Source organism: Leucopleurus acutus (assembly GCF_964270905.1).
Source record: "Leucopleurus acutus genome assembly, chromosome: 17".
Taxonomy (NCBI): Eukaryota; Metazoa; Chordata; class Mammalia; order Artiodactyla; family Delphinidae; genus Leucopleurus; species Leucopleurus acutus.
Genome location: NC_139159.1, coordinates 51,770,021 through 51,842,109, shown reverse-complemented (window position 1 = coordinate 51,842,109; position 72,089 = coordinate 51,770,021). Strand labels below are relative to the sequence as shown.

Below are 72,089 nucleotides of genomic sequence, written 5' to 3'. Positions count from 1 at the left end.
AGGAGTGAGGTGAGAACTGCTCATAAAGAGGAAATCTGTGGCTGAAAGATGCTACCTCACTGAGGATAACTATTACTTATGGGTAGAGGTCTTTATTTGTAGCGCATTACTGCCAACCTGCTGCAGCTTCATGATGGCTAGGAAAGTGACTCCAGATGAGCTGCCATCATCTCCTCCCCCTTTAAGCCACACACAGGAGAGTGTAACTACAGAAAAGGCAGGTTGGCATCCTCTTATGGCACACGGATGCTTGCAGGTTGTAGCTGACTGACAAAATCACGTTAACAATAGGCATCTTGATGCCACCAGAGGAAGATCTCTCTTTTGCCTCTCTTGCACTTCATCAAGAAAATCACCAGCTAAATTCTGATTCTAGGGCCTTTATTATTGGAGATGATGTGTGAAACAGGAAGACACAACATGAATTATACACACTGGCCTGGGCTTTCAGTTGGGGAAATTCAAACCAGAATTGATGTGTCTTCTACTGGAATGTATGTGAGGTAGAAGTCAAGGCTTGAAAAGACACAGGAAGTGTCCTAATGACAGCGACACCTTTAGTCTTTCAGGTGTCACTTTTGTATGTTCTGAAGGAAGAGGCAGCTTTGCCCCAGTGGGTAGAACTTAAGGGAACTGTTCCCAAGGCTAGGCACATTGTACAACAATCCCTTCCTACCTTAAGTGCTTTCTTTCTTTTTAATGACAAGGTCATCCCAAAGAGGAAATGAAATGGAAATTTCTCCAGCTTTCAAACTAAGGTGAAAATCACATTAACATCTGTTCTGTGAAACAAAAGAAGAGCCATTTTGTCTCATATATTTTTTATCTCCTTTTCCCCAAATCAGGCAGAAACATTAAAAAGCAGATAAATTATACATTAGAAAGAAATAATCACTTACCTTTGACTTTAGTTAAGAAGTATTTACGCTTGGTAGGGAGTTAACATCTCTAGTAGAAGTCAGCTTATGTTCTGGTTAAGAATAAAACAGAATTGTATAAATTAGTGACAGGAAAATTATAAATTGATTTCAAATATTATTTTAGTAATTACTGTTGTCTTGGGGAGCCCGTCTCTATAGTTCAGTGCTTGTCGTTTACATCATTTCTTTGGTTTTCTCTTTTTTTTTCAGGCTCCTACTCACCTTTGTCCATTTCTCTATAGGTTTTTATGAAGACCGCTTCTGCTTCTTTCCATTCCCTTTTTGGTTTTGTTTTGTTTTGTTTGCTTTTATCATTTATCTGTTCATTTATTGAGCATATATTATATACCATCATTGAAGGTGCTCTTGCTTTCTTTCCTTCTCCCCATCTCTTTCTGTACCTCTAAAATTGCATTTTCTGTGCCTTTTCTCTTCCCCACTCATCTCACACATCCTCCCTCCCAAAACACATATGCACATTCACACTCAGACAATCATATACATCCCTCCTTTTGTTGGTATAGTAACTCAGCTGTCACTGGAACAAGATACGGTGTGGATGGCTGATCTATGGTGTAGATTGCCAGACCTACTAGGACTGGCCAATATAAAGCAGTAAAGGTCCATCAGGACAGCTCGTACAGAAGACTATTTAGGGAACCCAGAGAACAGGCAGTAGTAATCAGAGAATTCTGTGTATTAGAATTTCAGAGGACCATGGATTTAGGAGAGTCAGGGGGGCTCTAGAAAGTGGCAGCCAATGAGAACTCAACACTTGGAAATACGTGAGGAACCCAACCACAGTAAGTATATGATTTTCCCTGTTATCAGCAGGGAGCGTGTCAGTAAAGGACCCCCAATTTTTGAAAAATCAGGGTCTTATGCAGAAACCAACTCAAGCACAGAAATATCAATAGATGAGAGAGAACCAGGTACACAGATTAGTGTATTGGGGTCATCTGGGTGGATCTCACTGGCCCAGGTATGCTTAGTTGCCACGTTTTTGGCTTTCTCCTACCTCCGAGCCTGAGCAGGATAGGAATCTGAGTCATGGGTAGAAGTTAAGTGGGCATAGCACAGGGATCAAAAGGGTGCCTTATTAGAGGAGGTGGCCACAAGCACACCTCTCATCTCCACTTGCAGCCTTGATGCTTTCTATTCCCAGGGCATGTCAGCCTGTTGCTTCTGTATTGGCCACCTAGAAGTTGGAACTTGAAATTAATACTTAACAAGGAAAAGGAGTTGCTTACCAAAGATTTTTAACAAGGGTAAGGAGTATGTCCTGAAACCTTGAACTGCCAAATTTGTAAAACCACTGTGACCCAAATTTTGTGTAGGAACTATTTTCAGAAAGCATCAGGTTCTATCTTTATGAGATTTACAGGTTGAGAGTGATGAATAAACTACTGATTTGTGTGGACATAGGGACTTTGGGTGGTTTGTGAAACTCACTTGTAAGCTAAATTAATTTATGCAATACACCTTGGAGTGGAAAACACACCAAACCTTTAAATGTTGGAAATACCTCTTTTCTACTTGCCGTCCTTGAATTACCTTGACCAACTATATAAAAGTATGCGAAGAATGTGAAGAAACTGAATTGAGGGTTTCAGTCTCTTCTATTTCCAGAATTTCCCCAGCCATTGCCTGTTGTACATACCGCTCACCAGTACCCCTGGCCTTCACTTCCCCCGGTTCTTTGACTTCTCTTTGGCATTAAAACTTCGTTCCCAATTTTCAATTCAAGCCTCTAGTTCTGATGACCATTTTACGCACAAGACTTGTCCAACCCTGGCCAGAACTCCTTGCTTTCTTATGTTCACATGTTGTGACTTTGGGAAAGACACATTCCCAGTCGTCTTGGCCTTGGCTCTTTGATAGGAGGCTCCTTGGTCCACCCTCTGCCTGTCATCCTTGACATGCACAAATAGTTCAATTAATAGTTTATCTTTAACTAATCATGGTAACAAGATATTGCCTTACTAAAAATATTCACCCTGGGTGTCAGGGCGCAGAAATAATTAGAAAAAAAAATCTCTAAATGTAGGCAGTGGAAAAGGACAACTGAAATATATTCATATATTCATGGTATGATAATACAATGAATAGGATCCACATACACATTTAGTGTGATTAAATACTATATAAATACATATGATTATATAGCTAGAAGTGCAATTCGATAATGTCAAGTTTTGTTCTTTATGCTCACTTCTCCATTGCTGGTGGGGAAATGAGTGGTACAGCTCTTTAGAAAACTTTCTTATAAACTTATACATACACTTACCATATGAGCCAATAATCCCACTTGTAGGTGTTTACCCCAGATAAATGGAAACATTTGTCCACACAAAGACGTCTGTGTAAATATTCATAAAAGCTTTTTCACAATATCCCAAACTGGAAATAACCCAGAAGTCCATCAGCTGAAGAATGGATAAAAGTATTGTGCTACATCCATACAACAGAATACTACTCAGCAATAAAAAGCAACAGATGACTAACACATGCAACAACATGGATGAATATCAAAATTATTTTGCTGTGTAAAAGTAGTCAGACATGAAAGGTTTTATACCATATATATGACCATTTATATGACATTCTCAAAATGTTAGCTTTATCTGTAGATTTTAGTGCCATAGAGCTTCTGGTATCAATTCCTTTGAAAAGAATTATGGACAGTAAAGCTTAATATAAATTGGAACACTTATTAAGGTCAAAATATGTGGTAAACTAACACAACACACATTTATATTCTGAATACTTTTGAATCCTAGAAACATAGTATTAGAAATGGAAGGGATCTTAAAAATCAGCTTGTCCAGGGCTCACATTTTAAAACTCTGGAAATAACTGCCTGTAAATATCTACAGATTTACTTACAGTCCAATATTTGCAAATATTCTTACTTAAGGGTGTAGACTTTGATAGAATAAAGGCTCAGTTTTTATTCAGGAAGGATCAGAAGACAGCTTTTAAAGTAGGTTTTCTAAAGTAGGTTTTTCAGTAGGTTTTATTTTTGAAGATGATCCTAATTTCAGTTGTGGCCACAAATTTTGACTTGGAAGTACAGATTGCGTGTGAGGCAAATAAATAATGAAAAACTGAAAAGATTTGCTGGAAGAAATAAGTAATTCTTGATGTCATACTGGTGGGATGGTAGTTCCATATCTGGTGCTTGTATTAGCACATAGTAAGTACTCAGTAAATGGTTGCTAAGTAACTGAATGAAGCCAAAGGCTATTGCTTGACAATTTTACAGAATACATTTTTCACACAAGAAGTAATTATGCTAATGGTAGATTTGCTTGGATTCAATACATTTTGGTTTTACTTCTGTTTTTGGCTCTAATTATTTGCATCACATGCGACAGCATGTACATTTATACCTCAGTGGCTTCACCTGTAAAATGGTGATGAAGATGCCTGTACTCACTAAAATAGATTAGATCAAGGAGAGAGATGATTCAGTTAGAAGAATTTTCATAACATTTTGTACTTTTATAAGACGTGACCTATTCAAGGTTTGTATTAGAAAATCAATCACTAAGATTCCTTCTAACTCTATGAATTTATTTTAGAAGTAAAGTCCCGATTATTCATACTCATGAAGAGTTTTGATGTTACTGAGAAAACAAAAAATTATTGATACAAATATAAATATCAAAACTACTACAATAGTGTGTATACATGAGTACATATACATTATTTTTATATTTTTAATTTGCAACTAACACACTTTACTAGGTGAATCTGAAGATGGGTTTGTATTTAATAAACACATTATTTCAGGGCTAGAGATTCACAGAATTAGGCAGAGGGGGAAATCAACCTAACACCTAACATTGAGTTATTTTTGGATGGGATTAATTCTTGGATGGGATTCCAGTGGCTAAGATAAAGAGTAGCTAGTTTCTGAGCTACACACTATCAAAGAAATAATTTACTTTGTGTTTAAACTAAATTATATTTAACTCTTGGGAAGTCTCTATTTTTATAAATACTCACATTACTTGTCTGCTTCCTCTCCCTCCTTCAGATCTTAGTACAGTGAAATATAGAAATACCAAAATGGCCCACATTGCATTCTTTCCCCTAAACAGATCTGGAGCATGGGAGTGACATTACTGAATAGCTGTTTTTTCCCCAGGCACTGGCCTAAGCATTCTGCGTGTATCCTCTTATTTAATCTTACTACAACTTCATGAACTGGGTATTACCGTCATTTTACAGCTGAGCAAACTGAGGTTTCAAGAGGTTAATAACTTTTTCAAGGTCACACAGCTGTTAAGGGGCAGAGCCAGGTCTAACATACAGGCAAATCCAACTCCATCCTTGGAGCTCTACATAATACACCAGTGGTTCTTAAAGTGTGGTCCTAAGACCAGCAGCAGCAGCATCTTCTGGGAACTTGTTACAAATACAAATTACTGGGTTCCATGATGGAAATACTGAATCAGAAATCTGGTGGTGGAGAGGGTAGGTAGGACCCAGTGTTGTGTGTTTTCACCAACATTTTGGATTATTTTGATGCTAAAGTTTGAGAAACATATGTCCTCCATAAAAGCAACATGGTTGACATTCATAAACAATTCATATTCAAAAGGCTCCATAACCATTTAACTGGTGGACTTCTTGCCTAGAGAAGCTCAGTAAATAGCATCAGTAGCACACATCCTTGTAAGAATGGCAGGCGTGAAGCTGCTTGGGATCCAACTGAAGGTTAGTGTCTTTTGCACATCATTTTATTCAGTGATTCCATGGGACTCAAACCACTTTTCCAAGAGGAAACAGATTAGTTATCCATAACTTATGGGAAACCTAAGTGTACATCGTTACCTGATTGATTTGGCCTCAGCCAGTTAGCGTGTCACTAATGAAAACCGTAACAGCCAGTAACGGTGGTGCAGTAAGTAGATTCCCAGTTGACTGGGTTGCTCAGATACTCATAATTTTGATAATTTCACATGGTAAGGGATGGAGAGGGTGGGAGCAGGGACGATTTCAACTATTAGAGAAGGAGGCACGATGCAGTAGGAAATACTTCCTTCCACACAGAATTAAAATTCCGGCTTCCTTGTTAGGCATGTATGCTTCTGCACTGCCCATCCCCCAGCTCCTGGACACCAGAGTCTGGTCAATACGCTGTAAATAACCTATATTAATCTTGGGAATTTCATGCTACTGAAGTGGGTTTGGTGCAACCAGTGTAGTGGTACGTATTTCAGAAAATAAGAGAGAGAGAGAGAAATAGAACACAGTTTTGGTGAAAACATGCTTCTTAATTCATATTAACTGTCTATTAGGATTGTGCTCACTGATGTGAAAGCTTTGGAAAAACTATGTGAGATATCACATTAAAACAGGAAACAGATGGTGCTTAACTGGGTATGCAGGTGAGGAAGCAGGAGCTTCCTCATTTGGCTGTGGGATGCACGACAAGAACGGCAGCGGCCTGTTTGTTCTTCAGTCCGAGTCCGAGGAAAATATCAGTATGTTTGTGAATTACAGTTCATCATGTTTAAGATGTACTAATTTACTTACATAGAATCTAACACGATAACAAGAATATAATCTGACCATGAATTCAGTGAATTGTGGTTTATTCTCGCTATTACAATTATTTCTGAATATCAAAACGGTTCCTTCTGATGTTAATATAGAGCATACTGGGTTTTAGAGCATGAAAGACTCAGTGCAAATTTAACCATTTGCAAGTCAGCTTAATGCTGGAATAAACTAAAATAATTTATAGAATGTACTAAAACTGAATTGCAAGGAAATTTATGATAGGTAGTCACACAATAATAAAAAACCAAAGATTAATTAACATAAAAATTCTAGCTGTCATATTTCTCTAAGTAGAAATAATTGTAATGTAATTTTATTTCACTGATTGAACCTCCAACTAGGTCCTGGGTAAAGTCAATATGAAAATGAAAGACTATGAAGGGCACCTTTAGGCCGGAAGGAAAACAGGACATGATCTCACCAGCTTCAGAGTTAAAACCATTGAATTACTTGCTATACACACACACACACACACACACACACGCACACGCACACGCACACGCACACGCACACGCACACACACACACACACAGATATCCTTAATGATATTCATTATTGCTCCCAAAGGATGGGAAATTTGAAAGAAAAATGAATGAGACTTTAAAAAGATCTGTCTAAACTATTTTTGGAAATTGTGAAATAACTGATGTATAGAGTTTCATTTAAAATAACTCAAAAAATTTTGTTCATTTCGCGAATTCTTAAAATATCGAAGGATTAGGAGCAAAAAGAATTCTTTTATAGAAACTGTAACCAAGGAACTAAATTATTGAATTAAGTTATTGTCACAATCATGTGTGGCATTTTCCTACTCACAAATATTGAGAAATCACACTATAAGCAAAAGATTGAATAATTAAAAAGGTAATAATCTTAGCTTTTCAAGCATAGGACTTTTACTTTCCAAACAAATGTCTAGATTACTGAATGGACTGTATTTGCTTTCTACTCCATCTTTGTATCTCTGGAACCCAGTGCCTGCTGCACCTTAGCTCCTCAGTAAATGTTGGTTGGATCAGATGAAGTAGTTTTCTCATAGCACATTGGTCCGGCCCACTATATTTAGGACTGTAATGTTTCTAAATGAAGAAAACTCACCTTTCGAGTCTTATAGGCATTCATCTGGGGCTCATAAACATACTTCAGGGACCTGGTTGTTTTCCTCTCCGGTCCTCTAATGATGGTGAATTACACTGCTTTTCTAGATGTGTGCATTTGCATCTTCTGTATTTAGGATGACTTGGGATGGATTTTTGTGATTTAAGCTTATTGTAGAAGTAGCCACCAGAGGGAACCCACAAAAATGATCTGGAACTTTATAAAGGTAAAGATACGGCAATTCTGTGCTTCTTTTGTATTAGATAATAGCATAGTAATCACTATTTTAACTATCATGTGCTTTTTGGTTAACTCTCACATTTTTGGTATAAATTCCTAAGAGTTGGTCTATAAAATGTTGGAAGAAATTTAGTCAAACAGCACTATTCAAAGTGACATTTACCCTTATACAGTAACTGAAACTAATACTGTTCTCTCCCACCCTCTACCTCCTACCCCGCAAAAGCCTCACAAATCAAGAGCCTTGGATTCCGGTCCTGGATCTTGAGATCTTGGGCAAGGCCATTTACATCCCTGGACTTCTGTTTTTTTTTAATCTGTGAAACAGTCCCAACAAAGCCTATATCATAGGGTAATGATGAGGTTTAAATAGAATGAGAAACGATTGTAAGAATGCTTATATATTTAAAATTTTACATAAATGCAAGGTAACATTTTGATGATAAGGTATTAAACCTTGAACATCCAGAACGTCAGTGAATGAAAGGTCTGGGTTCCATTAATTTTCTAGTTAACTGAAGATGAAGGGAACACTATTTTTCAATCGTTATTTTTTAAAACATATTTCTGAAACAAATCAGTTTGCTTTCCTGCAGCAATATAAAAAGTTAAGTCTTAAGATTAAATGGGATTTAACAACCTGTTAAACAGTAACTCTAACTGTAATATTGTTATAGTTCATTCTGTAGGAGTTGGATCTGAAACTATCCTGATCAAGGATCCTTAGGAATTTTATTTTTGTTTTGTACTTATGCCGAAAATCAGCTGATTTTGTAGAACTTATTTCTTTGTTAATAAAAGTATAGAGTAATGAAAAAACTGTTCATGGTGACTTTACCTTTAGTGAACACAGGTTTTTGTAGTGAAATCCTATTCTGTAAATATATCTGATTTATCGTCAAAGCATTAGAAAATATCAAGACATCTGGGGCATTTTGAATTTAGTTTTAAGTTCAAAAAAATTGAAAGAGTGAATCTCTACCTATCACCCCCGTGCAAGAATTTACCAAATTCATGGGCTAATTGGATTCAGTAATTTAAGTAGCATTTTCCAAAGACAGATAATGGTTTCCACTAAGAAACTAAAATGAACGGACTTGTGTCTGGGTTGGAGGAGCCCACAGTCTTTGTCACATCCAGCTTTTACCAGAAGCAGTTTGTCCATTTGGGGTGACGTAATTTACTTGTGGGATATATGTTACCAGAATGTAAGTTAGATATGTTAAAATTGTGCCCTACTGTATTTAAAAGGAGCTGAGTGGTATTTTATTTTTATTGTTAAAACATCCACATAGTGTTGACAAGAGCATCTGTTTTTAATTGCGCCTATAGATAGAACAAGACAGTATCTTTTATCATTAACTTTCTAAGGTGTTTATTTTAAATGGGGCTTTTCTTTCTTTTTTAATTTTTCTTGTGGAGAGATAGATGATAGATAGATTTGTATACAAACACAAATATTTAAAGCACATTGTTTGGTAACTGTATATCTGTTTCCCCTCTAACAATATGAGCAATTTAAGGTCAGAGACCATGTTCTACTTGCTTGTGTGTCCAGGGCGATATTCAGAATTGTCAACAGGACTTCCCTGGTGGTCCACTGTTTAAGACTCCGTGCTCCCACTGTAGGGGGCACGGGTTCGATCCCTGGTCAGGGAACTAAGATCCCACATGCTGCTCGGCGTGGCCAAAGCCAAAACAAAAACAAAAACAAAATTGTTAATGGACAGTATGTCATGGGCACTAACCCATCAGAGCTAAGAACTGGCGTAGGTGCTAGAGCTGGGGCCTGGAGAACTCCTGCTGTGTGCCTGGTATTAATCTTTTGTTGCTGGACCATAGAAAAGTCTGAATTCCAGTGGGGTGTACAAGATGGCTAAAACAATGGCTGGGGTAGGTGGGGTGCCCAGGGCAAGATTTTAACAACTAGCATGGACATAATGCCCACACTGGCTGAAAATCAGCTTTGTTTCTTCAGTGCTTAGCACAGTGTCTCACACATAGTAATACTTACTAACTCTGTACAGAATAAAAAATAATAAAGTTTTTCCACACTCACCAATTAAAGCTGAAGGAAGCCAGTCTGAGAGTATTCTGGGTAAGAACAGAAATACAGTCATGTTTGAAAATATTGCTGTAGATAACCCACAGAGGAAACAGGACACAGTCCATATACGCACAGACACACACAAACATGGTATTGAAAACGAGTTGCACATAAAGAGAAAAAAGAATGATTATGTGCCAATGATACCAACATTTTTTATTTCTTTTTTTTTTAATATATATTTTTTTGTGGTACGCGGGCCTCTCACTGCCGTGGTCTCTCCCACTGCAGAGCACAGGCTCCGGATGCGCAGGCTCAGCGGCCATGGCTCACGGGCCCCGCCGCTCCGCGGCATGTGGGATCTTCCCGGACCGGGGCACGAACCCGTGTCCCCTGCATCGGCAGAAGGACTCCCAACCACTGCGCCACCAGGGAAGCCCCATCCTTTATTTTTATAGTGAGGGGTTTTCAACCAGAAAATCATCCAGAATGCTGGGTGAGCTGTAGACAGAATGGCTGAAAGTTGTCTGGATTCAACTGCCACTATTCTCATGTATTCCCATTTACCATTTGCTAAGACTCAGGAGGAAGACGCAAAGTTCTAATTGACACTCAGCCAAAATGAACACGCAAAAGGTGAAAGTTCCTAATATCTTAAGTTGGGGGCAGAGACCGAACAACTGACAAATGTTAGAAATAGTAAAGAATTATAGCCATATAAGCAACAGAAAATTAATGATTTTAAGGAAGAGTAATAGGAGTATAACTTGTGCTAAAATTAACTACACTGCTTTGGCCAAAAAAAAAGAAAAGACAAAACTTATTAAAGAAGAAAGGCTTTCTAAGAACCAACTACTGAAGCCATTTGGGCAATACCTAAGAATTAAAGAATATCTTGTAAAGGAATTATCAGTGTCAGTAATAATTATTCTGCTTCATGAACATAAGCTCTAGGTAGATTTCCTGAATTCTGCCCATTTCCAACATAGGCTCAATGTCATTTACATTTTCTAGGTGTCTTCTGAGGAGACAGCTTCATAGACAACAACCTACTCACTGTAAGCTTTAGAGACGAGCACAGTTTTACAAATGGCACCTGCATATCCAAGCAGGAAGTGTGAAATGCATATGTCCAATCCACTACATCTATGCCTTTAGGTGAACCAACTTCCAACGCCTCCTTGAACAAGATCTGCACTCTTCACATTTCTACTTAGAATCTTCTTTATCTCCAGAAAGTCTTTTCCCATTGTTCATCTCTATCCTTTTATCCTCAGCCTATTCACACCTTTGCTAGGAAAGCCTTCCTGACTTCCCCAGAAAAAAATGTGTCCCTCCTGCCCTTTTCTGGATATGGTGCACAGCATGCTTGGCCTTGTGTTGTTCCCGTCTGATCACCCTAAGTTATAAGGGCCATGAGGTCTCAGAGCCTCCTTCTTCATCTTTGCGTCCTTCATTCCATCTTGTAGAGTGTTTATACATAGAAGATTCTTGGCCATTTTTACTGTTCAGAAAAAAAGAGCATGAAACTCAGCATTTCTAAAGGTTTCTAAGACGTGTGCAAACTCAGGACTTCAAAATCCCACATATTTCTGCTCCAGTGGACAGAGATTTCTTAAAGAATCTCATTGTAATGAATAGAGCACAGGAAGTGGGATGCCACCATGGCTCACAGTCATGCGGTGGACTCATTCTGCAGCCCTGTTGCCGGTCTCAGACTATGACATTCAACAAATCACCTGCTGTCCATAGCGTTGTGTGTTTTTTAGAATAATACCTCAGCTACCCCCCACTTGAATGATTTATAACTTATCATTAACAATCACCGTCCATGTTTTTAAAAATCACTTCTATAAGAAGCTTTGATCCAGAAATGAATAAATTCAAGGCTGCTTTCCACAGCTGACCCACTTTCCAGTGACCCATCTTGCTCCTTCACAGACTATACAAATGACTATTTCATACATTAGAAAATAACACAGAAAACAGATATTAAAGAATATAGTACTCTTATGTACGTGTATATACATATATATGATAATTATGCTTCCCAGTGTAGTACTTCCTAATCAGATTTGTTATTCTGTTTGTCTTCTTTGAAATCTTGTTTATGCTTTTTTCCAAATTAAATCATAGCAAAAACTTAGTGATGGACTAAAAATATTCAAATAGACGATATCTCAACTGTATAATTTCTTTATACTTGCATGCCATTTAACTGGACTAATTAACAGCGGTTTTGATGTTTGAAAAGCACCAGTCAATGAATGCTAATCTTTTAAATCATAGATTTGTAAATAAATACACGGAAATGGAGTTAAGATATCCAAATAAGCCTGTCTGCTTGTGGCACTAAAAGAAATCCTTATAAAGAAGAAAAATAAAGCACAAGCAAGAGGAAATTGCAGGAAAATGACCACATATTAAAATAATAACACAGATGCTACGTGTGTGCGTGAATGTGCCATCAAGGCCGATATAAACACCTAGCAATTCTCTCCACACAGAAACACACTGTATTTTAAAATCTAGACACTCAACAATGATGAATGTCATCAAAAGCAGCCATGAGAATGACCCTCATGTCTATACTTCAAAACCTGGCCAAGAAATGTATTCCCCATATTGTCATAAACAATCTATTTGACTTCATTATCTCTGATAAACATTTCCCATCAATTCTTTTGAAGTACATAACTATTGACATGCTTCCAGATAACAACAGATAGACCAGAATAACATTTTCTTAACCCTCTTCGTCAAGGGCTTCCTTCATAATAAAATATACTTTTAAAATTCATGTAGAATCATATCATTGAAATATTATTTTAGCCACAAGCTTCTAATAAATAAGGCTGTGTGTTAAGCAAATTCAGTCTTTTCAAATGCCTTCAAGCTAAGCATCACATTTTTTCTTCTGCAATGAAAAGCCCCTGAACAAATTAGCAAGTCTGTCTGAAAGCCTGTTCAGAAGTGGTATTTTATCAAGTAACATTTAAAAAAATTGACTTAACTGTTAAAGATCATATCAGTGTTCCCACCCCAACCGTACCACTAGTTATCAACAAACTGTTCATCTGTAAACTCATAGAGCCCTGAATCTATAGACTCTATTTGTCAATCAATTTACCTACTTTGTATTAACCACAGGCTTTGTGGCTAATGTTTACTATGCCGAGGAATATTTGCTGAATTAAGCAATGTTGTCAAAGTGATAATAACCTTGTGTCATCAATATTAATATTGACTCATCATATTTCCAAAACATATTTTAATAAATTACTTTTTCCTTGAGGAAAACAACATACTATAAGTTTAATTTAACATAAAATCAAGAAAATCCTGGTATGTTTATTATGGGAAAGCATCGGTGGAGCTAGTCTCTAGGAAAAAGGGAGGATGACACATATGCTTTATCCTCTTCTACAGAGGTCTACTGTCAACTGACTGGAAGTTTACTGTCCATCACTGAATGGCTAAGAGAGACACCCAACTTCTAGGCAGGCTACCATCCTGTGTTGTGCACTTTGACTGTATTTACACAAACACAGATGACACGAACTAAAGTCCTTAGTGAGAAATCCCATGACTGGCTTGCATAAGACTATAGGAAATTGGCCCAAGGTGAATGAAAACTCTTAAGGAAAGTCATAGCATGGAGGCCAAGTTCCTTCTAGGCAGGACCTGCATTAATTCACTTACCTGAGGAATTGCTGGAACCCTTTACCTTGATGGGTCAGGCATGGTGCCACTAAAGCCTGGGGTTCTAGCTCTGCACACCTTCTGGCAAGTCAAAAGCAGAGACAGTCTAGTTTCACCTGTTTCTCAAGATAGTAACAGCCTGGTGACGGTTAAGAGTATGCATTTGGGTATCACACAGATCTGGGTATAAGTACTAACTCTACCACCTACTAGCTGGGTGGCCTTGAGCAATATACCTAATTTCTGAGATTTAGTTTACCACATTTGTGAAATGAGGCTAAAAACAGAACCTACCTCATAGGATCACTGTGAGATTAAATGAGATACTGTGTGCAAATCACTTGTTAGAACCTAGGAAATACTCAAGTTAATTATGATGATAACAAGGCCCCAATTTAAAAATGCCATCTAATTGACAAAAGTATTTGTGGTGAATGTTCATAATATGTCTATTTTGATCTCACTGTGTCGTAAGACTCAAGATAGGTTACTGAAAATCACAGCACAGGGAATTTTCAAGAATACTGGGCAGGGGTTATAATTACAGTGGTGAGCAAGACATTCAAACCCATTTAGAGCTTCTAGTCCCATTGGGAGGAACAGAAGTAAAAGTCAATTTCAAGCCAGTGTAATGATGATAAGCACTGTACTCTATGGACACTTGTAACCGAGGCTTGGGTGTTAGTGTGTGGAATGTTCTGGAAGGCTTACTGAGGAAGTGGCATGAAGACAAGAGAGACCTGAGAATGAGTAGGGAGTTAGATACACATGCAGCGTTGGGGAGAAAGGGAGTGAGGGACGAAGGATAAAGGCGATGAGAGAGGGTACATATGGCAGGAAGCCACCATTAGAGACAACAAGAATAATATATGCAAAGGCCCAGAGAGAAAAGACTGTTGCAAATGTGTGTGGTGGCTGGGAGCTAGGGGGTAAAGCACAGTAGCAGAGTTATGATCTTCTGTTTGTTGGTGGCTGACTAGATGGCAGTGTGGCCAGGCCCAGACTCTGGAGTCACATTACTTTGTGGGTAGGGGAGGGTCAGGGCTTGGATTCCACCCTCAGAGATTCTTATTCAATTGGTTGTGGATGTGGTCGAAGTGCTGATATTGTTTAAAGGCATTCTAGACAACCAGTATTTAAATTTCAAATAATCTGGATCAACCTATCAAAAGGGAGCTGGAGCATCTGGTAATGGACCTTCATTCTGAGTCAAGGAAAATGGGGTTGTGATGTCAGGTAACACTTTCATGACAACTGCTTACAGGTACCTTCCAAACCTCCTAGGAAAAAATGCCAGTGATGAATCCTCAGGGCCACACAGCAAATACTCACAAACCCATCTAGGATTACGTCCTTGTTTTCAAAACCAGCCATGGTTGTGTCCTAGGTACCCATTTCCGTTTATATCCCAAGATGCATCTTTTGGCTATAAAATAGAAACATTGGAAATTAACTTTGCTAGATAATGATAATCCCATCATTAACCTATGGCAAACAGTTGTTACTGCACAGGTACACTCAAGAAAAACTAACAGAAAAGAGATGCAGGGCGTGAAATTTGCTCTATTATTTTTTGCAATGTGGCCTGTTTACTCTTTCCTTGTTTGTCCATGACCCAGGATCCATGGACATGAGCTAAGTCATAGGCATAATTTATTCTTAGCCAGCACTCATGAATTGGCCATAGGTGGTAGCATGTGCATTTATGTGAAAGGAGCTCTGCTTTTAGTTAGGTGGGAAAGGCACCTCCAAATTTGTTTCTCCAGGGTGCCCACTGCACTGGGGTTCTCAGTCATGAATAATTGCTTATGTGAATAGTAACATTCTTTTCTTATACAAGTTATCACCACACTCCCACCTATCTACCCTATTTGAGTTAGAAGCAGTTTGGTGTGAGATTCAGCTTCCATCCAGACAAAATTATTTCAGCTATATTTTATACTCACTTTTCTTTCTCCTGGAAGTAGAGAAAGGGGGCCCTTGAGCTGTCTTCTACGATATTCCCACCATTCATTCTCAACCTTCAATCTCCCACGCACCTCAGTGCTCTAAACCTTATATCCAGGTGCTGCCGGCTCCTGACTGTCCTTCAGAGAGTCGAATATAGAGACCTTGTCATTCTGTGCAAAGTCATTTGTTCACAGTGGGGACCTGGGTCTTGATGTGACTGAGGACAAATTCAAAAAGCAATATACAATCAAATTATTAATGAAATCGGATCATCTTTTTCTGAAATTTTATAAATAAAATATGACTAAGTATTTTAGCTAATATGCTAGGTAATTAAGCAAGAGAAAACAGGTATATTTTGTAATATTTCTGCAAAGGAAGGAAGAAAATCTGCATAAGACACTTATTTCTGACGTTTAAGTAAATTCACTCAGAAGGAGTTATTTCACTAAGACCATAGCTTTAGTCATCAATCAATAATAACACAAGTCCCAAGAACAGAATAAAAGCTCCAGAACCCACTGCTCAAAACCTGCCAGGAAACACATCCCCCAAGGAAGAAAGGTAAAAATATCAGAGGGAAACTGGCAATATCTCCCAGGGATCTACAAGATGCCTAGAAGTGAATGTCATTTTCTCACCAATAATCTGCACTTTAATCTTACATGAAACAATTTTTCACAAAAAAAGTCTCTGTTCCCTTGTGTTTGATAAAGAAAAAGAATTAGAAATAGGCCCAATTTCTTTTAGAAATGTAGGTTTCTTCAGCTTTTGATTGGCCTTTCTCATGACCCCCTATACAAGAAGACAGATAATAAATATAATGATTTATACTGAAAAGAGAGCAGTGAGGATAATGGCCCAAACAGTGCTGTCTTTTAGTGTGTTACCATAGTAAATAATAGCAGTACACTCATACCGTTATACTTAAGGTTGTAGCCGCAATTCCATTATAATTCTTGTTTTTCACAAGTTTACAACTTGGTCTTGACAATATACTCTAGCCTAAAGCTAGCCATGTTTTTGTTTTTGTTTTGTTTTGTTTTCTTCAGTCAAAGGCTGGTTTTCCTTGATTGTCACACTGTTATTGAATAATCAAATTGGAAACTTAAATAATACTTTCACTGTTTTCTGGCTATACTTTGTATATATCGAAATCCTCTTCTGTAGCGCACACACACACACACACACACACACACACACACACACACACACACACCCTCCATTGGTTTGCCTATACATTCAACACTTGTATTTAGAAAAATGAAGAACATTCAGTGCATTCAATGTTCTTTAATTGGTATGACCACTATAATAACTTACTACAAAATACCTAAAACGACATATATTAAAATGTTTTTATATGCAGTTCTTCAAATAATACGACACTTTGATTAAGGTACATAGTTCCAGATGAAAACAGAAACACAATTCCAATAAAGGTGGGCAATCAAATTCAATAAAAGACATTAATAAAGAGGAAATCAAATATTTCAATAAGCCCGAGTGACAGTGGGCAGTTTTTTCATTGTATTCATTTTATACCCTTAACAGGAGGAGAGAATATTTAGACTCTAAGTATAGTTTGCCTTAATTTGTACTGTCCAAAAAATTTACTCAATGGGAGACAGATTCTTCTAGTAAAATAATAAATGTTACCTGTTCAGTAGTAGCAGAAGGAGAATTAGGAACCATGCAGAAAATTATAAACAGTGCATAACCTGTGTCCCCAAAAGCCTGAAACTTATAATAATTTGGCACTGATGTTAATTCTGCTGACTTAGACCAAAAGAGTCTTTTGGTGAGAGAAAAAATGTCCTGTGAAAGAATAATTAGGAGGAAAAATTCTGACACTGTAGCTCTTGTTTGGACCTAAGAAAGCAAATGCCTAAATCCACATAGTTCATTGCTGAAAAGAGAGATTCTCTTTAGACTAAGAGCTACCTCAAATATTCTGTCGTATTCATTCTTTTTTCTCATGCCTAAGAAATACAATTTTGTCTTATGGAAAATGGAAACTTGACTTTTATAGTAGATTGCCCAAGATTTAATTTGCAAACATTAACAACTCTACCTTAGTTTTCTAAGTCAAACAGGAAAAAAAGAGAAAATTTCTCAATTTGAGCAATTCTTGGAAATATTTTAAGTTGAAAAAGAATTGGCTAATTTTTTATTTCAATTCCAAACTCAAGAGGTCCTTAAAAATGGAGGAAAAATAATTAGCTTGAAAAGAGTGAAAAAAATCTATTAAAATGGCAACATTCTTCTAGCTATTGCTTATCAGACCCCAGATTATAAGAACTATAAATACAGGTGATACTTGTAATTTGGATAGAAACTTACCAAAAGAGCTAAATGAAGGAAATCAGCATCTACTAGAGAGTCTATTCAGAGAGTGATCCAGAAAAATCAAAGACACTGGAGAGAAAAGAGGCAGCATCTACAGTGGCCGCATTGGAACTATGAAAGGGAAATATCTGAAATCAGAAACTTTAAAATATCCTACTTTGTAAAAGTCTTTTGTATAAAACTATAGGGTACTAAAATATGAAGGTAAATTAAGGACTAGTGTTCAGTAATAAATAATACATATGTAATATAACCTGTTTTTTAAATCACAAAGTCTCATTAACTTGTCCTTTTGCAACTACCCAAATCCACTGTGATCAGCAACAGAGGAAAACCATCAGGAGTGCTTTGCCTGCCTTCATGATGCCAACACCAGAACATGCAAAAGCACACCTGAAATCTCATGAATAACTTCCTGGGTATGATAAGGAGACTCAGATACGTCCCAAATGTGGTTTTAAATTTGGGAGTAAAAATGAGATTAAAAAACAACAGCAACAGGGCTTCCCTGGTGGCACAGTGGTTGAGAGTCCGCCTGCCGATGCAGGGGACGCGGGTTTGTGCCCCGGTCCAGGAAGATCCTACATGCGCCGTGGAGCGGCTGGGCCCGTGAGCCATGGCCACTGAGCCTGCGCGTCCGGAGCCTGTGCTCCGCAATGGGAGGGGCCACAACAGTGGCCCGCGTACCGCAAAAAATACAACAAAACAAAACAAAACAAAACAAACCCAACAGCAACAAACAAACAATTAAAGCACTAAATTAAAACAAACAATTAAAGCACTAAAGCACTAAAAAGCCAGCGCAGAGAATGGAGCCAAAGACATGGTTAATCAAAGAGAAATCCCACCTGTGAGGGGCAGGATGGTTTAGTGATTATCAGTACAGCCTCTGCAGTCAGGCTGCCTCCTGAGACTTTCTACTACTCCACACTACCTCTTTCATTTTTCTACCATCAGACGCTTGAGAATGAACAAAAATGACCCTTGAAATTTTGTCATCTTCAAAAGTTTGGGGATAAAAGAAGAAAAATGACATAAAGTGGAGCTTCCCAAGACCTAAGTCTTCTGGAGGACCTGAAAACAGGTCTTTCACTGCCTGTCCTGAGGGACTGGCCAAGAACGGCCTCTGGACACCATTTGGGGCTCAGTGGGATGCAACCTCCAACTCTATGAGGAGTCAAAAGCCACCCTTGGAAGGGAAAATGTTAACTCACCAATCTCCCCCAGAAAGAAGCTCTTATTCTCAACTTCTGGCTGTGAAATGTTCACTATTAGTAGTCACATGATACTAGTAACACTCTTCACCAAAAGTTATTATTTGCTTTAGAAATATATTTCTGGGACTTCCCTGGTGGTACAGTGGTTAAGAATCCTCCTGCCAGTGCAGGGGACGCGGGTTCATGCCCCGGTCCGGGAAGATCCCACATGCCGCGGAGCAACTAAACCCGTGTGCCACAACTACTGAGCCTGCGCTCTAGAGCCCGCAAGCCACACTACTGAGCCCACGTGCCACAACTACTGAAGCCCAAGCACCTAGAGCCCGTGCTCTGCAACAAGAGAAGCCACAGCAATGAGAAGCCCGCGCGCCGCAACGAAGAATAGCCCCCGCTCGCGACAACTAGAGAAAGCCCGCGCACAGCAACGAAGACCCAACGCAGCCAAAAATAAATAAATAAATTTATTTTTTTTAAAAAGGAAATATATTTCTGCAGAAGAACTAATATTGGTTATGAATATGTTTCTGTGATTACTTTGATTCTATCACACAATATTATGATTCTTTGGACAGTACTGGAAAGATGCACTGCATTTTAAAAATGATCATTAAGACAGCATAATTACCATCAATTGTTTAAAGAAATGAACAGCTATTTATTATACAACACCCTGGCACATGCGTGTGTTTTCATGTTCAATTTGTGTTGATTTAAGTGCTTATTATAGGTGAAGGATATTGATAGAATACTTTTGCAAATAGCCTCAAAACATGGAGAGAATTCCTTTTTCTTTTTTACTACCACAAATTTCAACATGAAATATTTTGCCAGTATGCTATGAGCACCAATAGTATAACATAAACCATGGAAGAATTCCAGGCTGTGTTGACGTATTTTATGAATGTTTTGGGATGGCAGATTGGAGGTGTACATCTGCGGGGGTTGGCCAGTCATCCCACTGCCGTCTGTGTATCTGTATGCTTAAATGAATTAGCTAATATAAAAACAGCGCATAAACAAGTTCAATGCCATAGAATTTCCTTTATAGGGTACAGAATATTCAAATCTGAGTAAAGGAAGAGAAAATTATGTTCAGTTGCTATTACTTGGGAATACGGTATGTATAAAATGGAAAAGCTACAGCACCCAAACAGAAAGGCCTTATGAATACGGCTTGGCTGTTCTCCTTTTTCTCCCTTTCATTGTATCGCCCTGTTTTACTGGCAGCATTGTTTTTGCAGCCTAGGATGTGGGCAATGATCTTTTATCAAAGGACTGGGGAGACCATCCCACACCTCAAGGTCATTCAATGACTACCAAATCCCTTTCTTCTTGAGGAAAAAACAAACCATAATATGCAACCCTCAACCCTAGATTCCCATCTCTGAATTACTCTTTATACAACATACATTGTAGTCACTTATCAACAGAGGCCCCCCCCGTAGCTGATCTAAGAAAAGAATCACTTAGCAATGCAACATTCTTGTCCTATCCTTTACATACATATAAAAATCCCTCAACGATAAGCTCCAGCTACAGGACTTGATGTCAACAGCTTCACACTGAATTCTCTTTTCGCCCCTTGAATTTAATTCCTTCATGATGCTTCTTACTGGTTAAATAGTGTAAATGATTTTTCTGGTATATTAGCTGTCTCCAACTTTCATTATGTTTTCCCTTAATTCTTAAACATTATTTTGCTTAAGTCATTATTTCTCCATGGTTTCATTATTCGCTAAACAATTTGTGTGTGTGTGTGTGTGTGTGTAAAATAACTACAAAAATGAATAAAAAGAAGCAACAAATGATCCCTTAGGGGAAACTATACATACAAATATACAGTACGTATAATTGGTGTTAATTTTGATGTTGGGATTTTTAAGTTAGACAAGAAACAATAAAACTTTTATTTTTAGCTAACAGTTTGTGGGCTAATTTAGTCCTTGAAATCCTTCCAAGCATGATAGCTTAAAATTTGCCCCAGATGGACTTTCTCTTCTGTTCAAATTGCTCGACAGCAACATAACAGCCATTTATAACAAAGTCTGCAGAAATGGGCTGGTGCTTCTAGTCTTCCAAATACAAATACATCGGTCTGTTTGTAAGGAGCGTGCCCCCATAAATCACCATGAATTAAAGAGGAATGCACCCGTCCCAATCAAAACATCAGGAAGAAACCATTGCGCAATAGATAAGAACACAAACAAGTGCAAAGCATCACTTGAGTTTTTATAGAAGGCCCATATTTTTGGAAGGCAACCAGTGCTGTTTCACATGCTGTACTTTTTCTAATCTGACTGACTCACAGTCTTGTGATAGTGAGATAAGCTAGGTAGGCAAATTTTTATAGAGTTGCAATTACTGAAATTGTCATTACGCTGCTCACTGTAAAATAAATATAGATAGAAGTGAAATTATGCACAGGCTAGAAGTAGAAAGTGTTTTGCTTCTGTTTGCTAAATTAATCTCTTCCTAAATGGCTGCAGGCCAGGTAGGTTAGCATTTGTGGTTTCAAAGGTTTTCAGCGCTTGCAATGAGCCATGAAATTACTGCATGCTGCTGAAAATGGCAGCTGATGAAAGGAAAAGAGTGAATCCCAAAGGCAGAAAGACAGGAGGAAGCAAAATTACAGGCAGAAAGTCTGATTTTTGATGTTGCTCATTGTGAAATGTACACCCAAACTTTTAATAAAACATAAAACATTAATAAACCTGCTAACAATTCCTTACAATTTCTTTTGAAGTCTGAGTATAATTTCTGAATACTTATTAAAACAGGCAACGATTCAGAAGGGGCTGAGCAGTTTTCTATCTATGGTATGTGCTGTATTGGTAGAGACTCTCCTTGTGACTTTTGAAATAAGATTTTTATTGATGTTTTTAATTGAATCACACAAAAGGATTGATTTTCAGTTAATAAAAGTACCCAGATCCTTTTAGTTTTCTGTTAGGATTAGCTAGTCTTAGTTATGATACTGTCACCAGCATATACTATCATCAGGGCTGCTATCCTGTTTTAAATCGTCTGAATTTCCTCAGAATAAGAGGATACCTGAGTCTTCACACATAGGGTTTGAAAACTCTCCAGGCCAGAACGCTGTGTCCCAACACTCTTCACCCAATTCTCAGAAAGAATGAGAATCAGTTGGATTTTATAAAACCACACATGCTACTACATCTTGCCATAGACAGGCAGATTATTCAGGCCCAAAGTAAACATTTTCCCAATCCCCAGGCTTTGCCTCTTGAGCACCAATTTCAAATTGAAGGTTGTAACAGTTCTTAAATATATTTATAAAGGTATTTCCCATCTTGTAATGAAAACCAGTCTTTAAGACTTTAAGGCATTCCATAGCCAGGAGAGGTTCCTGAAAAGTTAAATGATCACCATTTGGAAATCCAAATTTCTGTATATTTGACAGCCTCAGTCTCTGTACAACTGGAGTTCATCCGTACTAAAATAATCATGCCACGGCTAAGGAATGCAAAATCATTACACATTCTCAGCGATTCAAGGCACTTATACTTGCCTGATTTCATAGATTAATTACTAGGAAGACAGAGGATTGTAAAAATCTTTGGATTAAATTCTGTTATGGAAGGCATAAATAATCTAACGATTACTATGCATGCCTGGTCAAACAGTTCCCGTCACCAAGTTATTGGAGTGCTTTTTTCACTTCTAGCAAGGAAATGATCTGAACTGCAAATTGAGCTCAGCTGTAAGGAAGAGATGCTTCAATCTTAGCCCTCAATTCTTCCACAAAGAGGGGAGTGGCTAAGTCAGCAACAAAAAAAGCACAAGAAGCATTCACTTATTCATGCAATATTTAAAAATAAAGCCCCCATATGGGAAATACCTAACTACCTCCTGCAGTAGTCTTTGCATTCATTTCTAAATGGCCATAAAAAACTTTCCTTCCAATATTCATAGTGTACCCCCATTTAAAAATAATAGTCACAGTTCTGTGATTTCAGGCAGAAGTGGTTTATCGGAAAGTGTATTCGATGTGGAGTGGAAAAAACACAGATTTGTCACTTAACAGCCATGTGATCATGTGGCAAAGGGCACTACCTTCCTGGGTCTGATTTTTTTTTTTTTTTTGGCATCCAAATAACAATAGAAATGCTTAACCTAGGAGAATTAAATGAGTGCACTTTCCACTTTGTAAACTAGAAACTTCTATACAATTGTGAGAAATGATTTGAAAATGAATTGTTTGAGACGTCATTGGTTTTCAAATAAGATTGATGAGGAAAGTAACCAAGGAGTCTGGAAAATTAATGAAGCTGAGGATATAGACTAAGTGGCCATGTGTAACGGGGCTTCTTCGGAGGAAACTGACACTGTCACATACCTGAACTGCTATTCCCACCTTACTGAATTTTGAATTGAGCTACAATTTTCAAGCAATTCAAATTCAAACTGAGTTGCCATAATTCCTGATTTACCCTATCTTTTGTCAGCCCCAAAGCTTCAGTGACAAAAAAGAAAGATATCATGCTTGTCCCTTGCTCAAGCCAGCTTGAAAGCACATTTCCCCACATCACATTCACACAGGAATCAGAAAAGATGTTGACCTTAGACAAATGGGCTGTAAGTTTTACCATCCAGTTCAGTTTATTCTCTGTCATACCTACCGTCAAGTTTGATCTAAAGTCAAATTGTAAATTCAGAAGGAGTGGAACTAAAGGATACTAATCATACTGATGACAACGGAGGTATTTGAAAATACAGCCATTTCCCATTAATGCTTCTGCTGTAATTGCTAGGTTCACAATGATTCAACAGAATTCTATTTTCAAGTAAAAAAAAAAAAAATCTGTTACAGCAAACCCCCAACATCCAAATAACATCAAAAGCAAAGATTTCCCTCAACCTCAGAACTAAGGACTAGGAAGTTAAATGCTCAGTGATAGATAACCCATGAATTAAAATTAAAATTCTGTTGTCAATGTGAAGGATATGTGAACCTGCCTTGGAAAATTTCTGTCTAAAGGGATTATTTGTACATTCATTCAACAAATGTTTATTGAGAGTCTAGTATGTCCCAAGTGTTTTTGTAAACACTGGGAAGCATATCAGACAAATTCATCTCTATTGGACCTTAAATTCTAATGAGCCTGGGTATATGACAGGGACATAAATCAATTTCATTTTGATTGTCTATGCACATTGATTAAAGATGAGCCTAGGGAAGTATGTTACAAAGAACTATGATAATATATGTAAGTTCAAGAAGAAAGACTGCCAGAATTGACTAGTGATGTCTGTCGTGGGAGCAGGATAGAGCAGTACTGGCACACATGCCATGCTTTTGCTACTCCTACATTCTAGGAAATGACCATGGGGCTAAAAGCCTCAAATTCAGAACTTTTACCCATGGAAAATATTGGTGCTAACCACATATGCCAGATTGACCTTCTTTTGTGCTGTCTTCTTCAAGGGAAATAAGAGAAAATTACCTACATTTCTATGTACCCCAAGGAAGCCCCCTGAGTTTTCACAAAAGAAACCTTTTCTTTCTTTTGGTTGTTCATCAAAACATAAGTCTATGCCCTTATAGAAAATATTTGCCCTTCACAGTCTTACCAAATTATGCCAATTTCAAACTCTCTGCTATCTTATAGTAACCAAATCCTTGATCACACTTTCAGGTTAATCTTACATTTGGTGGGTAGCCACAAACCAAATTTCAGCCAACTTGATAATAAAATACCTATGAAAACATAAAGGCAAAGGATATTCAACTGACGATTCAAAGAAATATAAATGCAATGAAGCAAATTTTAAAAATCTTTGACCACACTACTAACCAGGAAAGTGCACACTGAACAATAATCAGTCACCATTTTTCCATATCAAATCGGCAAACATTTTAAAAGAATGGATAATATAGCATTGGCAAGAGTGTGAGGTAAAAAGCACACTCACACTTAAGCAATACCAGCAATACTGCTGCTTTGGAAAACAATTTGTCAGCACTTAAAAACATCTAAAACACGTATACTCTTAGAAAGCATTTCCATTTTTAGGAAGCACTCACACAGGTACGGTTACACAAGCCTATTTATTATCATGTAATTTACAAGAATAACAACTTGTTCATCAATATCAGATTGGTAAGACATAGCATAGTAAATCCATACTACGGAATAAAATGCACTCACTGAAAAAAAGTTCAGTAGACTTGCAGTGAGATAATATTCACTATATATCACTGAGAAAAAGTGGATAGAAATACCATCTTTAGAGACATTAAAGTCTCATTCAACCTTTCACATTTCAAACTGACCAAAAATAGTGACACAGTAAATAAATGAAAAGACTTAACTATTTATCATTTTTTCTATATGAATTTTACCTCAAAGTAGCCAAAAAGATGATGAGGGAAATTTTCTTTACATGAGAAGTAAATTAATAAGTAAAGATAAAATAAGATAAAAAATAGTAAATAAAATTTAAAAAATAAATATGTAGAATAAAGTAAAAATATTACTGTTTTGCAACTCCTAATGAATGGAGCTGGGCAATGATTAAAGACCACTAACATCACAGAAAGCAGCAACCAGGCACTGTGTGCCTTCTGCTGGAAGAACTTACCACCACCAGTGAAACAGTTCTGCTTGCAAAGAGAAACTGAACCTGAATCTGATCAAGCATTTCTATCTAATTACCAAATCACAGGAAACAGAGGACAGAGAAACATTTTAAACCAGACCACAGGGATGCAATCAGCAAAGTACAGACTGTGGGAAACGATAAACAAACAATTTGATGTCTTCAACAAACAAATTGAGAGGAAAAAAATACCAAGATATGAAGGAGGAATGTATAGCTTAAAATAAGTGGGGGAAGCCCAAAATCCAGTCACAATGCTTAAATCCAGCAAACTGTTAAAAAAAAAAAGAAAAAATTATGAGGCAATTGGAAATTTGAACACTGACTGGGGGATATTTGATATTGAATAATTATTTGCTAGTTTTATTTAGTTGAAATACTAATATTATGTTTTCAGAGTCCTACGTTTTAGACATATATACTGAAATCATTATAAATAACATTTTGTAATGTCTAGGATTTACTTAAAAAGAATCCAGAAATGGGGTACATATTGAGGTAAGGATGAAACAAAACCAGCTGTGAGTTGGTAGTTATTGAAGCTGGGTGTTAGGAAAAAAAAAAAAAGGGATGTTTATGGTACTATTCTATATGCTTCTTGAAATGTTCAGATTTTTAAAATAATACCACAGCTTAAAATAGGAATATAGAAAATTCAAAAAATAAAAATGACATCGTTGTACCAGTGCAAATATTTCCCTTTCAAATACCTTTGGTGCATTTACAAAATTAATCATTTTGAAGGTACAAAGATGATCTTTTTTTTTTTTTTACATCTTTATTGGAGTGTAATTGCTTTACAATGGTGTGTTAGTTTCTGCTTTATAACAAAGTGAATCAGTTATACATATGTTCCCATCTCTTCCCTCTTATGTCTCCCTCCCTCCCACCCTCCCTATCCCACCCCTCCAGGTGGTCACAAAGCACTGAGCTGATCTCCCTGTGCTATGCGGCTCTTCCCACTAGCTATCTACCTTACGTTTGGTAGTGTATATATGTCCATGCCTCTCTCTCGCTTTCTCACAGCTTACCCTTCCCCCTCCCCATAACCTCAAGTCCATTCTCTAGTAGGTCTGCGTCTTTATTCCTGTCTTACCCCTAGGTTCTTCATGACATTTTTTTTTCTTAAATTCCATATATATGTGTTAGCATACAGTATTCGTCTTTCTCTTTCTGACTTCACTCTGTATGACAGACTCTAGGTCTATCCACCTCATTACAAATAGCTCAATTTCGTTTCTTTTTATGGCTGAGTAATATTCCATTGTATATATGTGCCACATCTTCTTTATCCATTCATCCGATGATGGACACTTCAGTTGTTTCCATCTCCGGGCTATTGTAAATAGAGCAGCAATGAACATTTTGGTACATGACTCTTTTTGAATTATGGTTTTCTCAGGGTATATGCCCAGTAGTGGTATTGCTGGGTCATACGGTAGTTCTATTTGTAGTTTTTTAAGGAACCTCCATACTGTTCTCCACAGTGGCTGTATCAATTTACGTTCCCACCAACAGTGCAAGAGGGTTCCCTTTTCTCCACACCCTCTCCAGCATTTATTGTTTCTAGATTTTTTGATGATGGCCATTCTGACTGGTGTGAGATATCTCATTGTAGTTTTGATTTGCATTTCTCTAATGATTAATGAAGTTGAGCATTCTTTCATGTGTTTTCTGGCAGTCTGTATATCTTCTTTGGAGAAATGTCTATTTAGGTCTTCTGCCCATTAATTCAAAAAAAGAAACTATTTCACAAGCACTATTCACTGGCAATAATACAATATTACAAGAAATTAATATCATTGGGAAAAATGTCATTTTTTTCCCAAATTAATTAACAGATCTGACCATTTCAATGAGATTTTTATTGAGAGAAGCCTTTAGAAAATTCCTCTATATTTCATCCCGAATTAAAGTTTAAAAATAGTAACAAATGCAATTGTGAAAAATGAGAGAAGAAGAGGGTTGCTTCCAACAATTATGTAATAAAATTAAAATATTATGTAACTGGCATAGGATTGACAGATCAGTGATATAGAATAGATAACCTCAAAATAGACCTTAGTGTAAAGAAAGATTTAATTTTTTTTTTTTTTTTTTTTTTCGGTACGCGGGCCTCTCACTGTTGCGGCCTCTCCCGTTGCGGAGCACAGGCTCCAGACGCGCAGGCTCAGCGGCCATGGCTCACGGGCCCAGCCGCTCCGCGGCATGTGGGATCTTCCCTGACCCGGGCACGAACCCGCGTCCCTGCATCGGCAGGTGGACTCTCAACCACTGCGCCACCAGGGAAGCCCTCTTCCTGATTTTTTTCCAGTTTCCAAAGCTATCATCTCCCAGATTTTCCATAGTAATGGTCAAAATAGTTGGCTGCTCACTGTACAAAGAGAAGAGTCAAGGCTTGAGACAGTATAGGTTCTGATATGTGAGTTCATACCGATTTCCTCCATGCCTCCTGATTGAATGCTGGGAGTAAGTGCCAGCTCACAGCTGATCAATTTCTTTCCTCCTGTCATTGAAAATGTTTAAAATTTACATTTCTATCAAGAATCCTAAACTCATCTTCTCAAATAAACAGAGGGAAAGTGCTCTTCCTTCTTCACTGATTCCTAATCTAAATGCAGTTTATAGTTTGCTATATACCAGACCTGCTATATACTATCCATGAAATACAGAGGAGTATACATAGGCTTTATCACTTGTATATTAAACTCACTGCTTTGAATATGTTTTATAAGTCAAGGTGCTCTGTTCATATAGAGCCCAGCATTATGCAGATACACAGCATAGTCAATGCTTCCTTAAACAGTCAGTGCTTTCAAATCCACACAGGCTTTGGGAAATCATGTATTGAAGTCTTTGAATATTTCCGGGAAACCAGGTATCTTTTCTTAGCTTTGAGAATGGGGGGAATATTTAGTGGCATAAAAACAATATTGATTTCTGCAGGATCTCTGCAGCATTTCTTTAGCCTTGTTGTAAACCAGGCACGCAGAAGTGGGTTCCATGATGCATTGTAGCATGTCACATTCCTTCCAAAAGTACTCCACACAGACAGTTGCTTTCACTGAACAAAATCATGTTTAGGGAACATGCTAAATTAGTTCATTCTCCTGTATTATCTTCACCTTCTATGATTCAAGAGGGATGGAGGGAGGATAGAAAGATGGGGAGAGAAAGGAAGGAAAGAAGAAGGGAAGGAAGGAAGGAAGGAAAGAAGGAAGGGAGGGAGGGAGAAAGGGAGGGAGAAAGAGAAGGAGGAGAGGGGAAGGAGAGAAGGGAAGGGGGAGGGGGAGAGAAGGGAAGGGGGAGGGAGAGAGAAGGTAAAAAAAACAAATTGCCCTCCAATAGGTTAATAAGAACTGCTTGATTTCAAATCTGAAGACAAGACTACTTCTCTAATGTTTGAATACCTCACTGTACAATGGGAATAGTCATAGACTGAAGGCATGCAAAGTTCTAGTGTAGTGCTTGGCATATAATAAGCGGAAATAAATGTGTTATCTCTTTGCACCTCCTCAGATTCTTCTGAGGCTCAGCCCCTTGCTCTGACACAGTCACAACCATCCAACTCAGCTTATGCTCTGGTGATCCCTTGTCTAGAGCCAACCAATCTGACCAGACACAAACCTGGAATCTGTGGTTTTTCTCACCACTTCCAGACTTTAATGTAACAGCACACTGAGGAGCATAAAATCTAGGTTCTGAGCAGCTGTCTAATGGGTAAGTAGGTTGGTTGGGGTGGGTGTTTTAATGGAAGAAATTTGACCAATAAGAAAGAAGAGAGAGGAGATGCAGACATCAGTCAGATAAAGTCTGTCTCCCTCTTTTCCTCCCACCTACTGTTCTAAGGCACTTTCAGAGATACCTGATCAAGTCGTCTGATCAGAGATACCAAGTGACCAAGTGGAGGTGCCTCGCAAGCCACTGTCTTTGTCTCTTTTAGGTTTATTCTAAAGCAGGAGCCAGCGAGGTAACACTTCACCTACTGTTGCTTCCCGTCCTTAGCAACGTCACTTCCCCCTTTCTCACTTTCACTACCCTGAAAATTGTACCCCACAAGTAAAGCATCACCTCTCAATCTTTGACTCAGGCTCTGTTTTCTATGGACAGTTGAATATGACTATTTTTATTAATAAAATAGTTCTACCATTTACACTCCCATGCCCAGCCCTCAACAACTGGTCAGGCCATCTTTATTTTTAACTGTACTTAAACCAGTTAAAGTCCTATAAACTATCTGCCACGTCATGAATCGAGTGCTTCTTGGGGCATTTATGCTAGAATCCCACCCACATATTAATATCAGAGAAAAAAAATAGCTTTCTTGTACTTCAAAATGTTTCATTTAGGAGACGCAAAATTCACACTTTCCCTGTCTTTTCCAGATGTGATTAACTACCCCTACTAATCCCTTTTGCTCTTTTAAACATGTTTTTCAAAGCCCTTTACTAGCTCCCACCTTCAAGTCCTAGCTGCTGCCAAAAATAACACCCCTGCCCACCTCTGCCAGCTATCTCCTGCCCATCATTCAGTCAGGCTCTAAGATAAGACCTATTCCAGAGGGCCTCGCCTGCCTAAAATGGTAGGGATTATGTAATCACTACCCGTGCTGCCCCTAGCACTGACTTATACTTTTCCTTTATGTAATATACATATCACATATGTCCCTGCTCCAGTGTTTTATGTATTGATTCCAGTAAAATACAAAACATTTTTGTAGTTTCTATGAGTTATACTTAGATACCTTCCATGATCGCCAGCACTGGAGCTACCAAGACCTTGATAATAGAGGGAAAAAGCAGCCTTCTGGAAAGACTCTCCAGATATTATGATTAAAATTCAGTGCATAAAAGCTACACAATTGTAATTCTTTCATTAATGACCATCCTGAAATATCACTTTTCTATTAGACAGAATTCTGACAGACCGAGTAGAGATCAAATACAGTGCAGCCTCTACCACTTATCAACTCCTTCCTGACAGAAGGCAAATCACTCAACATTTCTCAGCCTCAGTTTCCTCCTTTGCAAATAGAGATGATTGTACGTACTTATGCACCTGCTGTGAGGAAAAAGTATACCTTAAATTCAAAGCACTTGGGGACTTCCTTGGCAGTCCAGTGGTTGGGACTTTGCCTTCCAATGCAGGGGTTGTGGGTTCGATCCCTGGTCGGGGAGCTAGGATCCCACATGCCTTGTGGCCAAAAAAAAAAAAAAAGAACAGAAACAATATTGTAACAGATTCAATAAAGACTTTAAAAATGGTCCACATCAAAAAAAATCTTCAAAAAAAATGTAAAGCACTTGGCAGTCATTATTAGTGGTATGAGTGGTAAGAGTAGCATCTTCAGAAACCTCCCAGTTTCTTAACTATCACTAAAAATTATAATGACTTCATCTCAATGAAATATTCTAATAAACGTCCTATTCGTCATTTGAATTTAGACTGTGCTGTTTTTAAGTTTACGAACTTGTATCTTGTTTATTTTGCTATGTTTTTTTGAATTGATTCCGTATTTAATGAATTAGATAGTACTTGAAAGTTTCCCTTATTTTAGGCTGGATCTGAATCTAAGACCACACTGCAATGAACGAGTTCCTTATCTGTTGGATAATTATTCTTACCAACTAATGGACTTTGACAGCTCTGTAAGACAGCTAAGTATAAAACGCTAGATTTTAAGAATCCATGAAGAGGACTTCCCTGGTGGTGCAGTGGTTAAGAATCTGCCTGCCAATGCAGGGGACACGGTTCGAGCCCTGGTCTGGGAAGATCCCACGTGCCGCAGAGCAGCTAAGCCTGTGCGCCACAACTACTGAGCCTGCGCTCTAGAGCCCATGAGTCACAACAACTGAAGCCCGCACACCTAGAGCCCGTGCTCCGCAACAAAGAGAAGCCACCGCAATGAGAAGCCCGCACACCGCAACGAAGAGTAGCCCCCGCTCACCGCAACCAGAGAAAGCCCGCGCGCAGCAACGAAGACCCAACGCAGCCAAAAATTAATTAATTAATTAATTAATTTAAAAAGAGGCCTCCTGCGTCATGTTGGCCCAGGGCGACTGCGAGTTCCTGGTGCAGCGAGCCCGCGAGCTGGTGCAGCAGGACCTATGGGCTGCCAAGGCTTAGCTGATCACAGCCTGCAGCCTCTACCCCGCCGACTTCAACATCCAGGTTTATTTGAAACTCTTCCTGGTCGGGTCCAGTGTGAAATGTTACCACAGGTTACGGAACAATGCTTCAACACTTTGGAACGATCAGAAATGTTGCTTCTACTTTTGAGACGATTCCCTGAAACAGTGGTACAGCATGGAGTTAGCCTTGGGGAGGCACTGTTGGAGGCTGAAACTATTGAAGAGCAAGAATCTCCTGTTAACTGTTTTAGAAAATTATTTGTGTGTGATGTCCTTCCTCTGATAATTAACAACCATGACATTCTGCTGTCTGCCAATTTGGTGTATAAGTACTTGAACAAAGCAGCTGAATTTAATATCAGTTATGTCACTAGATCTACTCAAATAGAGAGTCAGCGTCAAGGTGCCCAAGAAACGTCTGATTTAATGTCGCCGAACAAACGTAGCTCTCAGAAGTACATAATAGAGGGGCTGACTGAAAAATCATCCCAGATCGTGGACCCTTGGGAGAGGTTGCTCAAGATTTTGAACGTTGTTGGAATGAGATGTGACTGGCAGATGTATAAAGGAAGACAAAGCTAGGTGATATTTTGCATAGAATGAAGGATCTCTGCAGATACATGAACAACTTTGATGACGAAGCTCATGCAAAATATAAAAACCAAAGTGGTTTATTCCGCTATGTTGGTCTTCTTTAAGAATGCATTTCAGTATGTCAACAGCATACAGCAGTCTCTGTTCCAAGGTCCTAATGCCCCTAGCCAAGTTCCACTGGTTCTTCTGGAAGACATATCAAATGTATATGGTGATGTAGAAATTGATCGCAATAAACACATACATAAAAAGAGGAAACTAGCTGAGAGGAGAGAAAAACCCATGAGTTCGGACGATGAAGACTGTTCAGCAAAAGGAAGGAATCGTCACATTGCTGTCAATAAGGCAGAACTTGCTAACTCAGTCGAGGTGTTGGAAAGCTTTAAGCTGGCCAGAGAGAGCTGGGAGCTGCTCTATTCCCTGGAATTCCTTGACAAGGAATTTACAAGAATTTGTTTGGTGTGGAAGACGGATACTTGGCTTTGGTTGAGAATCTCCCTCAATGATATGATCATCTATCAGGGTCAATATAAAAAGGCCATAGCGAGCCTGCACCACTTGGCAGCTCTCCAGGGACCACTTCCTCAGCCACAGATCTCGGGACAGGGGACCTTGGAGCATCAGAGGGCACTCATCCAGCTGGCGACCTTCCACTTTGCCTTGGGGGAGTACAGAATGACCTGTGAGAAAGTCCTTGATTGATTGATTGATTGATTGATTTTTGGCTGTGTTGGGTCTTCGTTTCTGTGCCAGGACTTTCTCTAGTTGCGGCAAGCGGGGGCCACTCTTCATCGCGGTGCGCGGGCCTCTCACTCTTACGGCCTCTCTTGTTGCGGAGCGCAAGCTCCAGACGCGCAGGCTCAGTAGTTGTGGCTCAAGGGCCTAGTTGCTCCGCGGCATGTGGGATCTTCCCAGACCAGGGCTCGAACCCGTGTCCCCTGCATTGGCAGGCAGAATCTCAACCACTGCGCCACCAGGGAAGCCCCAAGTCCTTGCTTTGATGTGCTACATGGACATCCCCATCCAGGACAGAGGCAAGTCACAGGAAGAACCCTCAAAAATAAAGCCCAAGTTTAGAAAAGGTTCATATCTGAAGCTTCTGCCTTGTACCAGCAAGGCTATCATGCCCTATTGCCTGCACTTAATGTTAGGTTGTTTTAAGCTTAGAGCCTTCTCAGACAGCAGAGACGACATGGTGCTGGGGCATGTGATCGTGCTGCTTCAGCAGGAGTGGCCGTGGGGAGAGACCCCCTTTTCTTGAAAGCCGTCAATAAGATTTGCCAGCAAGGAAACTTCCAATATGAGAATTTTTTCAATTATGTTACAAATATCAACATGCTGGAGGAATTCGCCTACCTGAGAACTCAGGAAGGCGGGAAGATCCATCTGGAACTACAGCCCAATCAAGGAATGCTGAGCAGGCACCACACGGTCACCCGGGGCATCACCAAGGGCGTGAGGGAGGACTTCCGCCTGGCCATGGAGCGCCGGGTGTCCCGCTGTGGGGAGAAATTGATGCTGGTGCTGTACAGGTTCTGCGTCAATGAGAAGATCTTGCTGCTCCAGACTCTGGCCTCACCGGCCCTCCCGCCAGAGGCAGCCCACAGTCGCGGGGCTCTGGGGAGACATAAAGCGCAGCTGAGCGTTGCAGTCATCGCTCTTCAAAAGAAGAAGACCATCGGTGTTTTAACTCATTGGTTGCTTAGAAGTAGTTCCCAACAGTCCAAGAAGCTATTTCTATTTTTGTCATATTTTGTAATTTTTTTAAAACAAAAGAACCTGTTTTGTAAATAAAATCATCCTAAATTTGAAAAAAAACAAAAAAGAATCCATGAAGAAATAAATTGTACTTGTTTGTTCCCAAATCAGCCAAAAAATTTTGTACAGAGCCTGTCTGGCACATACATGAATGACTGAATAAATAAAAGAATAAACGAGCAATTGAAAAAAAATTATCCTAAGTGTAAGGGGAACCAGTTTGTGCTTACATCCATTATTAATTATTTGTGATTTAGAGTATCTTCCAAATCCATTTTTGAAACAAACTCTAAGGACACCAGTGTGTCAATCAAAAAGATTGATTGTCCCCCAGACTCCTGGTTGATTGATACTTATCTTTGCAATTTTTATTCACTGATCATAGCTTTAGATTCAGTGGAAAGGAAAAAGCTGTGAAGCACTCTGAATTGACCCCAAATTAAAACTTTTATTTGGCTTCTATTCAGGAATGCAGAGAATGAAAAACCCTGGCTCTTCTCTGAAGCTTTCCCTGACACATACACTCCCACCCACTCCCCCATTCATCACACCTCTGGCTTACTCTTATCTTTGCATGTATTATAAAGCAGAACAAATACTTGTTACATGTTCTGTGAGCAGCTGGAGGCCAGGAACCAACAATGAATCCATTTCTTTCTCCCTAGTGCCTGGGATATATATTGAATTTTGGGGGTGGGGGGAGATTGACTGGGTCCTCAATAAACATAGAACTATTGAAACGATCAAGCTTGTGATCTATCTTCTACTACTAATTCCACCTGCTTCTTGATGAAAGCTCAGTAAGCTTACTGCAGGGTGGATGTGAACAGTAATTAAGCATGATGGCAACTGTTGAGCCCTTAAGCTATACCCATCTCCGAATTAACATGTAGATCACTTATTAACACTTACGGGACAGTCTAAGAGATGAAGCCTGCCTGGAACTCAACCTTCAAAATGTTCCCAAGGTCCACCTCCTTCATGAAGCCCTCGTAGACCAACCCAACCACTTTACTCCTATCTAAATACTTAGCATGGAATCTTTACATATTTATGAAACAAGAAGGTTATTATTAAACAAATATAAAATAAGCAAACACATTTATTGTTTATGTCATCTTTTAGATGTTTAATTATATGCTGTCTTATGGTGACTTTTTTCATTATTATAACTTCTTGAAATATCTGGGGGTTTTTTAATCTTATGATTAACTGTTGATGTATTAGGATGGCCATTGCTAACTACCGGATAACTGTGGGGATAAGGACCCTATCTCCTCTTACTATGTTTCCCTGCCTAGTGTCAGCGCAAAGCCTTGCATATATTGAGAGCTGGTGTTAAATGCATGTTTGTTGAAATAAAAACATGCATGAGAAATCTCTCTTTTTCAGTAATTCACATCGAATGGAAGAAACAGCTGTCTGTAATGAAGAATTTTACATTCTTTCCCAAATTCTATTTCTATAGATAATACAAAGTAAAGAGATGTTTGACTCTTGATCTTAGGTTAGCAAATCAAATCGAAATTATTGTCAAATCCTTTGAAGATTCACTTAAGTAATATTGCTAAAGTTTTCTCAGTGAAGGGAAAAATGTTCAAGATAATAATAATGCATTAATAGTTGTTGTGTCCTTGCTATGGATCGGTACTTTATTAGTGTTTCATAGTTCTCATAACAACTCTATGAGATAGCTACTATTATTGATGTCATTTTCATAGATGAAGAAACTGAGACCCAGGAAGGTTAAGGAATTTGTCTGAGATAGTAAAACTCATACCTGATAGGACTGGCATTCATTCAAACCCAGCAGTCACACTCTACCACTCTTGTTCTTAACACTACACTAAACCTGCCTCTGAGAAGTTTCATTCTTCTCAGATTATGCCGATTATAGTCACAATATCATTTAAAATTCCCAAATCAAATTTACAAAATCACTAATGTACAAGGCTGAACGCTAGTGTTCACTGCTGTCTGGGTGGGGATGTTACATAAGGTTTACAATTGTCCAACTGACAATGTGATATACATTCTTTTTTTGTTTGTTTTTGACTGCACAGCCCGGCTTGTAGGATTTTAGTTCCCTGACCAGGGAATGAACCTGGGCCCTCGGCAGTGAGAGCACCAAGTCCTAACCACTGGACTGCCAGAGAATTCCCAAGCATATGATATACATTCTGATTTGAGAATCAAGAGTGAAGGTAAGCTTGTACAATTAAGTTTACGTACCCCTTAATTAGACTTGTCTTTAAATTGTGGTAAAGAAACATCTATAAGCACTTTTTAAGTTTAGAAAGTCAGAGCAGTGATATAAATTCAAAATCTGAGAGTTTATACAAATCAAAATTGAAAAGCATAAAGAGTCTGTCTACATGAACAGTCTCCATGGTGATAATTTTGCAAAATACTGGAAAAACATTCAAGGTATTTAGAAAGACTATAAAGATGTTTTAGGAAGATGGCACAAAAAATACTTTCTCATGAGCAGATAGGGAGTCTAACTTGGAATTTCAAATTACCTTTTTGTATGATGCATTATTTAATAAATGTTAGCATTAATTTTTAAAGAGTTTAATTTGCATACCATTACTGGGCCAAATGGTTGACGAGGATCACAATTAAAGAAAGATGCGCCATTCATTTTACTAAGAAGAAAAAATCCAACGAAGTCAAATCTTCATCATTAAACTGAATAAAGGCAGCCTGCAACTGCCAAAAAATGTAGAACTCCCTGGCAGATGCAATTTAACTCCCGTGATTATTTAAATCAAACACTTTTATGTATGACCCTAAGCAAAAGCTCAATATCTTCTCAAGGAATATGTATTTTTTAAAATACTATGGACTTCAGAGGGGAAGAAAAGGCATTAGAAAAGAAAAGCAAATTAGGGAATAGGGTCTGGGAATATAAATATAATTTGAAAGAGTATGCCATCACAGTGTTACACCATGGACAGAAAACACTCATGCAAAATGGAAGACACTTCACTAGCACATTAAATAGCATTTAGTTCCAACATGATTCAGTGTTTAGTCCACAGAAGTTATACAGAAAACAGACCTAAAAACCAGTGTCATGTAGTTTATCATCTAAACAAAATTTATTGTTATCACATGCACCCCTCCCATAATCTTCTAAAGGAAAACTTACTATTTACAGAGTTATTATGTGCTGGGCAAAGGACCGATATTTATATGCTGAATGACAAACACATGGTATATATGTGGTATAAGTTAGTGTATAACTAACTTATAACTAACTAACTAACACATGGTATAAGTTAATGTATGACCTGCTTGTAATAAGCTGCCAACCAAGCATACCTGGAGGGCTGGGGCAGGGTCTGGAAGTACCTGTCCTGCAAGATGTCAATTCTTCACGAGGATGATCATTCACACCCTGGTTCTGAACATTTGTTGGACACTAAGTGCAATTTGCCTGCTGTAATGGATGCTTGTTTTCATCATGAGCTTTGTGTTGTTGTTAGACTTAAAAAAACTCAAGATGCATTGTCTCACCTTTAACTGTGTCTATCAGAACACAGAATAGGTGGAGATTCCAATGGTATGGAAGCAAACATCTCAAGCTCACACCACATTGGAACCACAATGGCAATGACCCCATATTTAGGCAAAAAGCCCAATACCTTTTGTGGGGGAGGGGTTGGAGAGGTCCTTTTTTGTTTCAGATAACTTTAAATTGTGATCAAAGTAATTCATTTTCACTCTAGGAAAATTGAAAAATAAATGAAGAAAAAACAAATCATGATAGCTATCAAGAGACAACTACTAAAACATTTTGGTGTTAAGACTCCCAATATTTTTTCTATACACACATGTGCAGTAGAAGCCCTTCTGTCTGATAGCCAACAGTCTTTGGTTAATCAGAAAAAGGTTTTATAAGGTGCAGAACCTTTAAAAATTATACATACATGATATGTAAGTTTAATTTAATTAATAAGTGTTTCTTCACTAATCTTTTCATGTAGAACCAAGCTTTTTTTCTGACCACAGGTCTTCTGATGGGAGCTCCAGGTCATCTTTATAACATAAATCATCTTCCTAATGAACCATAAATGATTTCTAGATTGGTTTTCTTAAAATGGGAACAATAATATAAAGACATAAACAAATCTCAGTGTAGAATTCTAGAATTTAATCATTTCCCCCAGTGTTGCACAGTTTTCTTGTCCACGCATAATTAATTGACGCAAAATTAATTGACTTTTCCCAAAGAATTCTACTTATTTAACATAAACAATTACTCTGTTTTAGCACTCATAGTTTACTAGACATTTTATCTGTAATTAGGCTTTGTAATTATAGGACCAAGGAAAATGATATTAAGATATAAAAACACATCTGACTCCAAATCTATATATAAATCAACAGGTGGAATAAAAATGTGGCTATCCTAGGGAGGTGCCAGCTCTCCATAAGTATTGACATCAGTAAAGATAAGTTACAAAAGGAAGAGGGAACATCTGATGCTTCTGTTAAGTAGAGGTCAGGTAAAAGAGCTTCTCTACATTTAATTTTATAAATTGGGATCATATGCTCTATCATATATCAACATCAACATATTCTTTTTAATCATCCACATATTTTGTGAGAATTTTCCCACATCACTGATTATATAAAATGTGATTTTTTACACAGCAGTGTAGAATCTGTTACTATACACTATAAAATATTCAACTAATCCCCTATTGTTGGGTATTTAAGTTACTGCTGCTTTTTCTATCGCATAATACTACAGTCTGATGTGTACTTCTATTTTCTTAAACTATATTCCTAGAATATTGAATTAATCAATGAAGTAAATATTTTAAAGGCATTTGATACCCATTTCCAAATTGATTATCAGAAATATTTTTATTATCTATCATCACTGCTCTGTGAGATTGCATGTTTACAAACCTTAATATCTAGTATTAATCTATTTCTTGCCTTTTCCAATTTGGTATTGAAAAGACTGTGACACTAAATTTGCATTTTAATTAAAATGAGTTTTATCATTTTCTTGTTAGATATATGTTATAAATATTTATTTTCAGGTGGTTCTTTGCTTTTAGTTTTACATATGGTGAATTGTATTTTTATGTCAATAATATTTTAGATTTTACTTTTATGTTATGAATTTTTAGATTTCTTAGATAGTCAAATGCCCATCAATTTTTTTCTTTCCATTTTCTTTTTAAGTTTTGAAAAGCATACTCAAAATCAGATAAATACATCCCACATTTTCTAATAATTGTATAGTGTTATCATTTTAACTCTATAACACATTTTGAATGCATTCTGTCATAAGCTATAGGGTAGAGATAATTTGACTTTTTCCAAATTAATAAATTAATTTGGGACAAGTTGACATGCTTACTGTATTATATTCCCTGTCAAGAACAAGAAATTTCTGTCTTAGCCAAGAATATGTGGAATAATTATGTATAAATATTAGGCCCCAAAATAAATTTTAGTTAAGTAAAATTTAATAAAATTTAAGATTGTTAAAGTATTTTAAACTCATGTAAATTTTCTTATTTTTCTAAGTCTGAACTAAGTTCTATTTCAAACCACTATTCTCAGTCTCTTTAGGGGGGTCTCAACACAAACACGCTTTCGGCTTACAACCAAGGACTTGCAGGTCTGGAATCTTTTCTCTTTCCAGTCTCCTCTCAGAGGATGAGGAATGAGAGGGCTTTTAAATTCACCCTCACCAGGAGGGGCTCAAGGATTCTGCAGTGCCTCAGGCCCATCTGCCTAGAAATCCCTTTCTTTCTGCTCCTCTGATAAGCTAAGTATTGGGAACTCTATAAGGCTGGCTACTTCTCAGAGTTCCACCCAGAAAGATATGCACAAGTCACATTGTCTTTTTAATTGCAAATCTACCGGGGTTCTATTGGTTCACCCGCACTCTGGGATTTGGCCTGGGAGGAGCTGAGCACATATTCCCTTCTCAAGGATTCATCACGTCAGAGCCCTTTCACTCTTCTCTGCCTTTTTCTTGCACCACCCATGAAATCTTTATCTAGACTGGATGTGAGACCATCTGGCTCTTCATCTATTTACTCCAAAGACTGTTTTTTTGCAGAGACTTTATGCTTGCTTTGAGTCCTTTAACGTTGAGAACTTGAAAAAACCTAGTTTCTTGTGATTTAAATTCCTTTTCTCTCAAGACTGTTAGCTCTGTCATGAGTTCCAAAACCAAAAATTGACAACTTTGATTTCTGTTCTGTTTTGGTGTTGATGATCTGAAATAATGAGCATGGAATAGCTCACTCTTTTATGGACTGGAGTGGGAGGAGTGAGAAGGGTCATCAACTGATAAGAATTACCAGGAATATAGAACACATTATTAAGATAAACTGTTGCAGACATATCAATTATCTCTTAAAACTGAACTATAGATTCAATGCTTTACCAGTCAAAATCCTACCAGATATTTGAAAGAAACTGACCAGTTGATTCTAAACTTGACATGGAAATGCAAAAGGCCAAGTTTAACCAAGAAAACTCTAAAGAAGTTCATGTGGGTGAATTAAAGACATTTTTTTTAAAGGCCTTCTCTAATGTCAACATAATTTACCTTAGAAAGGAAAGGTCTTTCTCCCTGCTTGCCCCTATTTGAGCTGAACCCAGCCATGGAGGTAAAGAAGAGACAGAAGTAGTGGCAGGAGTAATATCAGTAGCAGAAAGAAGGGTAGAGGCAGAAACTGACACAAGTACGATAAAGATACGTGATTAATTAAGGGTCTCAGGGCACCACTACTCTCCGGGGTCAATAACTTTTCCTCTGTAAACTTCATTCAGTGACCTCACACTTCTACTTTACCTTCAAGCTGTAGTCTCAGAGAAGGTCCCAATACATTTACATTATGTTGTGAAAGAATGAAGTTGATCATAATCCTTCCATTCCTCTCTATCCCTACCCTGCATTCCTTTGTTTATCTCTTCTACAAACATTGAAGAAATAATGTTCATTCTAGGTCTTTCATTGCTTCCATTATAACCCACTTTATTATTACTGAATAAAAGATGTGGAATTCGAATTTAGAGCAATAACATACTCAGAAAATACAATCCTTTGAATTCCATTCTTATAATTAAAAGATATAAACCAAAATGTTCAACTTTTTAAATCTGAGATAATGTCTTAACTACTGATGGTTTCAACTTGCCAACAACAGATGAGTGGATAGCCAAAATAAGCAAGTAAACATTGGGAAATTCTGAATCCCATCACTTATGTCCCTCATAAAGAATGTAACTCTTCAGAAGTAAATTCATTTTCCATAGGGAAAATATGACTCACACTGACCACATTAATATAAGGACAATCTTAGAGGTATCTGTGGAGTACTAGGCTTTTTCCTGAAGTTTGTCAGACCAAGAATCATTCTCATTACTTCTATGGAAAAACAACCTAAGTTACAAATAACCAACTTGAAGTAAAATTTTTTAATTATTTTTTTCTGATTTGCCAGTGGATAGTTGTCTAACCAGCTGGAGCTTAAAATTTTCTCTGTTGAATTAAAGTTAGAAGCCAGCTTGTTTTTAAGGCAGCCACTGTACAAATCAACAATCGCTTTTGTGTGTATGTGACTTTATTCCATAGTTAAGGGTGTACAGGCAGAGAACCAGTGCTTTAAAGTATGAAGGCAGAACAAGTATCCAGTTTTACTTACCTCCATGAAACAATTCATTTCTCTATTTTACTGTCTAAGTTTCTTGAGTTACTATTATGATAGTAAGATAATAATTTTAGTCAATTACAAAGTTGCAGCACAATTTACATGCAGGCATGGAAATGTTTTTAATTTGAACTAGTTACTGGATGAAGCTTTTAAGTGTCTGTAATATCACAGAGGCAAGATATATGACAAATGCAAAATAAATTAAATTTTGTATTACTGAAGAAGTTGACACAATTACCAGAGTTGCAGTCTGGTCATCTTTCCTTAAAAATAACTGAACTTGCATAACAGAGGGCAAAAGTTCACGTTTCTGAACTGGGGGAAATTCATTTCAATGAAATCAGGAGAGATATGTATTCAACCACCAGTGGTGCCAAGGACATTTTTCAATATTTGGCTTACAATTTTAGAAATTACTGTAAAATATTTCAAATATGCACAGTAATTTTTAGGATAAATTAATTAACCTTAAGGAGAAAGAACAGAGACCAGGAATCAAATTCTTATTTTGGCAGCAAGAATCTGTGTGACTTTGGAAAATTTCTCAAGAGATCTGTTCTTAAATGTCTTTATTTGTATAACTAAATAATCTTTTAGGCCCACTGAAGCTTTAACATGTCAGGATTAGAACAAATTATACATTCTAAAGGAAGGGAAAAATACCATATATAAATGGTGGTTTCTGTAACATAGGAAAGACAGTCAGTCAATCTTTATGGGAATACCTAATATTCTGAAATATGTTTGTCTCTAAAAAATTACCTATGATATTAGCAGCCACAACAATAATAATTATAATAATAATGGCAGCAACATTATTGCATGTCATTTATGTGCCAGGCACCTCACTAACCATTTCACATAGGATACCTTTTTAAATCTTCGTAATAGCAGGATGAGGCAAGTACATTAATATCTCTATTGTATAAATGTATAAACTGAGGCTTGGAGAGGTTAAGTAAGCTTCCTAAAGTCAGCCAGACAGAAAGTAGCAGAAACAGTTCTTAATCCATATCTCTCTGACCCAAAATTCTTTTAACACTGATGTCAATAGCCTCTCTGCAGAGAAAATTTTAGTATTTTATACCTTATTTATTCATTGGCTTTCATCAAAAAAAGTAGGCATCTCTACTCTGAAAGTTAAATTTTCTCTAAAACTTAGTATTATGTTTTGTTACGAAGCCTTCTAAAAGAATATTTAAAGAGAGGATAATAATTTTTAAATATATAAGGCTGTTCAAAAATGTAAAATATACTCATTTTAAGGTAGTATAATGTTTAGTTGAAAAAATGTCAAGTCAAAATGGTATCAGTTATCTGAATATAACATAGCAGAGCTTAAATATCCATTTTTATCAAACTGTTATGTGTGATCAGAGTTTGAATTCCAAGTCAACCACTTAGCATCTGTGTGATTTTGAACAAGTAATTGATCTTCTCACACCTAAATTTGCTCCTATATGAAGTGAAGATGAAAAAATGTATTTCAAAAAATTCTTTTGAAGATTTAGTGGCATAATATATATAAAAGCTCTTTGCAAAAGTTAAAGCACTAACCACACTGTTAATTGAGAGAACATCATGCAAGACTTTTTGTCTTTCTGACACTATTTCTCTGTAGAGGTTTCTGACTTAGAATGAATAGATTAAACATTAAAAATATTGACAAAGCTAGAGTGAACATGTCTGAGGACATTAGTGTTCTCCTAAACTGTTGCTGGGGTCTCAATTGATATAAACTTTTGACAAAGTCTTTTGAAATTCTGAAATATGCCTAGCCTTCGATCCATCATTTCCACTATGGGAATTTATCTTAAAGGAGCATTCGCCAAGTTTTCAAAGTACTGAAAGGTTTTTTATAATAACAACAAAAAAAGGAAATGACATAAATGTTCATTAAAAACTACAATGTGGCCATATAATGGAACATGATACAATATCTAAGAAAGAGGAGGATCTTATAAACACTTATAAATATGAAGTCCAAAATGTATTTTTAAGTAAAAAGGAAAGTTATAGATTTGTATGTATATCGTAATATAATTTTTAAAAAACATTTTTTTTCTTGGTTTTGCTTATGTATTGACAATGAGCTAGAAGGCTGTACAGCAAGTCATTAACCGTGTCTGCCTGTGTGAACTGTGATGGGTGATGTGGGGGGAGAGTAGGGAGAACACGTGCTATCTTATATGTCCTGGTTTTGCTTAATTTTCTTTATCATGGACGTGTATTTTTTTAAGAATAAACTATTTTAAATAGGTTGCTGCTATTAAATAAAATGTACAAATGGTAAAGATAAATGAATACACTGACCAAGAATGAGGCAAGAGGAGGAGAATGGTGGAATGGGGTTCAGTGAAGAAAATGCAGTATATGGATGAGAATATAGAAGAGTCCAGATGAAGAAGAGGTTTGCCTTTGGATGACAGACCAGGAGTTCAGGGATTTAAGGCATCATGCCATTATTGGATTCCAAACAGAACTTCCCTCATCACTGACGCTCTCCTCTCCTAATACAAACACGCCCATGTTATGTCCTTCATAGAACAATTCCACCTAAGTGCAATTTCTTTCCTTCCAAACAGAGCTTATCTTCTTTATGTATAATCTAGAATCACCATCTTGGCTGCACTGACACCCTCACGAATTACCTTTCAGCCATGTCTGATGTCTTAAAATAGCAACTGTGGCTATGGTCTTATAGTGCCAGGAAAATTTCAAGGCTCTACTTCTCAATCTCTTCCAAAGCCCCCACTCAGCTCCTGTTGACCTGAGCACTGGGTATCAGGTTAACCAATGCTACACTCTCAGATGTAGCTGACCCTGCTTGTCTGGTTAAGTTTATGATCAGACTCTCACTGCCTCCTCATCTTTCCTTCCTTCAACTGATCACCCCTCTGCAATGTGACTTTTGCTCATATCAGTCATCACCTCTTCTGTAAACTTTTGCAATAACCTCTTAAACCTCATCCTAAGTGTCACTTTATTGCAATCCATTCTCCATAATGCTGTCAGGTACTTTTCTATATATCTAAACATATCACTTCCTTGGTCAAAATCTTTACTAGCTCCCCACTGTTTAAATAATAAGGAAAAATCAATTTTTGAGGAAATAAAACTCTTAATAATTATATTGTTTAAGAGACAATCTTTCAGAAAAAGAACTATATATTAAAATATATAGAATGTGGTCAAAGCTATTTTTGTCATAATTAAATGTCTTACTTAAAATAAAAAGAATGAATACAAATACCAGGAATTAAAAATAGAAGCTAGAAAAAGAGAAACAAAAAACCTAAAATATAAGAAGAAATTACAGAAAATGGTAAATAAATGTAATAGCTGCCTCTTTGGGAAAAAAAAAAACAATAAAGAGGATGTACTCTGGTAAGCTTAATTTAATAAAAAAGAGAAAACACTAACAATATAACAAACCATGCAGAGCATATTTGACATTATAGCAGAATAACAGGTTTAAATCAATTTAACTTTGTTCTTACAAAGCAGGAAATCTTGGCAAAAACAAGCCATCCCTAATAAACAATCTCATGAGAAAATACAAATTAACAAAACTAACTCAATAATCCTAGTAGAACTAGGGAAATTTGTCAAATACCCCCAAGGAGGTGAATGACCCAGGTAGTTTCAAAAGCCAATTATGTTAAAATATCCAATGAATTTATGCAATTTTATTAAAATGTTTCAAAGCGGGCTTCCCTGGTGGCGCAGTGGTTGAGAGTCCGCCTGCCGATGCAGGGGACACAGGGTCGTGTCCCGGTCCGGGAAGATCCCACATGCCGCGGAGCGGCTGGGCCCGTGAGCCATGGCCGCTGAGCCTGCGCGTCCGGAGCCTGTGCTCCGCAACGGGAGAGGCCACAACAGTGAGAGGCCCGTGTACCGCAAAAAAAAAAAAAAAAAAAAAAAAAAAAAGTTTCAAAGCATATGATAAGAAGGAAAACTTTCCAATTTATTTCATAACTTAATTAAAGCTCTAATAACAGAATTTAATAAAGATAGAGCAAAGAAGAAAACAAGTGCTTAATCTCACTTTTAAAAATAGAGGCCGAGGTCCCACATTTAAAAAAAGATACATAAAAAGCAAGCATATTTTTTACCAGTATTGCATCACAGATGATTTAACATAGAAAATCCTTTAATATAATTTATCCTATTCAAAAACCAAATTTAGAAATCCATATGATCACATCGTTATGTGCCAGCAGATATTGCTTGTGAAAACACTTGGCAAAACAAGAATATAATATACTTACTAAACATGGTAAGGACATACTATTCCAAACCAACAGTCCATCATCATACCTAATAGTGAAACAGTGGATACACAAGTCATGAAATCAGGAAAAAGCCTAGGGTCATTCTGTTACCACTGTTATTTACTATAATTCTAAAAGTGCTAGTCAATATTATCAGGCCAGAAAACAAAAGAAAAAAAAAGTTTTTAAAAAGGTATAAATTTATATTTACTGGCGACACTGACATTATTTACATGAAATAAAATTTGCCAATTTTAAGTGTACAATTCAGCAAGACTTGACAGACTTACATAATTTTGTTACTGTGACCATAATCATGATATAGGCCATCAACACAAAATGTTCCCTGTGGCCTTTTGAAATTAATCACTTCATCCTACCCCTTGCACCTGGCAACCACTGATCCACATTCTGTCAATATAGTTTTGCTTTTTCCATAATTTCATATGAATAGAATCAAACAGCATATAATTTGTATTAGGCTTCTTTCATTTAGCAAAATGCTTTGGAGATTTATCCATATTGTTGAATTTATTAGTAGTTAGCTAGTTTTTACTGCCTTATATTAGTTCATTTTACGGATATACCACAATTTATTTATCTATTAACTTGCTGATAGACATTTGGATTGTTTCCAGTTTGGGACTACTGTGATAATGTTGCTGTGAATATTTTATTGCAAGTCACTGTATGATCATGTTTTCATTTCTCTTAAGTAAATACTTAATAGTAGGTTTGATGAACCATTGTGTAACTGTATGCTTAATTTAATAACATATATATATAATATATATAATATAATATATATGATTTATATATTATATATAATATATATTATTATATATATTATATATTATAATATATATTATTATATATATTAAATTATATTTTAAATTAGGATGATCAATAAATTCTCACTAAATTTATAAGTTTATGTAGAGTCTCTGAAAATCTTAATGGATTTAAAATTTGAATGAGGCAAAAGTATTCCAAAATGTATACGATAGACTAAGTACTGTAGGGACATGTTCTATCTGTTATTAATATTTATTTTTAAACACTATTGAGAGAATGAATATATATATATACACACACACACAATATACATATTATGCAAGGAAATATTTCAAATTGATAGAGGAAGTAGAAGGGTTAAAATGGATTTGGGAAAATGCAGGAAAAAGAAGAGAAAAACTCTAAATGAATTAATGACTGACTTCTAGTTTAAAAGAAAACACTAAGAAAATTTAAAAAGTAGTTCAATAATTTTAGGGTGAAGAAAAATCCTATAACAGAAAGGATATCAAAAGAGATTTGTAGATTTTTCTACTTAGATATTTTAAGATTTAGCTCAGTAAAATCACCATAATCAAAATTAAAAGTCAAGTAAAAATCATGTATCAAAGTGTTAATATCCTATAATATATAAAGAATTCTTCATTAAAGGAAAGATAGGAAAGATGAGCAGTCTAATAAAAAAATGGGCAAAGTACGTTAGAGGGCAACTTACACATGAAGAAATAATAGTCAGTAAATATTAAAGAATAATCAATCTTACTGAATCTAAGATGTATAATTTAAAATATCTTTAATGTGTCTTATTGGTAAAGGTTTAAAATATTATTATATCTAGTGTTGTTAGAGTGTAGGGAAATGGATATTTGTATATAGTACTGATAAAGGCAGGAATTGGTATTTATAAGAGACAGTGTGACTATATGCATAATTTTTTGCCAAACAATTCCATTTTCAGAGAAGAATATTAAGGAAATAATTGGACAAGTGAGCAATACTCTATATAAGGATGTTCATCACAGCATTATTATATAATAGCAAAAAGATAAGAAACAACATAAATATTCAACAATAGGGAAATCGTGAAATACACACAATAGAACATCATTTTCTCATTAAAAATTTTTAGAGGAATATATTGTTGGTGAAAAGTAGCATGAACTGTATAGTCCAATTTATTTTTAAAAATCATATGCATATATGCATTGAAAATTTTCAGAAAGCTAGGCAGCAAGATCTTTTTTTAGCACCAGTATTTTAACATAGTTGTCTTATGGCAGCATTTTGAGTGATACTTTCTTTATAATGTTCCATTAAATGTAAAGAGTATTAGAAAATACAAATATCAACAAAAAATGTCTTCCATTTACTAAGCTGACAAAAGGTTTTTAAAGCATAAATTCAGTGTTGGTGGGAGAATGGGTAGGTATGCTCTCTCATATGCTACTTGTGGAATTATAAATTGATAATTTTCAGAAAAGCAATTTTTCACATGTATCAAAAACAGTATTGAAATTAATAGTGAAAAATTAGCAATTATATTGATAGGAGATTAGTTGAATAATGTAATAGCCACACAGTGGAATTCTATGCAGCCATTAAAAATCATGATGCATGTTTATCCTTAGCAACATGGTAGAATATTCACGGAACATGTGAGGAAAGTCATACATAAAAGAGTACATTTATGAAATCTAACTATTATTAAATATATATCACTATCAAGTATGTGCTAATAATTATCTCTAGGTTGTGGACACTGGTGGCTTTAGTTTTAATTTTTCATGATCATACTGTGAAAATGAAATATTTATGATAAAAAATAATTACATGTGAAGCTCTTGTTATCTCCGATTCCAACTCTGTTCTACTAACAGCAATGGTCTTGAGTTCAGATTAACATTCAATTCACAAGATAGAACTGATTTCACCTGGCACTGTTTGGTAAGTGTTAGAAAACAGAAAAGGAAAAAGTGCTGCATGCAAAGCAGAGCATAAACAGGGGTCTGGTGACTTCCAGGCAGAGTTTCTAATGTCTTGGTCATTCAACAGTCTAGTTGTTTGTATTCAAAATAGACAAGGCTCATTGTGTGTGGATAATTAGGAAACACATGGGCTCTGGGGTGTCTCTGGATTTTACACCTAACTGGCCATGTAGCTCCCTCAAAGGTACAGAACTAGCACTCACTCCCTAGTGTAGCTCCTTCTTATCAATACTGGCCACTCGGTACTAAATAAACATCTGGACAAAACGTACAGGTGTTTCTTCTGATACCTAACCCTCAAATAGATTCTCATTCATCTTGGATCCAATAAAGGTAAGCACCTGACAATTACTTGAGTTAATGTTTTAAGAGATTCCTGTGTCCCTAAAGCGAGGGTAAAAGCCACAGCATCAACTGCCTGTCCTTTCCTTCTGATATGTCATTGAAGTCATTTGAAAAATCAGATTTCACTCTTTCCCACATACTGCCCATTTCGTGCATTTTAATATGTGATTAGATTCTGGAGCTGGTCTCATGTGGCCAGGATATTTTCATATTGCTCACTCTCCCAAGAAGACTATTCCATCCTAGTCTGATTAGCATGAACATCTGGCTTAAATCTAACCTCCTCTAAACCCACCTCACCGAAATGACCACTTCTTACTCCGTGTTCCCATCCGTCTCTGTTCCTACTTTATATTAGAGGCTAATTCATATTTTCATGCTAGCATCATCACACAACCTGGCAAACAGCTCCACCAATGTTTATTTTATAAATAATGAAAGACAGTAGGAAAAATAATTCCATAATACAAGCAATAATCACAGTAAACACTGATTTCAGAAAGATGTTGATGGTTTGTTATGTTATTTCATAAACATATACATATATGTGTTTTTACACTCCTCTTCCCTCTGTCCTAATTATGAGTTCTCAAAAAAATGCAGTAATTGTGAAAGATACATTAGCTTTTAGGTCTTCAGCTTCACTTAAGCTAAGGGACATAATAAAAAATATAAAACAAAACAAACACACAATTGGCTTGTATTCTTAGGCTGTGGTTTTGCACATTTCATTCCTTGGCCAATGTTTCTACTTTGACAGGAGTGAGGATTGCAAGATTAGGTCCAGAGAGAAAATATGTTTAGCTGAGGTCTGGCGAATCACTTAATGAAGCAGACAGTGGAGGAATCAGAAAGATTTTGTATTGTTATTTGGTTGGCTTTTTTTTTTTTGCCTTTGGCAAACATTCTTGTAGTAATAATAGTAATGCCATGTCTCCAAAAGAAATTCATGATTATGGCTCACATTAGTTTGTATTAGCATCTGTAGAGGACAGGTCCCTCCCTGCCAGTGCTCACACACTCATACGCACAGAAGCAGCTGAGAGAAACCTTCTCACTATTTGTTAGTTAGTGATACTGCCCCTGGCAGGGTAGAAACAAGTTTCTCTCAGGGGAAATTGCTGATGTTACTATTTTAATTTGCAAACCACATTTCTCTGGATGATGATGAGATTGCAAATAACCTAGACAAAACAGACCCTAGTTTAACTAGCTGAAAAAATACAAGCAAGAATAGCGAATTAAAATATCTTTAGCCTTTCTCTCTAATGGTATAATTGAAAATCAGCTCTTCCAAAAGCATCTTGCAAGGGTAATATCATAGATACAGGCACTGATTTAAAATAGCATCTATGGTGAGTCCCAATCCATCCACTCTATTGTTTAACCTAGTGCCACCCAAAACTGAAAGGTAAGTACAAAGGTGGATGATATTTAAGCATGATGAAGAAATACACATTTTAAGGAATACTCCAGTTATAACAGATGTTTCATATGATACGGCTCATTTATGGTGTCTACTGACTGGAAGCTGTAAGAGTATTGAAATATTTTACTTTTAGAATAATAAACAGTTTATGCATGAATTTTATATGCACATTTTATACACATATTATGTATTTGTATTATATTCACAAAATGCATATTCTACCAAAACCAATTAAACCATAATATGAAATAGTCACATTTATGGGAATGAAAAGCATATCAAAAGACCATCAAGTCCATCTATCCAAACTTTACACTGAATAATATTTGAAATAATATAATTAGAAAATGTACCTAACAAAATAAGATACAATGCAATATGAAAGATTAGCTATAGAAACAAAATGCTCCTGATTTAAGCTTTGAGTTACATAAATTTGTCACAACACAACTACAGTAAGTCCCCTACCTATGAATCTTCAAGTTGTGAACTGTCCAATCACGTAAGTTAGTTGTGTCTAGCGTACATTGTCACACGCGTGCCTCCTCTACAAGTGGTTGTGCTTTTTGCGTACTGGACTGTATAGAGTACAGTAGTACAGTATCTTTATTTCAAGTCCAGGATGTCCAGAAGCAAGTGTAAAAGCAGCGGTGATGTAGCTGGTACTGCTAAGAAGCACCAAGCCATAACAATGGAAACAAAAGTGAAAATAATTGAGAGTGGAGTGAGGTGAAAAGATGGTAGACGTCGCTCGTTCTTATAACATGAATCATTCAACCATTGGCATGATTGTAAAGAACAAGGACAACATCATGGTACACGTGAAGTCTGCTGTGCCGATGATGTCGACAATAATATTGAAGAAGCGTGGAAAAGTGATGGAGGAGATGGAGAAACTTCTCAGTGTGTGGATGCAGGATCAGCATCAGCGTCGAGTCCCGCTCAGCTTAATGCTGATTCAGGAGAAAATTAAAAGCCTTTATGAAGACTTGAAGAAGAAACACGGCGAAGAATCAGAGAGCACATCTTTTAATGCTAGCCATGGCTGGTTTAATTGGTTCAAGGCTAGAGCCAACCTTCACAATGTAAAAGTAAGTGGTGAGGCAGCAGGAATTTCCTGAAATGCTTTGAGAAATTATTGATGAAGGCACGTATTTACCAGAGCAGGTCCTGTCTCATCCACATTAAAAACCTCAGGTAAATAAGCACCTTCATCAATAATTTCTCGAAGCGTTTCAGGAAATTCCCGGGCAGCTACAGTAAAGGTGAGTGATGAATCAGGAACAACCTTGTGACAATTTTGGAAAGACTATAACATCTACAAGGCCATAAAAAACATTGACTTTTCTTGAAGGGAGGTTACGGCGGTCACCGTGAATGCAGTTTGGAAGAAATTTTGCCTGCAGTTTGTTCATGATTTTCTTGGATTTAAGAAGGTGAAGGAGAGGACCCTTCAAGATAGAGGAGGAGTAAGAAGTGGAGATCACCTTCCTCCCCACAGATACATCAGAAATGCATCTACACGTGGAACAACAACTACAGAACACCTACTGAATGCTGGCAGAAGACCTCAGACCTCCCAAAAGGCAAGAGACTCCCCACATTCCGGGGTAGGGCAAAAGAAAAAAGAAAAAACAGAGACAAAAGGATAGGGATGGGACCTGCACCAGTGGGAGGGAGCTGTGAAGAAGGAAAGGTTTCCACGCACTAGGAAGCCCCTTCGCGGGCGGAGACTGCGGGTGGCGGAGGGGGAAGCTTCGGAGCCACGGAGGAGAGCGCAGCAACAGGGGTGCGGCAGACAAAGCGGAGAGATTCCCGCACAGAGGATCGGTGCCGACCGGCACTCACCAGCCCGAGAAACTTGTCTGCTCACCCGCCGGGGCGGGCGGGGGCTGGGAGCTGAGGCTCGGGCTTTGGTCCAAGCGCAGGGAGAAGACTGGGGTTGGCGGCGTGAAGAAGGGGTCTAGTGCACCACAGCTAGCCGGGAGGGAGTCGGGGAGAAAGTCTGGACCCACCTAAGAGGCAAGAGACCATTGTTTCCGGGTGTGTGAGGACAAGTGATTCAGAGCACCGCCTAAATGAGCTCCAGAGACGGGCGCGAGCTGCGGCTATCAGTGTGGACCCCAGAGATGGGCATGAAATGCTAAGGCTTCTGCTACAGCCACCAAGAAGCCTGTGTGCAAGCACAGATCACTATCCACACCTCCCCTCCTGGGAGCCTGTGCAGCCCACCACTGACAGAGTCCCGTGATCCAGGGATAACTTCCCCGGGAGAACACACAGCATGCCTCAGGCTGTTGCAATGTCTCGCTGGCCTCAGCTGCCTCAGGCTCGCCCTGCATTACGTACCCCTCCCTCCCCCAGGCCTGAGTGAGCCAGAGCCCACTAATCAGCCACTCCTTTAACGCCATCCTGTCTGGGAGAAGACAAGATGCCAGGGGGCAACCTATATGCAGAGGGAAGCAATATCCAAACCTGAACACCAAGAGCTGTGCAAACAAAGAAAAGAAAGGGAAAGTTCTCTGTGCAGCCTCAGGAGCAGTGGAATAAATCTCCACCATCAACTTGAGGTACCTGCATCTGTGAAATACCTGAATAGACAACAAATCATCCCAAAATTGAGGCAGTGGACTTTGGGAGGAACTGTAGACTTGAGGTTTGCTGTATGCAACTGACAAGATTCTGATTTATATGTTTATCTTAGTTAGTTTTTAGCGCTTGTTATCATTGGTGGATTTGTTAATTGGTTTGGTTGCTCTTCTTATTTTCTTTAAATTTTTTTACTTTTTATTTTAATAATATTTAAAAATTTATTTTAATTTCAACAACTTTATTTTATTTTATTTATTTATTTGTTCCCTTTGCTTCTGAACCGTGTGAGTGGCAGGGTCTTGGTGCTCTGGGCGGCTGTCAGGCCTGAGCCTTGGTAGTGAGAGAGCCAATTTCAGGACATTGGACCACCAGAGACTTCCTGGCCCACGTACTACCAACTGGTGAGGGCTCTCCCAGAGAGCTCCATCTCAACGCTAAGACCCAGCTCCAATCAATGACTAGCAAGCTCCAATGCTGGACGCCCCGTGCCAAACTACTAACAACCGCAAGGATCACAACCCCACTCATTAGCAGAAAGTATGCCTAAAATCCTAATAAGTTCACAGACACCCCAAAACACACCACCAGACTCGGGCCTGCCCACCAGAAACACAAGATCCAGCCTCATCCACCAGAACACAGGTACCAGTCCCCTCCACCAGGAAGCCTACAAAACTCACTGAACCAAACTTAGCCACTGGGGGCAGACAACAAAAACAAGAACTACTAACCTGCAGCCTGTGAAAAGGAGACCCCAAACACAGTAAGATAAGCAAAATGAGAAGACAGAGAAATACACAGCAGATGAAGGACCAAGGTAAAAACTCAACAGACCAAACAAATGAAGAAGAAATAGGCAGTCTATCTGAAAAAGAATTCAGAATAATGATCGTAAAGATGATCCAAAATCTTGAAAACAGAATGGAGAAAATACAAGAAACGTTTAACAAGGACCTAGAAGAACTAAAGAGCAAACAATGATGAACAACACAATAAATGAAATTAAAAATTCTCTAAAAGGAATCAATAGCAGAGTAACTGAGGCAGAAGAACGGATAAGGGAACTGGAAGATAAAAGAGTGGAAACAACTACCACAGAGCAGAATAAAGAAAAAAGAATGAAAAGAATTGAGGACAGTCTCAGAGACCTCTGCGACAACATTAAACGCACCAACATTCGAATTATAGAGTTCCCAGAAGAAGAGAAAAAGTAAAGGACTGAGAAAATTTTTGAAGAGATTATAGTTGACAACTTCCCTAATATGGGTAAGAAAATAGTCAATCAAGTCCAGGAAGCACAGAGAGTCCCATTCAGGATAAATCCAAGGAGAAACATGCCAAGACACATATTAATCAAACTATCAAAAATTAAATACAAAGAAAAAATATTAAAAGCAGCAAGAGACAAGCAACATATAACATACAAGGGAATCCCCACAATGTTAACAGCTGATCTTTCACCAGAAGCTCTGCAAGCGAGAAGAGTAGCAGGACATATTTAAAGTGATAAAAGGGAAAAACCTACAACCAAGATTACCCTATCCACCAAGGATCTCATTCACATTCGATGGAGAAATTAAAACCTTTACACACAAGCAAAAGGCAAGACGGATCAGCCCCACCAAATCAGCTTTACCACAAACGCTAAAGGAATGTCTCTGGGCAGGAAACACAAGAGAGGAAAAGACCTACTATAACAAACCCAAAACAATTAAGAAAATGGTAATAGGAAGATACATATTGATAATTATCTTAAATGTAAATGAATTAAATGCTCCAACCAAAAGATACAGAATGGTTGAATGGACACAAAAACAAGATCCGTATATATGCTGTCTACAAGAGACCCACTTCAGACCTTGGGACACATATAGACTGAAAGTCAGGGGATGGAAAAAGATATTCCATGCAAATGGAAATCAAAAGAAAGCTGGAGTAGCAATTCTCATATCAGACAAAATAGACTTTAAAAGAAAGACTATTACAAGAGACAAGGAAAGACACTACCTAATGATCAAGGGATCAACCCAAGAAGAAGATATAACAATTGTAAATATATATGCACCCAACATAGGAGCACCTCAATACATAAGGCAAATGCTAACAGCCATAACAGGGGAAAGTGACAGTAACACAAAACAGTAGGGGACTTTTAACACCCCACTTTCACCAAGGGACAAATCATCCAAAATGAAAATAAATAAGGAAACACAAGCTTTAAGTGACACATTAAACAGGTTGGATTTAATTGATATTTATAGGACATTCCATCCAAAAAAAAAATGGAATACACTTCTCAAGTGCTCATGGAACATTCTCCAGGATAGATCATATCTTGGGTTACAAATCAAACCTTGGTAAATTTAAGAAAATTGAAATCATATCAAGTATCTTTTCTGACCACAATGCTGTGAAACAAGATATTACAGGAAAGAACCTTAAAAAAAACAAACACATGGATCCTAAACAATACACTACTGAATAACCAAGAGATCACTGAAGAAATCAAAGAGGAAATCAAAAAATACCTAAAAACAAATGACGATGAAAACACCATGACCGAAAACCTATGGGATGCAGCAAAAGCAGTTCTAAGAGGGAAGTTTATAGGAATACAATCCTACCTCAAGAAATAAGGGAAATGTCAAACAACCTAGCCTTACACCTCAAGGAATTAGAGAAAGACGAACAAAAAAAACCCCCAAACTTAGCAGAAGGAAAGAAGTCATAAAGATGTGATCAGAAATAAATGAAATAGAAATGAAGGAAATGATAGCAAAGATCAATAGAACTAAAAGCTGGTTCTTTGAGAAGATAAATAAAATTGATAAACCATTAGCCAGATTCATTAAGAAAAAGGGAAAAGACTCAAATCACAGAATTAGAAGTGAAAAAGGAGAAGTAACAACTGACACTGCATAAATACAAAGGATCATGAGAGATTACTATAAGCAACTATATGCCAATAAAATGGACAACCTGGAAGAAATGGACAAATTCTTAGAAGAGTACAACCTTCCGAGACTGAACCAGGAAGAAATAGAAAACATAAACAGACCAATCACAAGCACTGAAATTGAAACTGTGATTATAAGTCTTCCAACGAACAAAAGCTCAATACTAGATAGCTTCACAGGCAAATTCTACCAGCCATTTAGAGAAGAGCTAACACCTATCCATCTCAAACTCTTCCAAAATATAGCAGAGGGGAGAACACTCCCAAACTCATTCTATGAGGCCAACATCACCCTGATACCAAAACCAGACAAAGATCTCACAAAGAAAGAAAACTACAGGCCAATATCACTGATGAACATAGATGCAAAAATCCTCAGCAAAATACTAGCAAACAGAATCCAACAGCACATTAAAAGGATCATGCACCATGATCAAGTGGGGTTTATCCCAGGAATGCAAGCATTCTTTAATATATGCAAATAAATCAATGTGATACACCATATTAACAAATTGAAGGAGAAAAACCATATGATAATCTCAATACATGCAGAAAAAGCTTTCAACAAAATTCAACACCCATTTATGATAAAAACTCTCCAGAAAGTAGGCATAGAGGGAGCTTACCTCAACATAATGAAGGCCGTATATGACAAACCCACAACCAACATTGTTCTCAATGGTGAAAAACTGAAACAATTTTCCCTAAGATAAGGAACAAAGCAAGGTTGTCCACTCTCACCACTATTACTCAACATAGTTTTGGAAGTTTTAGCCACAGCAATCAGAGAAGAAAAAGAAATAAAAGGAATCCAAATCAGAAAAGAAGAAATAAAATTTTCACTGTTTGCTGATGACATGATACTATACATAGAGAATCCTAAAGAGGCTACCAGAAAACTACTAGAGCTAATCAATGAATTTGGTAAAGTAGCAGGATACAAAATTAATGCACAGAAATCTCTTGTATTCCTATACACTAATGATGAAAAATCTGGAAGAGAAATTAAGGAAACACTCCCATTTACCACTGCAACAAAAAGAATAAAATACCTAGGATTAAGCCTACCTAAGGATACAAAAGACCTGTATGCAGAAAAGTGTAAGACACTGCTGAGAGAAATGAAAGATGATACAAACAGTTGCAGAGACGTATAACACATTCTTGGATTGGAAGAATCAACATTGTGAAAATGCCTATACTACCCAAAGCAATCTACACATTCAATGCAATCCTTAACAAACTACCAATCACATTTTTCACAGAACTAGAACAAAAAATTTCACAACCTGTATGGAAACACAAAAGACCCCGAATAGCAAAAGCAACCTTGAGAAAGAAAAACGAAGCTGGAGGAGGCAGGGGCCCTGACTTCAGACTACAGTAAAAAGCTACAGATATCAAGACAGTATGGTACGGGCACAAAAACAGAAATATAGATCAATGGAACAGGATAGAAAGCTCAGAGATAAACCCACGCACATATGGTCACCTTATCTTTGATAAAGGAGGCAAGAATATACAATGGAGAAAAGAGCCTCTTCAATAAGTGGTGCTGGGAAAATCGGATAGCTACATGTAAAAGAATGAAATTAGAACACTCCCTCACACCATACACAAAAATAAACTCAAAATGGATTAAAGACCTAAATGTAAGATCAGGCAGTATAAAACTCTTAGAGGAAAACATAGGCAGAACACTCTATGACATAAATCACAGCAAGATCCTTTTTGACCCACCTCCTAGAGAAATGGAAATAAAAACACAAATAAATGGGACCTAATGAAACTTAAAAGCTTTTGCACAGCAAAGGAAACCATAAACAAGACGAAAAGACAACCCTCAGAATGGGAGAAAATATTTGCAAATGAAGCAACTGACAGAGGATTAATCTCGAAACTATACAAGCAGCTCATGCAGCTCAATATCAAAAAAACAAACAACCCAATCCCAAAATGGGCAGAAGACCTAAATAGACATTTATCCAGCGAAGAGATACAGATTGTCAACAAACACATGAAAGGATGCTCAACATCACTAATCCTTAGAGAAATGCAAATCAAAACTACAATGAGGTATCACCTCACACTGGTCCGAATGGCCATCACCAAAAAATCTACAAACAATAAAGGCTGGAGAGGGTGTGGAGAAAAGGGAATCCTCTTGCACTGTTGGTGGGAATGTAAATTGATACAGTCACTATGGAGAACAGTATGGGGGTTCCTTAAAAAACTAAAAGTAGAAGTACCATACGACCCAGCAATCCCACTACTGGGCATATAACCTGAGAAAACCATAATTCAAAAAGAATCATGTACCACAATGTTCACTGCAGCACTATTTACAATAGCCAGGACGTGGAAGCAACCTAAGTGTCCATCGACAGATGACTGGATAAAGAAGATGAGGCACATAGATACAATGGAATATTACTCAGTCATAAAAATAGAAATGAAATTGACTTATTTGTAGTGAGGTGGATGGACCTAGAGTCTGTCATACAGAGTGATGTAAGTCAGAAAGAAAAACACATACCATATGCTAACATATATATGGAATCTAAAAAAAGAAGTGGTTCTGGAGAAGCTAGGGGCAGGACAGGAATAAAGATGCAGACATAGAGAATGGACTTGAGGACACGGGGAGGGGGAAGGGTAAGCTGGGAAGAAATGAGAGACTGGCATGGACATATATACACTACCAAATGTAAAATAGCTAGCTAGTGGGAAGCAGCCGCATAGCACAGGGAGATCAGCTCGGTGCTTTGTGACCACCTAGAGGGGTGGGATAGGACGGTAGGAGGGAGATGCAAGAGGGAGGAGATATGGAGATATATGTATATGTATAGCTGATACACTGTTATACAGCAGAAACTAACACAACAATGTAAAGCAATTATACTGCAGTAAAGATGTTAAAAAAAAAAAAAGTGGATGAGGAGACCAAAGAGCAACTTAGTGACCCTCAGTGAAAAGCTGGGGCTAGATCTGAAGGAGGACGACGTCATTGAACTCCTTGCTGTGCAACACGAGGAGCTTACTAATGAAGCCCTGATGCAACGGAGCCCCAGAAAAAGGACGAAGAGAGACAAGAGGAAGAAGTAACTGAAGAACTGAAGAGTTTCACAACGCAGGAAATGGCAAGAGAATTATCTTTATTTGAGGAGGCACTGTCCGTTTTTGAGGCACAGGACCTGAATGTAGAACAGTACACGAAGGTTGCAGCAGGCATTCAGAATGCAATCCAGTGCTACCGTGTCATCTATGACAAGGAAAAAAGAGTTACTACCCAGACATCACTGGATCGTTTTTTCAAGAGGGTAGATAGAATTGAATCCAGCAAGGAACCAGAACCTGTGCCATCAGCGTCAGGCGTGAGTGAAATTGCAGCTTGCCTGCCGTCTCCTATTGCTGAGGATCCTTCAGCTCTACCATCTCCCACCTCCTCTCCCTCCTCCAGTCAGTAACTCTTCTTGCCTGTTCACTCGATGCCAGCCCCTGTATGCCAGCTGTGGTACTGTACTACTGTACTTTCCAAGGCACTGTACTATAAGATTAAAAATGTTTTCTTTATTTTTTGTGTTTGTTTTTTATGTATCATTTGTGTGAAAAGTATTATAAACCTATTACAGTACAGTACTGTATAGCCAATTGTGTTAGTTAGGTACCTAGGCTAACTTTGTTGGACTTAGGAATAAATTGGACTTACGAATGTGCTCTTGGAATGGAACTCGTTCGTATGTAGGGGACTTGTATAACGTATTTATTATTGTACATTAATAAATAGAAACATACATACAAACACATGGAATTGAATCTGCAGTTTTATTATTGAGAAGTCACTCATCATCATTAATTTTCAGTGAATTTAAGGAGTAAGGTTCAGGCGTGAAATAACTGCTTAATACCACTTGGCATTTACTCATGATCATCATAGGAGCAAAACAATTAGATACACCATTTTCTCTATATTAACACCTCAACAGCCTGTGGTGAGGTCTGAGAGCCTGCTGTCTATCTGGAAATATGCATTTGATCAGTTTTGTCTTGGTAAAGCAGATTGTTTCCCTCCCGAGAGGAAACATTTTCTACAGATACCTGTGCAGTATTTACATGACTTATCGTAATCAGAAATGCCCTTTACAATATGGTTGGTTCTTCCTGGCTCTGTTCTGGGAAGTAACATTCCTCAGGTAGGAACTTCTTCTGCATTTTCCCAGAGTCCCTTCCTGGTCTGGGCATATGTTCAGGTGAAAAGAACAATGGTTTAGTTTCTGTTAGTCTCCTACAGTTATTCAGCTCTTCAAATGCAGAACTCTCCTGTCATTTTCCCAGCCACCTATACCTACTAATCAGTGCTTTCCAACTTGTGAGATGGGTCTTCTTGGTGTATCCCAAAGTTTTCATTTATCTGATCAAATGACATGGATTTTCTCATTTTCCTTAGTTGAGTTTTTACTGTGAATGTTGTAAAAAGATGATACCTATGGAAGAGAGGAGGAAAAATGGCTGTCGTATATACACATGTATGTGCATGCTGGTGGCTATGAAAATGACTCAGTGCAAAATCACGAATGCTGTCAGTCTGGCTTGCCTAAAATGTCTTACCCCTTTCTGGCATTTTCTGGGAACTAGATCCCTTGTTCCCCTTAGCTATTTGGTCTTACCTCATGGTTCCTGGCTCTGGGATAGCCCTCTTCGAATGACAGAGCTACACACTTTTATAGATATTCTTTTGTGTTTGTTTAGGAATTTTACTAACTGGAGCAGAATAGTAAGGAGATATTTGTACTAGGGAATTCCTTTCCTCAAATATGAAAATCTGTTTGCATATGGTTGACTCTAAATGTGGATGTATGTTGTCTGAGAACAAAGATGTGGTCCAGGGTTTGAATGAGCAGAAAGCCAAAGCTTCCATCCTCTCTGTTTTCTCTTGTATCCCAACAAGTTCATCGATTAAATTCAATCTGACCAAAACTTTTACTGAGCATATAGTTCTGTCTCCAAGGAACTCAGTGTCAAAGGACCGGAAAAGACTAGGAAGCACTAGTACGAGCTCCCCAGCAGGCCTACAGAGACCTGCCCTAAGCGCAAAGAGTAGACAGAAACTCCAGGCCATTTCCAGATTAGGTATTCAGGAGGAAAGGCAGGCAATTCTCTTCTTAACCTCCAAAGAACTGTGGGTACATCAAGCACACAGGTTAGACAGAAACATTCAGTTGAAAATTGCTCCTGGATGACACCACAGTTAATAACAGAAGAAAGAGCACAGGTATGCATACCTGCCACCCAAGGAATTTGCAGACCCTTATGGAAGTTTCATGGAGAGCGAGACTCTTTGGAATGTGTATGTGAAAGCTCAGAATTTAAATACGCTACATAGAGAAATGTACAGTGTTAAAAATGATTCTTCTCTTGGGGCTTCCCTGGTGGCGCAGTGGTTAAGAATCTGCCTGCCAATGCAGGGGACACGGGTTCGAGCCCTGGTCTGGGAAGATCCCACATGCCGCGGAGCAACTGGACCTGTGAGCCACAATTATTGAGCCTGCGCGTCTGGAGCCTGTGCTCCGCAACAAGAGAGGCCGCGATAGTGAGAGGCCCGCGCACCGCGATGAAGAGTGGCCCCCGCTTGCCACAACTAGAGAAAGCCCTCACACAGAAACGAAGACCCAACACAGCCATAAATAAATAAATTTAAAAATTCACGACATATGTCAATATTTAAAAAAATATATATTCTTCTCTGTGAAAAATATACTTCATAAGTAAAAGGCTGCAGTATAGCAAAGACCGAAACAGAAGCCTGAATAATACTGAAGGGCAGTATCTATTCTTATTTTTTTTTTGTAGCCTTATTTCTTAACCTTTATTCAGTGTCTATTCTTGAAATAATTCTGCAAAGTACAGGCATCAGAAGAAGATAGAAATTGTGCTAGGTGGAGTAGAAACAAAACAACAGTAATATAGGAAAGCAAACTTACTACCACTCTACATTTTAAAAAAGAAGGATAAAGAATTCAAGCCATGAACATTGGAGTCGGCTGAGAAGTGTCCGCAGCAAAAGCGAGCTCCGATGAACTGTGTGTGGCAGAAGCTGACTGAGAGATGCTCCCATAGACGTGCCATAATTTGTTGCCCTGTCTCTTGTCCCCCAGAGTTAACCTAAAGCCTGCCTTCCCATCCATATCAGTCAAGGTCCGATCAAGAGACGGAACGACTCAAGTCATTTTGATCAGGGCCAGCTCCATGGACAAGTGACCAATGCACCTGCACAGAGCCACCTGCTCAGAAGAGTCCCACACTTGGATTTCAGTGCTCTGTTGTCACTATACTGAACTACTTAATAATTTGACATTTGAATTTGTTTTATAAATGAAGTCCAGTGGGACAACAGAGCAAGTTCCAGGGGCTTAGAGTATCAGCTCCCAGCCCATCCCACCTCCTGTTACCTCCCCAGACTGACCCCCACCCCTCCTCACTCTGAGGCTTCCGACTGGCCTCCCTCTCTCCACCACTGCCCGGTGACTACTCCCACCCTCCGCCCCCAGCCTGGGCCTGGGCACAGGAGCTGAAAGGTCAGGGTTGGACTCATGTATCCCACAGACTCAGGGAACAGGTATGGCGGCCGCCATCCCCTCCCTAGGCTGGCCAGCCCTGTCTGGATGGAGAAAGCCTCTAACACCCCCCACCCCCCATCTAGGTACCGAGTGTGTTCCCAGCACTGAGGTTTAAAGTTCCTCGGAGGCCACTCCTCTGCCAGGGTGCGCCACGTCAGTTCAAGGGCCGGAAGGAGGGGATGCCCAATTGCCGTCAGGCCCAGCACTCTATATAGCGGGGCTGGTCCCGGGCTCCTGTCTGCCTTCACCCTGAGTATCCCCATGCCTGAAAGCCCTCCCTTAGCTGGCTCTCTGCCTGGGAATATCATTTTTCCTTCTCCAGCCTTCCTGAGTATCACATCAGTTCCTTCTGGCCAGCTCAAGGCACCCTCCAGGAATGAGCCACGAAATACAAATTGTGCAGTGTTGGAGATGCCACATTTTAATAAAAGACCTGATTATTATAGTCAAAATGGACATTGTACAATATAAAGATACGTGGTAAAATTCATACTGATGTTTTAAAATTTGAATTGCATTTTTACTTAGAATGACATTAAATAGAATAAAAACAACATGACAAATAGAGAGACCAAAGAAGAAAGAAAAAAAAATTTTATATGTACTTTTAATGGTACTTTTACCCTACTTTTTGAACGAGGGGACCTGGATTTTCTTTTTGCACTAGTCCCCTGATTATGTAACTGGGCTTGACTTGATATGAAGAATTGTTACCACGGTACCAGACAACTGAAGAGGCAAAAAAGGAAATAAGGAATGGAGGCAGCACAGGGAAGAGGTTGAGATTATCAAAATTGAGAAGCTTGGAGAAGCCACACAGAACAAAAGCTCAGACCTCAGAAAAGTCAGCACTGCTCAACTAGTGCGGGACCTCACGGCTGTTCAACACAGCTTTCTGTAGTGGTGGAATGTTCTGTGCTCTCCATGTGAGAGAACTGAACCTTGAAATGTGCCTGAGAAACTGAATTTTAATTGTGTCTAATTTTAAGTTTAAATTCCACAGGCAGCTAGTGGCTACCATATTGGTTAACACAGTGCTAGAGCCTCTGAGTTCAGAGAAGAAATCCTGTGCCTCTGAGATGCAGACCATGGAGGAAGATGCATTGGCCAACTAGTGCTGGTGGCCCTAGAGGGTGTGATTTTGTGAGTGTTGAGAAAACTGGATAGTAAATCAACAGCTGCTACTGGAGTGAACAGCAGCTGCTGGGGTGAAGCTGCATTGCTGTGGTGATGCTGACAAGAACAGGGAGTAACAGAAATGAACAAATCTCACCTTCCTCTTGGAGTTTTCCAGTCTCCCTTTAGCGCCCCCTATTGGGAAGTGTCTGAGAGGGCAACTGGAAAAGCAGAAAGGAAGTGTGCAGAAATGAAGTGTGAATAAGATGACAAAGCAGAAAGTGGAAGGGTGGGATGCTAACACACTAGCTCAGCATCTTCCATGGATTATGACTTCTGGAACTTCTTTGATAGGACTGTCTTCCCTCTTCATGAACTCCTTCATGAACGCCTGTACCAACCTCCTCCTCAAGTCTGCATCTCCTCTCAGACTGCACTTATTTTCAATTGTACCTTAGTGGGCGCTGACCTTGCTCAACTTTTAGATGCGTCTCTGCTCAGTCCCCAGGATGAGACAAGGTGCGACAAATAAAGAAGACAAAACAGAAACAAAACAAAAGAAAAATGACTAAAACATGAATGAAGATCTTAGATGTGAAGGGGGAAAAGCAATGATAGTATGAGGGAGTTTAGCCTACAACTACATAAACCTACTTTTCCATTTCTAACAGTTTTTTCCTGAATAACTCAATCTTGATTCCATACCCATAAATACAGTTTCTTGTAATTTGTAATACTGTAATTGCAGTTTACAACTTGAATATGGTCATTGCTAAAATCTGCAAAGCAAACCAGAAGTTTCTTAGAAAATTCTTAAGTAATTAAAGAGTTAGCCCCAGAAACTAGGCCCATATGGTATTGATAAACTCTATTTCCTACACTTGTGGAACTTGCAATATAGAAAGAAATTTAGGAATAAAAACGAAAAAGGATTTTAATTAGTAGAGACTGGACACTCTAAAAGAGGCCAGAACAATATTTTAATTTGTCTGCCATCTTGCAGATTCAAAACTAGTCACTTGAAACAAAAAAATGCATGAGGAGGTTATGTACCTGAACTGAGATATGCCACAGTTCATCTCAATTTGTCCCTAAAGAACAATTAATTTCAATTTCCTGCAACTGACATCTTAACTTCGAAAATGTTTTACTTCAACAACACCTGCTTATTAAAACCCTGTGAGATGACACTCAGGTTTATTCTACTCCATGGTGTCAGTTCTTCTCTGAAATATATATCACTTCCTATCTTTAAAAGTCGACTGTATGCTCAGTCACATTACCCTCCTTTTCCAAAATGTATCACAGCCCATGCTGCATCTCAACTGGTTAAATTAAACTGTTTCCTGTGTCAGACAGGAGAAGATAAGACAGGGCTCACTGGGGAAAAAACTACCGTTCTGAACCACACATGCAACTTCTACTGCTGTTTGTGGAGGCTGCACAAACACGGGAGATGAATCTGAGCCATTTCATGAGAAATTAGCTTTATTCTAATCCAGACATTGTACCAAGGGTCAGATATAACAATCAATTTTTCAGTGTATTTTTTCATACAAGAATTTCCCCAAATAATATTTGATTACACCTTATTATTATTTCCAAAGATCTTACATAAATTAAAATCTAGGGTTATAAGTGAGATATCAATTAACATAAGAATCAATTTAATGGTAATTTAAATAGCTGTTACAATTTTTGCGTAATGAAGTGGCCTCTGGGCTTGAAGTCCTAATCATGTCTAATTAATTTAAAGGATGTTACTTTTTATTAGCATTGAAATTTCTGACAGGTGATAAAACATTTAGGGTTGCCGTCACAAACTCTTTACATCAGCTGTACTGTAAGTTGGCAAGCTATATAGATCATCCCTCTGAAAATGACTATTTAGGGGGAAAAAAACACACGCCACTACATTTGTAAAGTTATAACATGGAACTGCTATTTTAGCCATGTAAAGGAAAGCAATCCTATTCACTGAATAATAAAAGAGTTGACATTTTGTTTCCATGATCTCAATAGTTATAATCAACCTTCGTGGGGAATAATCAACTTCAGTTTTAGAAAATATCTTCATAACCTTCCTATAGGTTTATATAGTACCTGTATTGCCAAAAACATTAATATACTTTCCATTGTCAGTATTAAAAAAAATAATCTCTTGATTTTTTGAGGCTCAGGGAGCAAAGAAATCGAACTGCAAGCATATTAGCTAAAGGGAGTGTCATTTCTTTACAATAGAACATGAAAACATCCACCATTAAAGTATACTCAATAGTGTAAATTAATGTGAAGAAAATTATTTTTCAGAAACTATAGCTTCTATGGTCAAAGAAAAATCAAACCCAAGGCACAGAAAGCAAATAGATAAGTATAAAGCAGACACAGAGTAACATCATTCCAGTAAAGATGGAAAGTGGAAGACTCCAGCCAGCATAACCCCAAGATCTGTACTACTGGGCTGTTCTTTTAAAGGGGAAAGAAAAGAATTATTTTAGAAATCCCCAAGAAAGATTTTACGTAAGATAAGTACAGTCAAAAAACAGAGTGAGGGACTTCTCTGGGGGTCCAGTGGTTCAGACCTCATGCTTCCACTGCAGGGGGCACGGGTTCCATCCCTGGTCAGGGAGCTAAGATCCCACATGCCATGGGGCTCAGCCAACAAACCAAACAAACAGAAAAACACATTAAGCGCTAGAAAACTAAACTAAACTAAAGAATAAAATTAAGTGGAAACCATAAACAAGACCAAAAGACAACCCTCAGAATGGGAGAAAATATTTGCAAATGAAGCAACCGACAAAGGATTAATCTCCAAAATTAACAAGCAGCTCATGCAGCTCAATAACAAAAAAACAAACAACCCAATCCAAAAATGGGCAGAAGACCTAAATAGACATTTATCCAGTGAAGAGATACAGACTGCCAACAAACACATGAAAGAATGCTCAACATCATTAATCATTAGAGAAATGCAAATCAAAACTACAATGAGATATCATCTCACACCAGTCAGAATGGCCATCATCAAAAAATCTAGAAACAATAAATGCTGGAGAGGGTGTGGAGAAAAGGGAACACTCTTGCACTGCTGGTGGGAATGTGAATTGGTTCAGCCACTATGGAGAACAGTATGGAGGTTCCTTAAAAAACTACAAATAGAACTATCATATGACCCAGCAATCCCACTACTGGGCATATACCCTGAGAAAACCAAAATTCAAAAAGAGTCATGTACCAAAATGTTCATTGCAGCTCTATTTACAATAGCCCGGAGATGGAAACAACCTAAGTGCCCATCATCGGATGAATGGATAAAGAAGATGTGGCACATATATACAATGGAATATTACTCAGCCATAAAAAGAAACGAAATTGAGCTATTTGTAATGAGGTGGATAAACCTAGAGTCTGTCACACAGAGTGAAGTAAGTCAGAAAGAGAAAGACAAATACCGTACGCTAACACATATATATGGAATTTAAGAAAAAAAAAATGTCATGAAGAACCTAGGGGTAAGGCAGGAATAAAGATGCAGACCTCCTAGAGAACGGACTTGAGGTTATGGGGAGGGGGAAGGGTGAGCTGTGACAGGGCGAGAGAGAGTCATGGGCATATACACACTAACAAACGTAGTAAGGTAGATAGCTAGTGGGAAGCAGCCGCATGGTACAGGGATATTGGCTCGGTGCTTTGTGACAGCCTGGAGGGGTGGGATAGGGAGGGTGGGAGGGAGGGAGACGCAAGAGGGAAAACATATGGGAACATATGTTTATGTATGACTGATTCACTTTGTTATGAAGCAGAAACTAACACACCATTGTAAAGCAATTATACCCCAATAAAGATGTTAAAAAAAAAGTGAATAGCTAACAACAAAAAAAAAGAATAAAATTAAGTGATTTAAAAAAAAAACAGTGAACAGTGAGTAGCTATAATCTGAAGGTCTGCCTGCTGGGCAGCACTTGTCTGGATGAGGGTAAAGGCTTGAGGAGGAGACATGAAGAAAGCTGTGCATAAAGGCAGCATGGCAAAGTCGTTGGGAACATGGACTTGGGCTCTGACTATGGGACCTTGGCAGGTTATTCAAACTCTTTGTGTCCCAGCTTCTCTCTCTGTAAGAGGTGACTAATGATAGCACCTACTCAGGTGGTTGGTAGAAGAATTAAAAAAGTTCAATGTTTATAGTACTTTGGAAGAGTGTCAAGTACACAGTAAGTGCTTCGTACATGTATGCTATAATCATATATCTTAGGTTAATCCTTTTACTGTAGCCCAAGAACTTCTGGAGCTCTCAGCTTGAAACCTGTAGTAAGAATACGCTCTACAACTATAGAGACAACGCTTTTTTAACACTGGGGTCAAATGTGATCTGTCTAGATTCAGGCTAAGTCTGCTTTGATAACAGAAAGAGAACAGAAGTCTCTTATGGTAACACAGCAAAAATCCTGGACTGCAAGTCACAAGGCCACTGATCTCCCACTTACTATTATTGTAAGCTTTAAGAGATACTAAAAAAACCAGGGCTTTGGAGTGAATCAAAGTAGTTTTGAATCCCATTTTCACCACTTCTGGCTATTTGACCTTAGACAAGGTAGCTACCTTTCTGATGTTCAGTTTTCTCATCCATAAAACAGGGATGATAATTCCTAATTCATATAGCTTTTGTGAATAATTCTCAACACAACATTCCAGGTAGCCACTACAATTCAACTGTATTTGTCAAGCTAAGCAACTCCCCTACCAGGCCATGACTAAAACAGAGGGGACCAAAGTGAGACTCAAAGTCGACAGTGAGGGTAAGACTAAAACCACATCGCTGGGAACCATCCTATCTCTCCTTCCCTCTGGCTTTATCCGCATCCCTGTGACCTGAACATCACCAGGGTTGCAGGATTGGGCAGTGCACCACGTGACTGCTCAGCAGAAGGTGAAAGTAGGTACTAGAATCAGGGCCAGGCTCATGACACAAGGTTACCAGGGCTCTTGTGGAGGAAGAGCTCCCTCTTTCTAACCCACCAGAAATGCTCATCGACTATCAGTGGTGCTGCCAGCCCAGCATTAATTCAGGGCTACAGTGTTTCCCAAGTAGATACTGCAATAGTCTCCTAAACCAGTGGATTTCAAAAGTTACTGCCTATAAATATTGGGAATTTAAAACAATTCCAATGCCCAGGCCACACTCTAGGCGGATTAACTCCAAAGCTTGGGATGGGACCCAAGCATGAGTATTCTTTTTAAAGCTTTCCAGATGATTCTTATGTGCAGACAAGTTTGAGAACCAGTGTTCTAAATATTTCCTTGCCTCTAATTTAGTATCCCTGTAGCCCATTCTCATCATTATCCAAGAATAATGAAACTCACCTGCAAAATATTCTTTCAAAATCTTCCCATTGCCTTCTGCAGTGTTCTCAAAGTGTGGACTGGAGACCAAAAGAATAACTTAAGATGCTTATTAAAATACAGACTGCAGCTCTCTCATTTCAGAGTGCGGGGTGAAGGCAATAATACACATTTTCAATAGTCATAACAAATACCGTTCATGAATCTTAAATTTGAGAACCACTGACCTCCAGGACAAAGATGAAGTCCTTTAGCGTGGCAGAAAGGCATTCCATATTATGGTCCTTGCCTAGCTTTCCAGATCCTACTTTGCTGCATCTTCACTTTGCTCTCTTCCCAACACCCCATGCTCCAAAAGTTCCAAATTTACCTCTCTATATGTTGGCCCCTCCACCGAGAATCGCCTCAGGTAAATCACTTAACCTCTCTGAGCCTGTTTCCTCATCTGTAAAATGGGGATTACAGTATGCATCCTTGGGTCTGTTTGAAGATTAAGTGAAATAATATACTTGAAAATGTCTAGCTCTGGGCCTGGTCCAAAGTTAATGCTTAACATTCATTCATTCACTAATTCTAGGACTTGTAAATTCAGAGTGTCTGGGCAGAATTGTGCTTAAATAATGCTGACGAAGTATTGACTGCAGAGCCACTGCCTGAACACAGAAATGACAGTCCTACTACACTAGAGTAAGCATATTTGCAAGATGAAAAAATGGGGGGAGAAATTGCCATACTCTTAGGATTTCACAGGCCACACATCAAATGTACTAAAAAATAAAATAATCCCTCAAAAAATGGGATGCTTGATCTCCTTAGCTCCAAGGCAGCTTATTCGAGAGTGAAGTTTTAAGAACTGAATAAATAAATGCCCATATTAAACACTAGGTTAAATTCAGTCCCCGGCCTAAAGGTTGCAAGTTCCTTGCAATCTAAAGGAAGCAGCATACAAAGATGGACACATGCACAAGGAGGAATTTATGAAGTTATTTTTAAAGCTGTGTTATTTTTCTCATTAAATCCAATATTTTTACCTGGTAAATGGAAGGAGAAAAAAAATGGCAAAAGGAAATTTCCTCCTGGTCCCTACTGATGCCAAATATTTATTTAGTTTTCATCTGACAATTATTAATGTTAATGTAATTACATCTATTGTTTTATATGCACCTAATAAATACCTAGTTTCTTACTACTAATTAATGATGCTAATGCTGATATGATGGCTGACAGTTTTGAGCATTTACTAGTGCTGGGCATTTAGCAAATGCTTTAAATATGCCATATAATCTACAGAACATCAGTCAGAGATAAATAGATCTTTTTTCCATTTTTTTTCAGATGAGAAAAGGGAAATGAATATAAGCTATTGGACTTGTCATAGGTTCTTATGTTATCCCAGAAGATCAGAGATCTGAGGTAATGTCTCTTTAGCCTCAAGCCCTAAGATTTTAACCCCAACAAAATCAGTGTCACCTCTAGCAATACTGGTTTAATTATCTCCTCAACAGCAAAACAAGTTTAAGAAGAGGCAACCACTAATCAACATGAGTAAACTTCTTTCTTAACAAGTGGTGACCCAACATAGATCTGCCCACTAACTTGTTGGGTGTAGTAACTATGGCTCTGACGTTGGAAGAATCCTGAAAGTCTTCCAAAAGCTCATCACATAGTCTGGAAGAAATGAAGTGCCCATTACTCCTTTGGGTGTATTCTTATGTTTCGTTGAGATGTTGGTTTACAGCTGCTCAAGAAGAAGTGTATTTTGCAGCTGGTGGCAACTTAGTTTTGCCCCTTAAAAACTGATGAATAATTATATGTAAAATTTAAAAATTCTGCAGTCCCCTTTACAGCAAGAATATGGAATCTTGCTTGCTTTGCCTTGTGTTTTATACCACACTTCTCTAAGAAGCCCATTGCCATAAAAATAGTCATAGAGCTGGGAGATTTTTTTCAAATAAATTACCTTCAAATTTCATTAAGGATCTGTGACCTTTCACAGATTCAACTTGTTCCAATTAACCATAATAACATTAATTATTACATTTAGTATTGATATTATTTTATGTTCAAATTTTTCACAATTTGACTAGTAGGAATCCATTTAAGTTAGCAACTTCGTCTTTTCAGTACTGCCCTGATATTTGAAAACTATCCTTGCATTTAATTCCTTTATGAAACCCCACTTAAATGATGTTACAGATATCAAAAGGGCAAAAAGTCCACAAGAGAAAAGAATGGGAGAAATGATGATGTTGACAAAGTGTTTGAACTGGGAAGCAGCGGGGTAGAGTAATGCGGAGCCAAAAATAAGCCAGTTTATGCCTCCGAGCCCTGAAAAACAGGACTTAGAGACGCATTATATTTTCAAGATGTCAGTGGGACTAACAGGCGGATTGATTGAAATTTTGCATTTGAAGACATTAGAGTCCTAGATACCCTCATCAACGCACAGAGCAGCACTGCCATCCACCTAGTCTTAGACAACTGGCTGAAGATGTTTACTCTCTTAAACAAGAGGGAACATGAGCACAAACATTAGAGCTAAGGGAACTGTCTTGGAAGCAAAAGGCTCAGTGAATGTTTATATCTTGATATGTGAGAACACTAGCCTCTTCTCCCTTTGCCCCTGGGAGAGAAACTTTCAATCCTCACGCAGAGAATTAGGAGACTCCTCTCTGAGGAAACCAGTCTGCCTAAGAGAAAAACTTACAATACCGGTCCCATAACTTTATAATCAACTCA

General features: G+C 38.0%; 1 pseudogene across 1 annotated transcript; it reads left to right on the top strand.

Moving 5' to 3' along the window:
- The first annotated feature begins 31,760 nt into the window (after positions 1-31,760).
- On the top strand, positions 31,761-64,006 carry LOC309974007 (integrator complex subunit 10-like; annotated as a pseudogene). The gene is made up of 3 exons: positions 31,761-33,133; positions 33,432-34,140; positions 63,895-64,006. The product of its transcript is annotated as an integrator complex subunit 10-like (transcript).
- The last annotated feature ends 8,083 nt before the right edge of the window (positions 64,007-72,089 follow it).